Source organism: Prionailurus bengalensis, chromosome A1 (assembly GCF_016509475.1).
Source record: "Prionailurus bengalensis isolate Pbe53 chromosome A1, Fcat_Pben_1.1_paternal_pri, whole genome shotgun sequence".
NCBI classification, from domain to species: domain Eukaryota; kingdom Metazoa; phylum Chordata; class Mammalia; order Carnivora; family Felidae; genus Prionailurus; species Prionailurus bengalensis.
Genome location: NC_057343.1, coordinates 198,603,538 through 198,675,099, shown reverse-complemented (window position 1 = coordinate 198,675,099; position 71,562 = coordinate 198,603,538). Strand labels below are relative to the sequence as shown.

Below are 71,562 nucleotides of genomic sequence, written 5' to 3'. Positions count from 1 at the left end.
AAGTATTTATACCACAGAAATTTGCAAATGCTATAAATCAGGACTTAATTGATGGCTTCACTGATTGTCTGGAAAGTGGTGCTGATAAAGCATGTTGTACTTAAAATGGTCAAGTCTGTAGCCATTCCACCGCGATGAGCACACAAAAAAATGAGGCAATATTCTTTTGATTTCAGCAGAAAAGCCGCTCACACCATTGACAAACAAGTGATTTCAAACCTCCTTCATCTTATTTGCAAAGGAAATATCAGCCAACATTCATACCAAAACCATGTTACCCAGTTGCAACCATAGTTGACCTTAGATACAAGAGTTCCACATAAATCAATGACTGCGTTGTCGGAGAATCAACAGACCATATGAAATTTCACAGTAAAAGTATTCATATTTATTGTTATTTGTAAATTGTTGCTGCACATCCCTTACCAAAGTAAAATTTATGCTAAACTTGACTATGCATATCCACACACATTTTCTTTTTCAGAGAGCCAGCTGTTAGACACTTACCTCTGATGTCCCTCAGGAGCCCCTCCAGCTCTTCCCACAAGACCACCAGAATCTGCTGCAGCCACCAGGCCTTTAGGCCAAGTGAGGTCATGGTGGGCTCAGGGAAGTACCTGGAAGCTTCAGGCCAAAGAAAAGGAAAGCCAGTGTTTACACTAAGGCCTGGCTTCAGAATGGCCTTTGTCTGCTCAGGGACTTTATTTATTTTCCAACGAGCCTAACGCCTTTGACCCCAGCTTGAAGTCAAAGGACAGGAAGAAAGGTCCTTTTCTTTTATGGGGATTGGCTCATGGCTTGGCTGGGGAAGAACTTCGGGATGCTGTGAAGGCCTGGCCCCGGACCTCCCAGAGCCCTGGAATGACAGCTCATGTTAAGACTGGAAAGAGAATGACCTCGCTTCTTCCTGGTGGCCTCACATCCTGCAGAGTCTCTGTAGGACGTCCATACTCACTCACTCACATACCTCTCGATTCCAGGTCTGTGATGTCCTACAGAGGGCATATTTATTTATTTTGTCATGTTATCCAGGTATAATTTATAGCCTAAATAATGTGTATAACCCATTCATGTATTCATTCATTCATTTGTCCAACAAATCAGTATTGAACAACTTCTGTGGGTCAGGAACTGTTCTCATGCTGTGGGTTCATCAGTGACCCACATAATCTCTGACCGAAGGCACATAAGGTCAAGTGGACGATACGACATTAAGCTGGTTCCACATCCAGTTGGATGCGACGATACGACATTAAGCTGGTTCCACATCCAGTTGGATGCAAACTATAAGTTCCACGTTGTTCTGGGTTGAATTGCTGATCTTCAGGCAAACAAGTACTCTTCTGAAAGTGGGGTACCAAGAGCTAAAATCTTGTGTGAGGTCACACATTTGATAAGCAGTGGAGTTGTTCATTGACACCACCATTCATCCTGTGAACAAGACCAATCTAGCTGAAGCCCCACAAAATTTAGCAAAAGCTGGGGGACCTGGGTGGCTCAGCCGGTTAAGCGTCTGACTTCAGCTCAGGTCATGATCTCACCGCTCGTGAGTTTGAGTCCCGCGTTGGGCTCTGTGCTGATGGCTCAGAGCCTGGAGCCTGCTTCAGTCTCTGTGTCTCCCTCTCTCTCTACCGGTCCTCTGTTCACGCTCTATCTCTGTCTCTGTCTCTCTCAAAAGTGAATAAACATTAAAAAATATTTAGCAGAAGTCTAGCTTCAGTTTTATTCAGTAGCAATATGGACAAGGCTTAGATTTGTATGGTGACTTTACCACTTTCTACCTACAGGACTTTGAGTTAAGAGCCCATCTCTTACTTAACCATTCTGAACTTGTTTCCTTATATGCACTATATGAACAACTGTCCTATGCAATTACTTCCTGGGTGGGGAGAGACTGTTGAGAGGAGTCAGTGATATTATGGGAACATACATTTAGCACAGTGTCTGGAGTATGAGTGTTCAAATCTCAGCTGTGAAGGCCAAAATGTTGGAGAAATTTCTCAGAGGATCCTGGTCACCTAGGAGCCCATTGGCTCCATGCGGTCATGGTCTGTGATTACCTTGCTCGCTGGAGTATAACCCTAGCACCTGAGAGGTATTAAACATTGGTTGTTTGGTTGTTTGGTTGGTTAGTTGGTTAGTTGGTCGGTTGGTTGGAGGGAGGGACTGAGGGAGTAAAGGTGGCTTGTTGCCTCCTTTACTATCCCATGACTCTCCCTCCTAGAACCTCTCACATGTGTACCCAGTCTCCTCCAAGCAGACCAATAGATACTCAAAAGCAGGGACTGGGTTTTTTGCCCTCCATCTCACCACACCCCCAGTTTCTGATTTCCCAAGGAAGGAGTCTGGGGGCTCTAAAACAATACTCTACCCGCTTAGGCCAAAACATACCTTAAAGCTGTCACCTGTCACCTGGTGCTCTTTATTCCGTAGAACTTCAGCACTGAAGAGATCTCCTGTGATGCTGGGTGAAGAAGCCATGCTTCTAGAAACCAACCGTCCTGCCCCTATATTTCATGGTCACTTCTCCTTAAGACAAAGGGAACTATCACATGCTCATAAAAGAAATACTTCTCTTGAAGATCCTAAGTTCTAAACAAGCAAATGTGAAACCAAAATTATATGGTTATGAAAGGCACTGATTTTTATGTCAGATAAAACTGGTTTTTAATCTCTGGAAGCATCTTAATGACTTGGAGCCTGGATTCCTTCATCTGGTAAGTGAGGAGAATAACATTTTCTCTCTAGAGCCCTTTGGAGGATCAGATAATATACTGTAGGTGAATTACTTAGCATCATGCCTGCTACAGGACACGTGCTCAGTAACAGACCATGGTTATCCCTGGCCATAACTGCTACCTCTTTGAAAATTAGGAAGACACCAGCACATCTAGGGCAACGCATCCCAAACAAATGAAAAAATTATGCTTATTGGGCTCAATAAACTCCAACTAGGCATCTGCTATGAGTGTTAGCAGCCCTATCACCAAAGTCCCCAGTCACTAATGAACAATAAGCAGGTAGGTTCTGGTCTCAAAAATTTCTCCCTTTCGTAAGGAATAAGAAGGGGTCACAATCTGAGTCCAAAATTTCGTTCGTTCATTTTTTTTTTTTTTTTATGAACCCATTCACCAAATCTTTATTGAGATTCTACCATCTGTTGACACGGGGCACAACTCTGAAAATACAGAGCTGAATGATCCAGACAAGGTCCTTGCCCTCATGGAGTTTCCAATCTACATGGGATGATCTTTCTTAAAGCCACACGGATGGTGTCATGATAAACTGTGATACGTTCCCTGAAGGAAAAGTACAGGGATCCTTGAGTGCATGCAAAAGAGAGAACTTAGTCTAAGGATATTAGAAGAAGGAAAGAGACACAGACTTTATATAACTGGAAAGAAAAGAAAGGAATGCCACAGGACTTGAAAGAGTGCCAGATTATCAGTCTCCGTAATCCCTTAGGACTTTTTTTTTCTTTCTTTTTTTATCATTTCTTTTATTTATTTTTTTATTTATTTTTTTTCAACGTTTTTATTTATTTTTGGGACAGAGAGAGACAGAGCATGAACGGGGAAGGGGCAGAGAGAGAGGGAGGCACAGAATCGGAAACAGGCTCCAGGCTCCGAGCCATCAGCCCAGAGCCCGACGTGGGGCTCGAACTCACGGACCTCGAGATCGTGACCTGGCTGAAGTCGGACGCTTAACCGACTGCGCCACCCAGGCGCCCCTCCCTTAGGACTTTAAAACAACCAAAAGTGCAAATCCCTCCAGGTCATCTGTCTGTTTGGCTATCCTTCCCTCCGCCCACCAGAATCCCAAAGCTACATGTTCTAGGACAGACAAAAGTCCATTTTGTTTGTTTCATGAATAAGGAGCTGTTCGGTCACCAGGATTATCACGCAGCTGTTATTTAGCCTGTCCTGCGGCAGCTCCCCCCGGAGGAAAGCAGACGTAGCGGGTGTTATTCCTGTCTGGTACGATGTGCAGAGAAGTCAGGGGTGTTCCTACGAGCATCTCTGTGAAACAAATATCTGATACATCTCCAGATGAACAAACAGCAAAAGTCCTCAATTTACGAGAAGGTTCAAGAACAAAGACTCGCCTTCACGCCTAACAGTGGATCCATGCAAGGAAGGTAAAGTAGTTGAGAATCAAATACATCATGTTTAATATCATAGTCTAGATCGGAAAGGTCAGAATCAAAGACAGAAGACATCATCTATTTTAAAAATCATTTCCACAGATAGGGGCCCCTGGATGGCTCAGTTAGTTAAGAGTCTGACTCTTAGTTTTGGCTCAAGTCATGATTTCACGCCTTCATGGGTTCAAGCCCCGCATTGGGCTCTGTGCTGACAATGCGGAGCCTGCTTGGGATTCCGTCTCTCTCTCTCCCTCTATCTCTGCCCCTCCTCCACTCATGCTTTCTCTGTCTCTCTCAAAGTAAATAAGCCAAAAAAACAATTATTTCCACAGATAAAACATCTGTAATAGAATTGTGTAAGCCCAAATAAAAATAAAACAGAAGGTTAAGAAAATAGACAAGCATTTCTAGATACAGGTCCATGAAAAACTGTTTCTAACACTCTTTACCCACAAGAATGAAAGCATCTCAACACGAGCACGGGCTTCTCCACACTATTTGTTTCACAAGACGTACCCGGAGGATGACAGTATTCCCACCAGCTCTCTCATATCAAAAGTAGTAATTCTCCCATGTCTGTACTGCATTTCTGCCACCGCCTTTCAAGCTACCGGTACCATGGTGAGACCTACGAGGCTCCCCGTGGCTGCCTTCCTAGCTCAAGCATCCATAGGCTTCCATTATTGGCTCTGAGACATCTTGCAAATTCCCTTCCCTCACCCCACTCCTCACCCGGAGTCTTCAAAATTTAATTTATAATTTGTTTTGACCTATCACCACTATGCCTTTGTTACATTTTCTGTTCCTCCTTTCATTTTCCCTTTGGGAAAGGTGGTTAATCATCTCTCTCCTAGACTGTTACTTGACTGGTCAATGAGAACCTCCGTATTTTTCTCAAGACCTCTTAAGATATCGGTTCTCTCCCATCCTGGTCTGGAGTAACTCATTTTTTGACTCACCAGAATCACCCTGTTGATTTCAGCCCAATATTCCCGCCTGACGAAACAAGTCTTGAACTTGCTCCTGTTGGTAATCACATCAGTGGTGATGTCTGTCCCAGAGATGTGTCACCCGACGTGGACCCATTATATAACGTAATCATTTCATTTCATTATCAGAGAGACATGAATTCATATTTCACCCCCACCACTTGCTAACTATAGGCTTGAGCCACTTCCATTCTTTAAACCTCAACGACGATAAAAACAAAAATTGCGTCTTCCTCAAATCGTTGATAGATTACATGACAGAAGCTTTGCATAGGACCTCGTGCATAATACTCACTCAAAAATGTCAACCATTATTTTTATTTTGATGTGTGTGAATCCCCTGGTCCCCGTGAAGCTGTCCACCAAATGACACATAAGAAAAACAAAGGCCAGAGATCTCTTGTGCTCTTTGAGACTCCCACCCAGGTCAGTGCTTTTCAAACTGTACGTTAGTGAGCCTGTTAGAAACCAATTTAGCAGGTCATAAGTTGGATGTTTTAAATTTAGAATAGAATAGTTTTTAAATGGATAGAATATATCCGTGCACTTCACGTTGTAAGGACTAAATGGTGTTTTGTCAACCATGAATTTTATATGTTTATGCCTATGTATGCTGGGATACAAAGTAAGATGCATGTAGGGACATGCCCGGGTGGCTCAGTCGGTTACGTGTCCGACTTCGGCTCAGGTCATGATCTCACAGTTCATGAGTTCGAGCCTGGAGCCTGCTTCGGATTCTGTGTCTCCCTCTCTCTCTGCCCCTCCCCTGCTTTCGCTCTGTCTCTCACTCTCTCTTAAAAATAAATAGACATTAAAAAAATTAAAAAAAAACACACAAAGATACATTTCTTACTGTGTGTCACAGTAAAAAAAAAGTTTGAAAGCCGGTGCCAGTGCCGCAAGCCAATCCAGAGCTATTATAGACACTCTTCGATACTGCTTTTAGTATTTAAGAAGACATTACTGCCCCCTACTGGAACTCTTGATTTCTCACCGAGAGGGACTACCATAGATTAGCAAAAGCCTAGTTTCTGGGTCCATATGACCTCAGTCATCCTCCCTTTACCCTGTCTGGAAGTGCACCCAGAGGGCACGCTTCCGTGGAGCTATCCTGATGCCCTGGGCAATAAGTCAAAGGCAGCCCCAGAAGTGCCAGCTGGAGTTCTCACCTCTAAAATAATTTGGAAGGGGTGCCTGGGTGGCTCAGTAGGTTGAGCACTGAGGCCATGATCTCAGGGGTTGAGAGTTCAAACCCCGCGTTGGGCTCCACGCTGATGGTGCGGAGCCTGCTTGGGCTTTTCACTCTCTCCTGTCTCTCTGTCCCTCCTCCACTCGCGCTTTGTCTCTTTCAAACAAACAAACAAAATCACACATAATGGCTGCACAGAGCCTCCGCCCCCGAAGATAGATGTGTTTCAGCCATTTCCTTGTGTATGAAAAAAAGAAGGAAAACAAATCTCTCAGATAGCATAGCATTTATACCATGTGCCAGGCACTGTGTGCTCAGTGCTTTTTGTATGCCATCTGATCTAATTCCGACAGCCCTGGACTCAGAGAACTTTATTAATTTGGTGAAGGTTGCACAGCTAGTTGAAGATTCTAACTCAGCCTGCCTGATGCCCTTGCCCTCACCCCGTACTGCTGCCTGGGTGAGGGCAAGTCGTAGTGCCTTGAATTTCCCCTTCCTCTCCTCCCCTTTTCCACCCATCTCAATGGGAGCGATTATCAAAAGGAAAGGAGGTAGGGGCTCCTGGGGGGCCCAGTCAGTTAAGCCTAAGGCTCTTGATTTCAGCTCAGGTTTTGATCTCACGGTTTGTGAAATCGAGCCCCTTGTAGGACTCTGAGCTGACAATACGGAGCCTGCTTGGGGTTTTCTCTCCCTCTCCCTCTCTTTCTGCCCCTCCCTTGCTTGTGCACGCACACATTCACAGGCGTGCGTGCTCTCTCTCTCTCTCTCTCTCTCTCAAAATAAATAGATTTTTTTAAAAAAGGGAAGGAGGTCAAAATGGACAAGGTCATGAAAAACAAGGAAAGCCTGAGAAACTATCACAGACCCGAGATGACCAGGGAAACATGACAACTAAATGCAATGTGGTACCCTGGGATTCTGGATCACAAAAAGGACATTAGTGGGGGAAACTGATGAAGTCCAGATAAAGGCTGGAGTGTGTCATTGCAATAGCAAGGTCCTAATGGGTTTCCCACCTTCCTTCCTGCTGCCCCACCTTCCATTCTCATATTGCTTCCAGAATCATCTTTCTAATGCACAAACCTGACCCTGTCTCTCTACTGCTTATAACCTTTACATTGGCTCCCCGCTCACGCTCAGGGTGAAGACCAAACCCCTCAAGGTCTGTCTCCAGCTTCCTCTCTAGCATCTTCTCCCACTTCTACTTCCCAACCCCCCTGACTCCGCTCCAGTTTTACTGCATTGAACTGCTGTTTGCAGAAAATGCCAGGTCCCCTCCACCCTCTGAATTTAGCTTGACACATGCCCTGTCAACTCCATACCCCCTAACCTACAATTGGAATTTAGCAGATCGATTTCTCTGACTCGGTTTAGATGTCACTTCCTCCAGGAAGTCCTCCCTGATGCCCTGGGTCCTATGCTGGGTTAAGTGCCCTCCCCTGAGTTCCCATAACACCCTGTAATTAGCTCCCACAGAGCTTCCCATCCTGGATCATATTCATATTTTCTCCTTCCCTCTTAGGAAACTGAGCCCCCACCTCCCTGAGGTGGGACGTACGCGCCAAGCACGGCATTAACTAGCACTGACTGTTATTTTGAGGATTTCAGTCCTGTGTGCTGCTTTCTCCATTTCTTTGCTCAAAGACAATGGTGTTAGCCTGTCTGCAACACTCCCTGTCACTTGTTAATCTTTTTATTGTCAAATAATGCCAGATCAAACTTCGGCTGGGCACTTGCTGTGGGCAACAGGACCCAGCTTGAATGTAGTGCATCGTTTTGTTTTCACTGCATTTGTTTTTATTTATGAAATTCTACTTATGGAAAGCAAAACCTGTGTCTGTCTTCTACACAGACCAGTCATCCTTGGTAAAATTAATTTATATGAATAAAGAAAGCAAATCAACTTATAAAAATTTTAATAGGGGCGCCTGGGTGGCTCAGTCAATTGAGCGTCCAACTTCGGCTCAGGTCATGATCTCGCGGTCTGTGAGTTCCAGCCCCTTGCCGGGCTCTGTGCCTGGGATGTGCTTCAGTTTCTATCTCCCTCCCTCTCTCTCTCTCTCTCTCTCCCTCTGCCCCTCCCCCACTCATGCTCTGTCTCCGTCTCTGTCTCTCTCTTTCTCTCTCTCTCTCAAAAATAAGTAAACATTAAAAAAAATTTTAAGGTTTGACAAATGGTTGTTCAGGCAGTGCATAAAGTGAAAATGCAGAGGTTCACACACACATGCATCCCTGCATGAAGTTCGCCCTGAGTGAGAGAGGCCCTGTCATTAGTGCTGCTAAGTCCTTGGGTGATGAGATCGCGGGTATTGTTGTCTTTGTCACTAACATCCTGTGTAACTGGGAGAAAATTACTTTTCTATTTCTCAGTGTACTCACCTGTAAAAAGAAGAGAATAAAATGGGATCATAAAAATAAATGATTTCATCTCCCAGATACAAATTTCTTTTCCTGGTCACACAGTATGCAAATAACATTGCTGAGAAGGAACCCAGAGGGGGATCATCCTTTTTATAGTACAGATCAGAGAATTGCCAGGTATAGAGTTTCAATGACTTGCCCAAGGTCACAATGAAATTTAATGTCAAATCCAAGACCAAACACAGGTCACCCCACTTCCTGGTGATCTGTTTCTCCCCCTAATTCTGATACTTTCCACTCCTATATACTCCCTTCCCCAGGGAAACTTCTGTCAAAAGAGTTATGTGTTATTTACAAAGCACAAGTAAACACACACACACACACACACACACGTACATGCACACAGAGACACAATATGAAAACATCTTAAAATAACAGAGAAGCAAATAAGAAAAGAATAAAAGCAATATTGGATCTCAGAGTGTTAACACTGTTGGGTAGGAAAGAAATGTACCTGAAAGCTGAGAAAACATGTTACAGGGCTTTCCACAATGTTGTAATTCTCTTCTCCTTCTTTACTCAGGTTAGATACAAGCAGCCAGGAGCTGGGGTGGGGGATGAAGGGGGATCTCACAAGTTTTAGGGGAGGATTAGGATATAGGGGGGTAATTCATTTATGCATTCATCTCTGGCTACTACATATGTACAATAGAATCTGCTTAAATGCAGACCAGATCCGATCACCTCTCCACGCTCTGTGGATTGTGGTGGGAGAGAAAGCTTCAACATGATTCCAAGAAGGAGAATAGTTAACCATATTGTTTAAAAGGGATTCTTAAACCCTTGTAAAGACCATTTTATTTAGCAGAGCAATTTCATATACGATATAGTAACTGCAATGATACAGTGCAATGCTTTTCTCATTTAAAAAATAATCCTAGCCCTCTTCTTTGGAAATATGTTGAACATTTTTATAACTGATCTGGTTAGAGGCAGATTTCCCAGGTATACAGATGAACCAAAGTGCACAGAATCAGTTAATTTTTTTTTTAATTTTTTTTTCAACGTTTTTTATTTATTTTTGGGACAGAGAGAGACAGAGCATGAACGGGGGAGGGGCAGAGCGAGAGGGAGACACAGAATCGGAAACAGGCTCCAGGCTCTGAGCCATCGGCCCAGAGCCCGACGCGGGGCTCGAACTCCCGGACCGCGAGATCGTGACCTGGCTGAAGTCGGACGCTTAACCGACTGCGCCACCCAGGCGCCCCAGAATCAGTTAATTTTAACCAGAATTCCCAATGAAATATAAAATGGGTAGGTATAATGCCCTTCACTTAAAAATAAATAAATTTGATAGATATAGATATGAATAGAGATAGAAACAGAGATAGAGAGACGGAGATGATAGAGACAGAGACAGATCTGCAGCAATTAAAAAAGATCTGGAGAAACAGGAGCTCATGTGGGAAAAGGTGTCAATGAATCAAAAGCTCAATGTGAGCCAGTGGTAAGATGTGGGCGCTGGAGAGAAGAAAAATCTTAATGCAACATTAAAATACAACACTAAATTACATTGTGCACAGTGATGGCCCTCTCTGCTCTCCCCACAAGCCAGTACCAAAGCCTGGTGCATTGTGGGAAGCACACTTTCAGAGGAGCTGAAATTGGCGTCTGGCCAGAGGGCAGTAATAGGTCAGTGGGAAAAGGGAAAGGGGCTGTAACCTGAGACAAATGAGGAATGGTTCATGGCATGGGTTCCAGGGCCAAGCAAGCTTTCTCCAAAATAAGATGCAGAACTGTCCTGGAATGCATGTGCCCCCGTCCATCTCCCAGGAATGTTGTTGAAAGGGTGCTGCCTGGGAGGTTGGACCCATCCACAACATCCCTCCCTGTTCGGGGATTTTACGGTTTGTGGTGGGAACCAAATCACATCTATTCTACACGGTCATGGATTAGGTCACTTCATTTCCTTCCCGGAGAAGAATATTCTAGAACGGAGTGCATTTTGGCAACCAATCAAGCTCCTAAAAGAAAATAAGATGTACCGATGTGCAGATGACCTTGGTGCCTAGAAGACGAAATGTTGACTCAACTCATTCCCAACGCACTACGCTATCAACCATCTGGTCGGCCCAAAAAGCTAGAAATTAAGGGCCCAGGGTCTGACAGTAAAATCTAAGCTGCTGGGCATCAGATGGCAAGCCTATGGCTAGATCTTCTTGAATGTTCCCACATCTCAGAACAAGAGTGAACCTCCTGTATCAGGATAGCCTGAATGGCCCATCCAAGAAATGTAGGTACCAGGGGCGTCTCCCAGACGTCCTGAGTTAGAATTACTGGAACAGGAACCAGAAGGTTCATTTGCAGCAAGTTCTTGTGAACTTGAAAGGTGATTCTTTGGCACATTTTCTGAGAACCATGGTTTCAGACTAGTGTTTATCATGCTTTAGTGTGCGTTAGAATCACCTGGAGAGCAAGGCAAAAACTAGGGCTCCGGGACTCCGGAGATTCTGATTCAGAGCTCTCAGGTGGGCCCCACAATTTGCGTTTCAGACAATTTCACAGGTAAGGCTGACGCGGCGGGTCCAGTGGGGGGACCATACTTGGAGTTCACTGCCTTAGGGAATTCCTGATTTCGTTATCAAATAGCTCAGATACTGTGGTAGGCAGCTTCTGGAAGGCCCCCAGTGATTCCTTGCCTCCTGGTAGTGACGCCCTTGGTGGTATATCCCTCCCTTTTTGTGTGGGCTATAGACCTAGCGACTCCCTTATAATGAATAGACCAGGCAAAACTAGTTGGATGTCACTTCTGAGGTGAGCTTATGAGAAGACTCCCTTCTCTCACTCGGTTCTCACTGTCTTGCTCTCTGATGAAGCAGGCTGCCATGCTGTGAGCTGTCCTGTGGAGAGGTCACATGGAAGGGAACCGGGGGCAGCCTCCCGGCCAACAGCGAGCAAGGAACTGACCCCTGCCAACAGCGGTGTGAGTGAATTTGGAAGCGGAGCCCTCCGCCAGCGAAGCTGGAGAAGACAGCAGCTGATGCCTTCATTGTAGCCTTGTGAGCCACCAGCTAAGCCACACTCTGGGTCCTGACACTCTATAGAAACTGTAGGATGATGGATGTTTCAAGCCACCATACGTGTTTTATGCAGTGATAGACAACTCATAGAGATGCTTTGTCAAGGAGCTACCCCGAAATCCATATGACACCTTGGTATTTAACCCATCCTTCAAGCCTCCCATCTCATCTCTCTCTGTTAGAAAGGAGACTGATGTGTATACATGTAGATGAGCAATATTTAATAATATACACTCTTCCGAAGGAATTTACGTCATCGTCTTCTTAGTGTTCAATGTTTAAGCCTTGGCCCTTGGGGAGGCTCCCGGAGTTTCCAGGCGGTTATGGAAGAGCAGAGCATCGGGCAGGAGGGAGAGGTGGATCCGCATCAGACCCCAGGCCCTGTGTGTTGAGCTGGCCGTCCTGGGGCTGTCGTTTGAGCTAAGAGCATGGTGAATTCCCACCTGCCAGTCCCCGGGAGCAAGAGGAGTGACACCCCCTTTGGCTGGCAAAAGAAAGAAATTTGCAGTTTCTCTGCTGGCGAGAGGAGAGGGTCTTTCCCTGAGAACAGTCAGTGAAGGGAACAAAGTCCAATCTGCTTGCCTTTTCTCCAGAGCAGCGCCTGATTTCCTCACGGCGGGGGGGGGGGGGGGGGGGGGGGGGGGGGGGGAAGAGAGAGGTTGCCCCCTCAGGACAAGGGTTCTCATTTTCTCTAGAACGGAGTGTTGAGAAAGTGCGTTTCAGAAGCTGTGTGTGGGGAAGGGCCGCAGTCCGCTGAAAAGGCTCTAGACACAACCCCTGACACAAAGCCAGGACCTCCAGTCCCTGCTCTGTCATCCACTCCTGGTGTGGCCGACCCCAAATGAGCCCCTCCCTCTGGGCGGTGCTAGTCTCATTGTAAGATGAGGGGGCTGGGCCAGGTGATGATGCAGACCTTCCAGATGGGTGTCCTGGAGCCCAGGGCAGGGAGGCAGCTTCTGGCCATGGCCACTGGTCGGATGTAGGACAGCCCTCCTCAGAGGGCCAGGCCTCCCCCGCTCAGCCACCGCGCCCTCTCTGAGGAGCGCCCCGAGGGGCTGCTGTGCCACAGGGGGCTCCGGCAGACGTTGTCCAACCTGCTCCTAATGGTGTCCTGCAGCTCCTGGTCACCCAGCAGGACCGCCGCTGCCAGGGCCAGCCAGAAGTATTCGGTGGCATCGTGGGCGTCCTAACCCCATGACGTGGGGGCAGAGAAGAGACAGTAGTGAGCAGACATCTCCAGGGGAGGCCAAGAGGCAGTGCCGGGAACTCAGAACTTCAGATTCTGTCTACCCCACGTATGTTCCCACCCCCTTCCCCTGGTTCCTGGGGGACCAGCGACATTGCTACCTCCAGTAGCCGTCCACGCCAGGTGGCACCTCACCCAGGCTCAGCCGATCGTGAAGCAGCAGCATCCTGGGCACAGTGCCTCGGGGATTCCTAAATGACTCAAGCTGACCTACCCCAGCCACTCCCTGGGACCTCTCAGTGTGACCTAACAGAGAAAATGTCCCTCACCCTTGGAGACGTGGGCGTAAGCCTGCCAATAGCTGGACGGGAAGGACACCAAGAAACAGAGAGAAGCAGAAACATACAGAGCCAAGAGATACAAGAAAAGGTGAGGAAATCCATGATGACATTGGAGCGCCAGCCTCCAGAACTACCTGGAACTCCTAAATTTATCCTTGAACTTCCCAGTTCCTGGAGCCAGTAAATTGCCTCTTTTGCATAAGCTAATTTGAGTTGAGTTCTTCCCCCCTTGCAATCCCTGGAACCGCTGGTCGAGTCAATCAGACTGTCTGCACTGTGTCCCTGAACCACTTCCGGGGAGCTATGGGACAGAGGCAAGATGGCCTCTGCCACCTCCACCACCCCGTCATCGTCCCTTCCTGCATGGTACGAATGAGGAACAGATGCTTCTTTGGGTGAGATTCAAAAAGGCAGTCTGGTTCCCATTAACCCTCATAAGTCAATAATTAATTCAGGCCAGAAACAACTTCTGGCAAATAAGAAACGGACAGCAGAGCCGCGCTCAGGTTCCCCTGGGGGCCAAACACAGGCGTGACTCAGAACAATATTAAGAGATTAAGGGCTGTGCTGGTGCAGACAGGGACCTCTGGTAAAGGGAAGCCAATGCTGGGGGCAAAGTTCAAGGGCCAGAATTGTAGCAGAGACTTTCAGACCATCAATACAGTTCTAGAAGTGACTGGAAAAACAAGCTCTGAATTCAGCTCCAGCAGAGCAAACAGGAGTCAGGGCTAAGGCCTCGCGAGGACGGAGGCGTGCCTACATTCGGAGATCCCACCTCGCTCTCTCAGTCGTGTCAACACGTACCCAGATTTGTCCTACAGTTGTATAGAACTTTATAAGAAGCGCGTTGCAACTGGCTAGTTAATCCATAATATTTTGAAGACGCGCAGTTGAACGTTAATGTTGTTTTTAAAAAAAAACTTTTTTTAATGTTTATTTCTTTTTGAGAGAGACAAAGACAGAATGCGAGTGGGTTAGGGGCAGAGAGAGAGGGAGACACAGAATCCAGAGCAGGCTCCAGGCTCCGAGCTATCAGCGGGGCTCGAACTCACGAGCTGTGAGACGATGACCTGAGGCCCAAGTCGGACGCTTAACCGACTGAGCCGCTCAGGCGCCCCAAACACTGATTTTGATTTTAATGTGGGAGTCTCCAGCTCTTTTGTATCTTGTGTATGTCCATAGGCCCCTGAGGAACTCACACGCACTAGGCCATGTCCCCATTGTACCTAACAGATAAAGCGGCTATGGAAATCAGAGCAGGGCAAGGAGAAAGAGTAGCTTGAGCTATGATCCGTCTCCTCAGCGGACAGGAGCACGTTGGAGATCTCCCATGGGGCTAAGCAGCAAAGAACCATCGTGTTCCCAGATGAGTCACCACCCCCCTCCACCCTGTGAGATATGACTCCCCATCTTGGCCCACTCAACTGTACCCTGAAGGCTAAGGGTCAGGGAAGAGTGGTGTTGGATGGTAGCTGTCACACAACCTTGTACGCCAGCACGGCTCTTACCTTCAGCTGGTAGAAAGTGAGTCGGCCCAGGCGATAATATACCTTCGCATAGTACAGGGCCTCCTTGGGACTCTGCAGCCAGGGTGGGCAGAGGGACAGAGTCTTCAGGTAGCAGTCTTCAGCCATCTCATACATGCTCAGGGAATAGTACACCGTAGCCAGGCGGTGAAAGGCCACCAGCTCCTGCTTCTGATCTCCTAGGAATTGGAAGACTGAGGGAGAGATCGTGCAGCCAACACCTGACGGCATCCGTCCACGCACCCAGTCTGTGCTGTTTTTTGGAGGTCTTCTGGGGATCAGGGGAGGTGCTTGGGATATACGGAACAGGGCAGAAGAGGTCCCTGCCCCCGTGAGGTTTCTCGCCTCACGGGACACAGATGCCCCTTAAATAATCTCACAAACAAAACTAACACTACACCTGCGGTAAGTGACGCGAAAGGCAACACGGGGCTCTGGGAGGGACTGATGAGAGCACGTGTGCCCGTCATGACTTCCTGGGACGATTTCCTGAAGGAAACTTTTTCTTTATTACAGAGGTGACTGTAACTCAAGATTCTGGGAGATAGTGATTTCCAAATCCCTGTAATGAGACATGGTGGCAAGTCTAGCTTGAGGCAGTGGCTAAGGATTCTTTGCAACGAATGACTCTGTAGTGCGAACGTCTTCTCCCTTGAAAGTCTCCCCCTTCAGAGAAGCACCGGGGGGCTGCCACCGGCATCAGTCACCCTCTGGCTTTTACCACCAGCTCCAGGTCTCAGATTACTACAAAGACCTGCTCACATTTAAACCCATGCTTTAGAACCTCGGTTTCTAATGGGTCTATGATTTGTTGTTTGGGGTTTGGGCGGGTCTGTCGTTTTAATAACCAACTCCTTTAATACCAAGTGGCCTTTTAAAAAGAACAAAGGCTTCCCGTTGTGTTTTTGGAATATTTGCAAGGTGGCTCTTTGATGCAATCTAAAAAACACCACTTTTTAGGCTTCGAAGAACCAAACGCCAACAAGAAAAGAAAAAATCCAAGGGAGAGAAAATTCTCTGCTATGGAAAAATCCAGTCATGGGGAAGTGCACAAAAGTGGATATAGCCTGCTTTCAGCTTCTGCCCAGGGAAGGAGAAAGAACTCTCAGAGAGGGAGCTGCCTGGGGCTCCCAAGGCCTCTGCCGAGCTAGCGGTCACTCAGATAAGATTTTCTGCAGTAAAGAAAAAGGTAGGAAAAGGAGACAGAGCTCTGAAGTGCAATTAAGACCCAATAAAGTCCAGTGCCATCCACGTCTCAGGCCCTTGAGAATGCCCAGAAGTCCCTCCAAGCATCCTCGCTGAAGACTCCATTTGCCCCTACATCCAATCAAGCCTTCTCTCATCAAACCTGCTTTTCCTCAACACCAACATTCAAGATGAGGGTGGGGTTTTTTCTTCATCTTTTTTTTTTATTCCGCCTTTTTTCTGTTTTGATGGCTCACATTGTTTCCCACTAGCTTCTGTGATAATTGCGAACTATTTCAGCCCCTTAGTGAGTGAAGTTAATGGGAATCTGACCTTCATCTACATTTCAATTCCGCAGGGAAAGATGTGCTTTTGACTAACAATCAACCAATTAAAAATTTAGGGCAGAGGCCCTTGGTAACAGGGGCACTGCCTGTGCGGGGGATACGATACCATTTACCTCATACCAGGGAGTAATACCAATGGTGGTGTGATAATCAAGGTGACACAGGTAATGCTTATCTAGGACTTACGTACCAAGCGCGGAAGCGCTGTGCTGCGGGTTCTACATGCATAATCATGGGTCTTCATAACAACTGCATGAGGTGGGTGCTATTTTTAAGCCTTATTTCCCTATGACACACTTGAGGCTTATAGACATTAAGCAGCTTGCTTACAACTAAGATCTCCCGACAGTTGGATCCGGGATTTGAACCCACACAGTCTGACTCCAGAGCCTTTGCTGTTACTGCTTTGTTATCCATCCCCCCCCCGCCCCCCCCCATAGGATAACCTTTTAGCCCGCCCATTCAACACGCCAGACCATCCGAATCACTTACCTATGACTGTGCTGAGTCTGGCCGCCAGAGTGGCAAACTCCAAAGCCTTCTCATAGCCTTCCAGACTGATCTGCAGCTCCGTCAGCTTGTTGAAAACCCGGAGCTCCGTTCTCACCGCCTTCATCCTCCTCGCTAAAGGGACAGCCCCAGCCTGGGAAGAGAGGCACATGGAGGCCTAGTCTAGCTAAAAATCATCAGTACAGACCGCACTCTAGGCGCTTACACTGTGCTGGTGGGGTTGGGGGGCCGCCACGCGTGGCTTTTCCCAGCTCGCTCTCCTGGTCCTTGCTCTTGATCGCTCTGCCCAGATTCTAGAGGTAGGAGAACTGTAAAGGTCATCAGGCCTCCCGAGACTAGAAAAGCCGAGATCGGGAAAAGGAAGATGACCTATCTCAGGGCCACATGGGAACTTATTCACGTCTCAGTTCACAGGCTCCCTTGGCACCCGCGGCAGTCTGTGGAATTCGCGCGTGCTGTCTGAGAGCGCCCAATAAATGGCCATTTCCGTTATTTTTATGACGATCGAATTTTAGGCAGGTCACTTCATCTCTCTCCACTTAATTCTCTCATCTATGAAGTGCATATGACGATGCGCACCTCAACGGTCAGGGACATACTCCGCGCTCTCCTCACCCCTAGCTCAGTGCCCAGCACATAGTGGGTGTTCGATAAATGTTTGATGACTGAAGAAAGAGCTGAACAAGCAAACGAATGAATAAGAGAAATTTTAGGGTCAAACAATATAATAAGCTTTCCAGACTTCACCGAACAACCATTATGATTTTGACACATCTGCTTCGCATCTGCAGGATCACTTAATTACAATTATTTTTTGAGCCAACGCTCTGCCTCATCCTTTGTGATAATGAATTCATGGGTTTGATGAGCTGGTGTTACACATGTTTAATATTTTAAATGTATTTTAATGCCCACTTAATAAAAACATAGTAAAACACAAGCGTTCATCCCTGGACCAATCATCTCCCCACCGTGCCCCCAGTGGTACCCGGGAACATTCTGGTAAACACACAAGTGAGCCAGAAACCGTAAAGCACCACTCACCCAAGAGATGCAATTATTTTGGAGTGGTTTGCCAGAAAAGATGATTTATCAAGCCTAGGAATGACAGAATCTATCAACTCCTTCTTTGGGGGCTTGTGGATTGAAGAAAGGAAGACCACATAGGCACTGAATGAGGAACGAAAGGAAAAGGAATAACAGGAAGAGAGGGGAAGGGGGCCCCAGGCCTTGTGGCCCCGGCACGTTTGTGCCAGCGCCTGGCTGGGCTGGCTGGACTTACCCGGTAATACTCCACCGCACGGTGCCTGTGGCGGGTCCCATTGAAGAACACATCGCCCGCTTCTTCATAGAGTTTGAGAGCCAGGGAGGGCTCTTCGGACTTCAGGGCTTTCTGGATGGCTGCCTGGATGCGACAGAGACAGCTGTCAAAGGCAGAGAAGATTTCCAAACGGCCACAGGACCGGCAAGAGTGAGGTCCTGGCCACCTGGTTCAACTCTCGGCTCACATCCTCTGAACGTCGAATTGTGGTCCACACTCACGGGGCTGGTAAGAAGGCTTTACGATTCCCTAGTCTGCCATTTCCCCATCGTGGCATGAGAGATCTCTTGGGGAGCCCTTGAGATGATTTTTTAGCAGTACAGAGACAAGCATTTTGTGTTTCAATAGTTAAGTATTTATTTTAATATGTTTTAGGAGAGATGAATAATGCATCCAAATCTGTGCTTTCAGATAGTGTGATTTAGTGTAAAAAGCTCTAAGTGATCAAATCGAGTTGATCTGAAGTTGAGTCAAAGAAAATAATAACGGTACAGGCGATACATAAACGTGGCAAAACCATTAAGTTCATACACAAATGACTGGAGTTGGGAAAACAGCGATCTCATCCAACACCTACACTTTGCAGACGGAGAAACCAAGGCTCAGAAAGAATAAGGAAAACTCTCTACATTTACATAATAGTTACTGCCAAAGAAATGCTAGTGTCTTCCAGCGTGATACCCTTCCCCTGGCTCCCACGACCTCTCTATCTGTAGCCAGCGATTCCACATTGCATGTAAACAAAACGTAGTGAGGAAGCTGAAGAATGTACCACAGCGTCTGCAGCCCAGCTGTGGGACCTCAGAGGGCCTGAGGTTGAGAACAACTCTGCAGAAAATCAGGTCTGGGGTTGCATGGGCCTGCAACCAGGGCTGGCCAATGGGTCCCTGGGGAAGACCCGGCAGTAATTGTTGTTGCCTTGCTGCACGGAGAAACAGGTGGGGAGGTGGAATCCGGGAATCAGGGGGCTCTGCCGGCCGAGCAAATGCACACCCCAGACAGCCGCCCCTGGGCCTCGTGTCCTGGAGAGTGAAAGGCAAGGCCGAATTGTCTGCTCTCTGAAAACGCTTCCAGCTCTAAAGTCCCACGGCAGGAGAGCATGGAGGCTGAGAGTGAAGGCTTTGTGTCACACGGCCCGTGGGCAGTTTTCACAGCTTACCAGCCGTATCACCTTGGGCAAGTTACTCAGCCTCATTGAGCCACATCCGTGAAATGGGAACTGGAGTAGACACTCCTGCTGTATTCGGAATGAGGGTTAAACTACAGCAGGTATGTGATGTGTTTGCACAGTGAGCATGCGCTCACTGTTAACATAACCATCATTAAGTCTCGGCGGAAGTGACTTTGTGTGAGTTTAAGTAATAAGGGGAATAAAAAGGGAGAAAAATAAGAAACGGGAAGGAAGAAAAGCTAAATGACATGTTTCCAATGAAACAAATGATGTATACCATCATAATGTCGGCACTGTGCAGATAATAGCAATGATGATGACAATAATAATAATAAAATGCCATTTATTAAGAATTCACTAAGTCCCAAGCATTTAGTAAATGCTTGCTTTGTATATGCATTTCCTACGCAAGTGACACACATAATCCTTACCCTTAGAGATGGGGTTTACCCATGAAGAAACCGAGGCCCTGTGATGTGGCCGGTGCCGCCAGGCCAAGGTCACGTGGTCCATACTTGATGGCTCTGTGACCGGATTCCAGGCTGTCTGTCTGCAAAGCCCCGGCCTTTCATCACTACACTGTCCCATATCTCAGGCATTAAAGGGATGCAAACAAAAAGACTGGAAGAGGACAATAACGTTAACACCCTGCACTCATCAACCTTGCCTCATATTGCCGCAAAACCCCGGAAGTCAAGGTTTGTGTTGAGATTAGCAGAGATCGATCGTGACACGACAGATGAGCGGCTCTCCTGCCACATTCTTTGAGAGCCCACGCGTCCCTATGGGACTCAGGCACTGGCCACCTGTCACCAGACCACTCTGGGCTCCATCTTGTGTCCAGGGGACATCCCAGCGTCACCCCTCCCTCCCAGGGCTCAGCATGGACATCACCTCTCTCCAGCTGGTCGCTTTGGAGGGTACGCTGTCTCCCCAGATGACCCAAGGGGGCAGGTGGGCTCTGCAGGAGACTTACCTGCAGGTACAGCTCCACCAGATCATCTTCTTGCATGAGGTAGTGGAGTCGTCCAGCTCCGAGCCAGGCCTCAGCAGCCTTGTCTTTCGCCCCCAGGTCGATGAAGATACGCAGGCTCTCCTTGATGCAGGTGAGAGATCTCCTGAGAGACCTGGGTTGGGGGAGCGGGCAGACATGGAACCATTAGGTGTGAGTCAAGGGCCCCCTCAAAGGGGCCTCGGAGTCACTCAGCACAGGAAGAAACTGAGGCTCTGGGAGGGAGCCACCCTCCAGATTGTCCAGGACCAGATTGTCCCTGGTCACACGGAGAGATCAGAGGCCTGGCTCAGCTTCAAACATCTGTGTGAACTTGAGAAAGTATAGAAGCTTTCTGTGCCTTAGTTTTCCCATCTGTAAAATGGGGGTGTCATTGTACCTGCCTCCGAGGGTTATTGGGAGGATTCAGTGAGATGGTGAAGCTGGAATGCTCGGATGGAGAAACAGTGTAACAATGATAAATATTCACAGGTTAGTTATCAGAGTCACTATCATGGCCCATGGCCCACATCCATCTTTTGGATGTTACACTGTAACATTTTTTGCCATAAGCACCTAACACACAGTGGATACCAAAGGCATATTTATTAAATAAAAGCACGAATGAATGAGCACAGTGGTAACTTTACATCATCAAAAAGATTTAGATGTTTTGTTTGAGAAGAAAAATCGAACAAGGGCCACAAGTCTTAAAAGGTTGGTGTTTATCGGAGGACTCGAATTATCTGGAAAATTGTCTTACATCCGAAACTCTTCCCCCATGGCAGGGACTAAAGAAGAAATGACGCACAGGCTATGTAGTGTGGCACAGATTCGGAATTCTAGAACAAGAAGGAACATGGGGCATCATCTAGATAGTATTTCTCCATTCCAGCAGCAATTATCACCCAGAAGCTTTTTAAACACACATACACAGGCAAAGTGACCCCAAGGTGTTGACATGCCATGCTAGGCCTGGGACACTGTGGGAGGATTTAGTCAAGGCTCGATAGTGACTTCACTGTGTAACCTGGGTTGAAACTTGGAGATCCAGCCCAGTCCCTTATGTTATAGAGGCAACAGGCCAAGAGTGGGAAGTAATTTGCACGAGATTGCACAACACATTGGGGGAAACTCCAAGGCCAAAACTCCCTTCTCCTGAGTCCTGGCCCAGAACTCATTTCACAGCACCCACATTCCCCTGAGACTCGTGGCCCTCCTGCAGCAGCATTATCTGGGAGTTTATTAAGAATACAGACTCCTAGGGGTGCCTGGGTGGCTCAGTCGGTTAAGCGTCCGACTTCAGCTCAGGTCGTGATCTCGCGCTCCGTGAGTTCGAGCCCCGCGTCGGGCTCTGTGCTGACAGCTCAGAGCCTGGACCCTGTTTCAGATTCTGTGTCTCCCTCTCTCTGACCCTCCTCCATTCATGCTCTATCTCTCTCTGTCTCAAAAATAAATAAATAAACATTAAAAAAAATTTTTTTAAAGAATATAGACTCCTAGAGCTACCTCAGACTCACTAAGTCCAAATCATGGCAGGTGCAAGCTCCAAATCTGGATTCCTAATGCACCCAGGTGCACCCTAACACACCCTAATAACCCAGGGGTTATGTCCACGCACATCAAAATCTGAGAACAACTACTCCAAACCATAAAGATCCTTCTAGAAACATGGATCATCATCAACCAAGTGTATGCACAGTTAGGAGGTCCTCATCAAACGTGGTTACCATCTCATCATTGTGCACAGTGATGAAAACAAGCATTGCCTTTGACTAATGAGGCCCTGATTCGTGTTGGCAACGAGGCAGCTACTGGCCTTCTGGAGAAAGTGCCAGGCATTTGGCCCTTGCAACTCCTGAGAAGAAAGAACTCGGGTTTCCCCCCACTGCCCAGCTCTTGATAGGGCATTCAGGATGGGCACAGGCCACCCTCTCTCAAGTATTAGAATGTCAGACTGTGACATTCTCCTGGCTGTGAGCTGAGAAGCTGCACATAGTGCTGAGCTGGTCACCAGCCTGCCTGGCTGAGCTAGGATAAACGGGGGCCCCATCTTCTCTCACCCGCTCCGTACCCCCCACCCCAGACCTCAAGCAGAGTTTCCAAGACTCAAGCCCCGCTCTCCCCACTCCCACTGGAACAGTTGACGAAGACAGGACTCCTACATCTCATCCTCCTATTCCCTCCTCTGTTTTTGTTTATTACTGTTTGCTGTCCTGGGAGACCCTTAAGCTATGGTTGTTTTCTCCAGACCCCCAGGGAGCAAGACGTGGGTTATTACAAAGAAGCCGATCGCAGAAGAGGAATGGAACTTTGCTTCTCAGACCTTTTCTCTCTGAGCTCACTATGACTGTGGATGAGCCGTCAGGATTTCTCTCCAAGAAACACCCCGCAGGGGAAGGCAGGACTTACAGAAACCTAACGGCTCACACAGCACCATCAAGGCTCCTCGTGCATACAGGGTTTCCCAGAGACCACTGCCTGCCTCCAAGACGTACATCTGATCCATGACGCCCAGTGAAAACAAGTGCCCGAAGGTCTGAAAGTGGAAGGTGGTTTCCAGCCTCCTTGGTCCTATCCTGTCACCCATCACTGCCCAGTTGTTTGCCTATGCCAGTGGCTGTGCTCCATCGCTCACCTGATGAGCCACTGGCTTGGCCTGAAATGGACCAGCATTCCAGTTCCATCAGCCGCCACCTGCAGCCCCTAGGTGTGGCTTAGCTCCCAAATCAAAAGAAGTAAGGAGCCTGGCTGGTGGGACAGCATCCGATCAGCCTTGATCCCGAGCATCATGCTCTTCCGGGCCACCTATTGCCAAGGCTTTGCCTGGGTATCTCTCCTCCTCTCTAATCTTGAGTCCTCTGTTTCCCATTTTTCCTGCCCCTGAAGTTCATTCTCTACAGCTGAGTCCTTGTTCCTTCCTTCCCACCTGGACATCAACCATGAACCTGTGGCCAAGTGACTCTCATGCACCTGCATTCCCAGACTTCCTCTTTCCATCCCCTGCTGGGGCTTTCCAGATCCCTGCCCTGCCTGAGTGAGTGTCTGACCTCTGGCCCAGCCTCCACTCATTGGTCCTGCCCTGTTTCCACAATAAGACCGGCCACTCACCGAGGGTTGACCCATGCCAGGTGTTGGGATATGAATTTTAATGCCCATTCTGTCATTTAAACCTCAGAAACATTAAGCCATGAGGGATCTTAGCCCATTGTGCAAATAAAGAAACTCAGAGGGTTTTTTTTTTTTAATTTGTCCAAGTTGGCACTGTTCATTTCTAAAGCTTTAGGTTGAGCCCTCTGCTGTTTGGTCTTGTAATACGTGACAGTAATCATTCCCTGACATTTATTGAGCACCTGACATGCCTTATCTCACTTAATCATCAAAACAGCCCTACGCAGCTAGTCCCGGTATTATATCCACTTTACGAATAGGGAAAAATAAGGCTCAGAAAGGGTAAGTGACAGGGACCAGGTAATAGACGTTGTTTAAACCAGACTCTGGGGCGCCTGGGTGGCTTGGTCGGTTGGGTTGCTGACTTCGGCTCAGGTCATGATCTCGCGGTCCGTGAGTTCGAGCCCCACGTCGGGCTCTGTGCTGACGGCTCAGAGCCTGGAGCCTGCTTCGGATTCTGTGTCTCCCTCTCTCTCTGACCCTCTCCCGTTCATGCTCTGTCTCTCTCTGTCTCAAAAATAAATAAACGTTAAACCAGAGTCTAACCCTGACAATCTGACTCCAGAACCCCACACACACCCTCAAGCAGCGCTCAGTCTCGGGCTCAGAAATCAGCACATGGGAGGGCTTCTGCTTTTTTTTTTTAACTCCTTTAACAACCTAGAAGTTTGGGAAGAGCGTAAGCTACTTCCAGCCTCGAACAAGGTTTCCTCACCTGCCAAAGTAGGGGTGGTGATGTACGTCCCAGCCTCGTGATCACATGACACGTCAGTGAGAGCAGTGCTTCCTTCTTTCAGGGTTACAGAAATGTTAGTGGTTGGTTGTAGTAGTTACACCGAAAACCAAATGGCGAAGCGTTTCTTTGTTCATTCCACAGGAGTAAGAAGCATAAGAATAAGAATAAGGAATACTGACTTCCGGCGACTATTCTAGCCACATGCAAAGAATTACTTCGTGAAGACTTGTTGCATACAGGCATGTCTTCTTTCTAAAAATAACATGCACATCCTTGGTGGCCCTTACCACAATTTATAGGATACCTTTGGCAAATATGTATGTAAATATTGTCAATATCTTGAACTATAAGCATTGTGAGCTCAGGGACTCTAGCTCTCTGTCAGGTTTTTGGGCTATAATAAACGCCCAGTGAACATTTGTCAGCTGGGTTCAATAGAGCCTCAAAATTCCCATGGATCCCACCTGGTTCAGTACAAGGCACAATCTATACATTGTCACCTGAAGACAGAAAACAAGATGCCCAAGGGCCCTGCCCACTGAGAGACTGGAAACACTAGGTCTTGTAGCTGTCACCCTGGAGGCAGAGATAGCAAGACCCTGACAGTCCTGGACAAAGGGACAGCAAAGTATTCCAAGGCAAACACCCAAAGGCTGGGCCGCAGCTTTCTCCGTCTGTATGCCCTCACCTACCATCCTCCACCCTAGAGAAAACCTTTCAAATAGGAGGAATTGACATGAGTAGAAAGGGAGCATGAGGCAGTGAAACCACCATAAATGGAGGAATCCGGGATCTGAGCTACTACTGGTGAAACCAAGTGGGTCAGCAGCCAGGACTCTCTGGAGCAGGCAGGGGTCAGACCAGATGAACAGTGAGGCCCTGCTCATCCATACAACTCCTGGAGCCTTCACGCTATAGCCATCCACACTAACAGTTTATCTGGGGGGGAAATTGCTGACCGAACAGGCAGAATACATACAGAGCGGTTACGAATATGGACTCTAGACCGGGATGCAGCCTTCTCCTGCTTTTGTAAACCAAATCTCAGTGAACCCAGCCGCACTCCCTCCCACACGTAGTCTACGGCTGTTTTCACAAGGCAATGTAACCTCAGCGTCGTCGTGACCGGGACCACATGGTCACCACGCCTAAAACATTTCCTGTCTGACCTTTAACAAAAAGTTTGCCAACCCCTGTGCTAGACTCAGCCTGGGTATCAACCCCGACTGCGCAGCTTCAAATTACTTGGCTTCCTTCGTTCTCAGTTCCCACAGGTCTTTGTGGACATTTGTGCAGTTATCCTGAGATTACACGTATCTTGGTAAACGCTGCATGCTCGCCGTGAAGGCCTTTAGCTACTATTCCGGCCACCATTTTCATTATGGCTGCCCGCTGTGCCAGTCCAGAGGCCCTCCCCACCTCAGCCCACCTCCGCATCCCCTCCTAGGGGACAGGCCGAAGGCCTCTCTCTCCCTTACTACCCATATCCACTTGAACACCAAACTTCATCAAACCTACACAGTGTCTTCCAGATGGGTCCCCCCTTCCCACTGCTACAGCAATCCCCACGACCCCAGATCTTATTCTCTTCCCCTCCTCCGCTTTCCGAAATCTTACCAATCCCTTAAGACCTTCTTCACACGCTACCGCCTTCCTGAAGTCTTCCCCAACCCTCCTCTTCTTTCCCTCCAAACCCTCCCCTGCAGATGCCTGCCATCCTCACCCAGGAACCCTTCCTGCCTTTGAGCGTCGTGAGTACGGAAATCCCACAGGGAGAGTTTCGTGGAAGAACTCTGTCCATACATCAAGACCCACTTAATGAGAGCCTCCCAGAAACAAGTGCCAGAAAAGCATTTGCTCCAACAGACACATTTGTTTATTTTTTTTAATCAGACAATGAGAACCTCCTGTGGCTTTCCCCTTTTTCCCTCAGTTACCAGGAAGCTTAGAGCTAAATTACAGTAACCACCTCAAGGTGTATGCAAATACCTGTTTCTCTGTGTCTGTTAAGTGCCTTGCAGGAGTAGGTAATTTATACCTGCTAAATAAATATCGCATTGTAGCATGTTCTCCTTGACGAACTGAGCTTTCTGCAAAGGGATGATGACCTTATGTTTGCAGGGGTTTCCTCTGACACCTAAGGCACTTCCTAAATTTCTTCGTATCACGCACATTAGTGGTAAAGCAGAAGAAAGGGAGTTGTACAGATCAGAATCTCAGAGATTAGAATTCTAGAATATGAAGCTTAAAAGATCCCCATCTGGATCAACTTCCAGAATGATAGAATGAGGACCGCCAAAAATTCACTCCTCATTAAAAGGACATTCATGGGGCGTCCTGGAATGGAAGCGGTGTCGCTCTGGGCCACACCTCCTGTCCCCTCACACGTTGCAAGGATCCAAACCTCCCGTCCTAGAACTGAAGGCAAAGATGGCGGGAGGTTTAGAGGACACCCGATTCTTGCAAGAGAGGAAAAGGGTGAGAGAGAGGGAGACAGAGGGAGGGGAACAGAGAGAGATTATTATCTGACTATTAGTGATCTGGCTGCCCTGATGCCCCAGGTTGCCATGTTGCCCAGAGAAGCAACGTTTGTCATTCAATTAGCTTCTCCCCAACCACCTCTCTCTCTGCTCAACACTGGCAATTATCCCTGCCGTATTTTAGATGTCATTCATAATTATGAGTACAACGCCACACTGCTAATCTGTTGCAAAATGAAGTCAGATCTCTTGCAAACCATGCAGAATGTAATGGAATCAATTGCAGGCCTGCTGGAAAGCAGAACAGCCGGCCACACTGCTGGTGAATGAGGAGTAGGCCAATTGGACCCAGTGTGGACGTGAGAGAAGAGAAAGCCAGCAGAAGATAGCAGGATGCTTCACGTGAGAATGATTCAAAGGTCAAGGGGTTAAAAGAAGCTTTGGGGTAAAACAGTTAAGGTTTGGTGTATTTTTGCAAAGAGGAGGCTTTTTAAGAGAGGGCTGAAAAGTCAATCGCAAAACAAAGGATATTCCATCGTGCTGTTATGCAATCTTGTGCACACAATTGAGCTAAAAGTCAACAGTTCTTTTGCTGTTTATTCTATGACTTATTGCATGGTTGCGATTCTAACCTAAGTCTCTTAACTAAAAGGTGAAAATAAACTTAGGCCCATCACTTCCAGATGCATTTTAAAGGTAAGGTTGCAAATCAAATGTTTTTACTGTCAAATTCTACCCACCCGCCCCCCACCAGTGGATTGACTTACTTTGTGTCCTTTCTCTATTACCCACTGTCCACAGGTAACCAAGACCTCCTGAGGGGTCCAGTCCTGTATCATTGCCACCTCTCTAAATTAGGCCCCCTTGGGGCACCCAGGTGGCTCCGACGGTCAAGCCTCAGACTTCGGCTCAGGTCATAATCTCGCGGTTTGTGAGTTTGAGCCTCGCCTCGGGCTCTATGCTGACAGCTCGGAGCCTGGAGCCTGCTTCGGATTCTGTCTCCCTCTCTCTCTGCCCTTCCCCTGTTCTCTGTGTCTTAAAATAAATAAGTAAACTTTTTTTTTTTAATACTATAAGGTCTATGCCACCGTTCTCATCTTTGATGAGGAGGCTGAGGTACAGAAAAATTAGAGAACTTGTTCGAATATGCATGTGAACTTCACGTCCTGAGGAAAAGAGTGCTGCTTCTCCTCAAGGAAGGTAAGCTGTTTCCAGGACTGTCCCCGAGCCCAGACTCACCTGGCCGTGTTCAGGTTCCGATAGAGCTGCCCGAGGGACTCCAACAGCCTCCCCTCCATCTCTCGGTCCCTGAGTTGCTGAGCTAGGGCCAGCCAGTGCTCATGGTAGGTGATGCACGCCTCGGGGTTTGGGGAAACAGAGCTGTAGAAATGGCAGAGGGATTTGGTGACCTGAAGCTGACCTGAACATAAAGCAGGGACATGAATGAGATCACTTGAGATAGGACGAGGGCAAAACATGATCGAACACTTTTCTCTGAAGCGTGCAACAGCATGGGACATACTCACTCTTTAGGTGCCGATGCCTTAAGCCCAACAGCAATGCCATTTCGTAGCAAAGGCGGCCACTGGCCAGCTGACGTCCAGACACCAGGACTTGGGCCAACCAGAGAAGCACCTGTACTAATTCCATGTCTGTCTCCACGCTGGTCTGGAGTTCAGAATAAAGTCGGACGGCCCGCAGGAGATAGTCCTTGGCTGGTTGCCGAGCCCAGGACTTGAGAGTCAGGTGGCCAAGATTGGCCAAAGTCACCGCCTGGTTACGCACGTTCCCCATTTCCTGAGCTCTGTTCAAAGCCCGGAGATAGTTCTTGGCTGCCCTGTTCACCCGGCCTTCACCCTGAAGTGCAAGGCCCAGGAGGTTATGGACCACCCCCTTTTGGGTGATGCTCTCCATCTCCTTCTGAGAGTATAGCAGCGGTTCAAGAATGTCCAACGCCTTCTTTGCCTGGCTGGCTACGAGATAAGCCCACGCCAGGCACAGGGAAGACTCGAAGGCCTCCTGCTCACCCAGCAGCTGCCCTAGCACCAAGGCCTGGCTCAGGTAGTGGATGGCGCCATCAGGAGACCTGTGTTGGAGGTACACTTTGGACAGGATGAGACACAGGGCCCTCTGGGTGCTCCGACTGGCCTGCTCTTCACAGGCAACCAGCGCTTGCCTGAGCGCTGGGCAGGCCAGGGCAGAAACCTCACCCCAGCTTAAAGAGGGAACTCCAAGGAGCTTGGCGGTGTTCTGGAGAACCAGGTAGACCTGCCAAATTGGAAGGGTACTTCCAATTTGGGCACTCTGGGTACCACGTTGTTGGACAGAGGCCACCGCGAGGTGTGGAAGGTATTTCTTATCATACAGAAAACTCAAGATGGTGGCCACGGCATCCAGGTCAGGAGGGTGTCCAGAGAGGAGTTGCAGACGCTCGGCAAAGGGCAGGACCTCCTCATGCCGGCCTAGGTCCAGGAGCAATCGGATGGCCAGGAAGCAGGCCCTGGCCTCCAGGACACAGCTGCCAGCCACAATCCCCTGGCGTAGCACATAGGCCACCACATCAAGCTCATTCTTGGTGCTGGACTCACGGTCAGGCAGGCAGGCCAACAGGGCACCTGCCTTTTCCAGCAGGGCTGAGCCTTTATGCCTCAGCCTCTGCCTCAGGTAGATGGCAGCCAGATTGATGTACAGAGCAGCCACCAAGGATAGGTCCTCAAATGCCCCATCGAGGATGTACATAGCCTCCTCAAAGTACACCCTGGCCTGAGACAGTTTGACCCTCCTGACGCTCAGCCGGCCCAGGAGGAAGCAGAGCCGGGCATGGGCCCAGGTCATGTGGTTCCTCTTGGCCCACTTCCTTGAGGCCTCCAGGTAGGCCACAAGTTCGTCCTCCTCAGAGAAGCTGTAAAAGGAAGACGTGAGGAAAGAGAAGGAGGAGTCGTAGAGGCTCCTAAAGTGGTCAGCGTAGCCCTTGTGATCCAGAAACGCCAGCATGGGGGCGAAATTCTCAGCCTCCTCCTCTTCCTGACCAGTGTTTAGGTCCACGAGCAGTTCTGGGTCATCGAGGTCATCGGGCTCTGGCAAGTGATAGCTGTCTGAGGCTGCTGAGAGGAGCTCCTCCTCCTCCAGGCTGGAGTCCTCGGAACTGCTGGACTGTCTGGAGCCCACGGCCTGATGCTCCTCCCAGGCTCTACCAGTCCTGGCCTCCTTGAAGCCTTCAGGCTGGGATGCTGTAAGAGACAGGCAGAGTTGGGCAACCCTAAGCACCTGCCACTGTGGTGGCCAGCTCCTGGCAAGAGGGCAGGAGGCTGTTCTGAAGGACCGGAGGTCAGGTTCGGCATGATCTCTACTCACCACTTAGATCGTTTGGAAGATTCTGGATGGATTCAAACCCACCTGGATAGAGAGGAAAGACAGACCTGATGTTAGGTCAGAATAGGCCACCATGCCTAGGCCTGCAGGTATATACCCCAGACCCGTGGTCCCCTCAGAACCCTTTGTGTTTAAATTTCTCTAAGAAACTGCAAAGAATCTTCTCCTTTATCATCAGCTTAAGAGCTGTAGGGACCTGGAGAGCATCTTGTTTAAGCCACTCACTTCACGGTTGGGCACTGAGGTAGAAATAAGACCCAGAGCCAGAAAAGAAAAGTGGAGAAGCTAGAAACACGAGCTCTCTTCTAGGAGGTGTGGGAATGGGGAGGATGACAAAATCTAAAGGCCCAAATCTCCCAGGCAGATGACAAGAGAGCCATGATCAAAACTCCCAAGCATGGCGCACTTTATGGCATGTGGCATCATGCCACGTGGACACCCTTCCTTCTTCCTTCCTCCGTTCGTTCATCATTCATCTTCTCAACAGTCATTGATCCAGTATGTACAATGGGACATGGGACTAGGTGACCAAGGGTGACTAATGAAGCAACTAGAGTGAAGAGGCCACTGAGCGTCCTGGTTTTGGTCCTCACGTAACCTCATGGGATGAGGTAGAAGGAACAGTCTTGAGCACAGCATTTAGATATTTTGAGTCTGAGGTACTCGCAGGGGCTCTAGGCTGAGAATGAAGTAGATATGTAGCCAAAGAAAAAAGTTGAGACTTGCAAATACAGATTGAGGACCCACAGCCCATCCCAAGGAATGGGCCCAGGTCCTAGGAGAAGTGTTTGGACAAGAAAGCAAAGCAGCTGGGGGAGGGGAGTTTGTGAATGAGCCAGAGAAACACCAGCATCTCCCGGCAGGTGGGAGGCAGTGAAGGAGACTGGAAAGGCACAGTCCGAGAGAAAAGAGACACAGAGACCAAGGTGCCTGTGGGACCATCGCCTGACGTCACAAAAGTGGAAGACGGCTGGTCGAGAACCAAGAAGACACCTTGAGTTTGACAGCAAAGAACTTAACTCTCTTAGCAAAAGCAGTCATGGTACAACTGTGGAAGCGAAGACCAGGTTCGTCTCCGTGGGACAGGGGCTTCTGGAAATAAGATTCTAACTCTTCCTGGCAGAGAAACAACAGCTGCCTGTGCCCTCACTCTGCACTCTCCAATGAACTTTGAGGACGGCAGGCCCCTCACCAAGTCAAGCCTCTGCCTACCACTCTCTGTGAGAGTCGTTGTACATACTTGAGATCTGTAAGCTCTGAAGGGTAGAAGGCCCCATGGCCAAATGTGGGAGAGATAGGGAACCGGGCTCTGGAGAGCTACCGTTGTGCCCTGGCCCTCCCTGACGTTGAGAGCACATGAGAGTCTCACTGCAGCCATATCTCTCCAGGCCAGGGCCACCAAGAACACGAATGGTGCGTGAGTTGCAAAAAGATGCTCCCTCTGGGAGGAAGAAGTACCCAGAGGCACTCCTTCCTGGGGCACAGGACTTGAGGAAGCTGGAATTTACCAACAGGATGCCCCTCTGCTGGTTGCCTTGGTGACAGTGGAAACCTTTATAACCACTAGGCTCTGCCCTGCATCCAACAGAGAGGCACTCTCGCTCTTTAGATAGGAGGCAATCGGCTACCCGGGACCTGCTCCTAGATCTCTCCCAATCATTGGATCAACGGTTGGCGGATCCCTTAGATCCAAGTCTGTGGCCTGCCCCTGCTGAAGGCAGACCCGAAGTAGTCCTGGATTGTCAGACCTCAGCAACCCCTGCCAGACAACGTCCACAGCTTCAGCTTCCTGGTCCAGCCTGGTAAGGGATGTGACCTGTCTGTGGCAAGAAAGTTCTGCCAGGGCTGATGCAGACGCCTGGGCTAGGTGCTCCTCACAAGTGCTCCTTGTGCATGGTGAAAGATTCTAATGCCCACCTCTGCTCCAGGGAGCGGGCCTGTGTGTTCCCTCGGCAGATTCTCTGTCCTGGGCCCATGAACTGTGCCCCATCTGATCTGGCCACACAGGGGTGGACACAACATCACCATCACTGAAGAGAGGGGAGAACCACTCACACCACTCAAACCACTGTCACAGGGTGAACGTCCTTCCTGACACAGAGCAGCGGGCCTTTCCAAAATAAGGAAAAGGAGTGACAGTCGTTCGCTCAATCAGTCATGCAGAAACTGATGAAAACTGCCAGCACTGAGGTCCCTCCCCCACCCAAAGCCAACACACCCCAACAGACGAATGTCATTCTGTGTTGGGGCCAGTGTGGTAGAGGAGGGAGGGTCCTGACTAGAAAATGGGCAAAGGCGGTTCTTGGCCTGGCTCAGGCACAAATTCACTCAATTGAATTGGAACTCAATTTCCAATCTATAAAATGAGAGGAGAAATCACCTCTTAGAACCTGTAACCTTCTACAGTCCTGCCTTTATCATTGGGGACCTAGACCCCCTTCAGCCCTAGGGGAAGAGACCTCAGTCTCAAGTCAGGCAGTTTTCTTCTCCAAGATTAGAACGGAAGGCTCAATCTGGTTGACCTCGCAACTGGTTGAGTCCTCAACCAGATTGCTCAACCAGTTGCTCAGCTGAGCTGAGCTTTCAAAGGGGTCTGAGGAGCAAATACTCACTAAGCCGGTAGACAGACGCTATGTCAGTATGAGCAAGGGTGTGGAGGAAGCTGGCACACTCAGCTTTCCTGTCACTTCCCAGGACCCACAGAGAGCATCTTTCCTCATCGCTGAAAAAGGCGGAGCTCTTGTTCCTGCATTGAGACAAAAGGCATGGATGTTGATCGGTGCCAGGCCCCAGACGCAACCATTCTCTCTCCAGCCCAGGATATAGCGAAGGCCACAGAGAAACCGCCAACTCGCCTGCCGTCGCTGAAATCAGACTCCTCAGCTCATTGTTGCCTAAGGTATTTGCCTCTCCTGCCAAGGAAGAAAAGCTATCAGCACCCCACTCGCGAAGAGATGAGCTATGCTGCTGCTGAACAGGTCGAAGCGGAGACGAAAACACCCCTCCTGTTGAAACTCCATCTCTCAAGAAAAACAAAGGCCCTTCTCTCGACCCCTCCCCTTTCTTGGAGACCACCCGGTGCCCATTTTTAATGGAAAAAGGAATTGGTTGCCCCCAAAGGGAAGGGTTGAAAAGGGACCGTTAAGAGATATTTCTTTGTCAGGGACGGGTGGCACAATCTAGAGGAGCGAAGAAGAAAGTTTGACTATGGTCAGAAGGGACTTTTCACAACTGCTGCCATCTCATTTCACGACACAGAACAAAAGCACTATGTGGCATTCAGAGAGTGGATGGGAAGTGGGGAGAAGGAAGGTCAAGGGCGGCAAGAAGTGACTGCAGATAATAGAGATCCCTATCCTTGCTGTGCTGTATAAACTTGTTGTTAAAACCAATTTGCTTACTAGAAATTCGCCATCGAATCAAAGAACATGGAAACTAGAAGTGCTTTGGAAAGAATTCAATCCAGAATCTACCTGAACAATTTTTAAGATCTCTTTCAGGTCTAAATCAGGCTGGGTTTTTTTAAACCTCAGAATCCATTTTTTAAACAAAAATAACTTGGAAGGCCCGAGAGTTAATAACGGCTACTAGTTGGGGGGCGGGGAGCTTATCGTGAATCAGACCGTCTGAGCTCATATAGTCTACACAATTGCCCTCTGAGGCAGGAGTTATTCTTATCACTTTTTGCAAAGGATGAAACTGACACACAGAAAAATAAAGTTGGTGGTTAGGAAGTGGTACAGCAGGATGTAAAAAGAGCTTCTCTAGTTCAGGCTGAATTGAGGGAGGGGCAGGGATGAGAGTGCTGTGGTCTGCCACCTACATTTGTCCCCAGAACTCAGGTCAACCCGGCGATGAGAAGGCCAGGAGCTAACGTGAACGGCTCAAGGTGGCACCACCAGTTCGTGGCAGAACGGGCACGAAAGCTCTGTCCCGACACCGGGCCCAGGACTCTTTCCATGACACTTACTGACTCTGCACCTCTCTGGCCTGACTTCCAGATTCTCCCAGACCATGAGAGCAGCCATCCTCAAAAGAGCACCTAGCTGAAATCTACAACTAAACTTATCTGAAATTAAAAAAAAAAAATTATAAGATTTCAAATCTCTGTAGAACCCTCACATTTCACACAGCATTTCCTGAACTCGCTATTTCATTTAGCGACATGCTCAGAATGACACAGCTAGAAAGTGGTCAAGCTGAGACAGAAACTGTGGTCTTCTGCCTGTGTGCCTGTTGCCTCATAGCTGATCTGCTAATGGCCTGAGTCCCAGCTATTTAGAAAGAGTCCAAGATGCCTCACAAATTACATTAGGGTTTCCCTGGCATGGAAATTGGGTCAGAATGGTAGGACTTCTAGAAATAGGGCAGGCTGAGCTGCTCCACAGGGGGCTACTCTCACCCACATACACAGACAAATCCTAGATAAAACGTGACACGGATGAATATTCTCATACATTCTTTAACCTGAAAGGAAGCAAAGGAAATGCCTGGGAGCCAGAAACAAAAGGAGAAACCAAAGTCAAGTTGAGAAGCCAGAGCAGATGGCCCCGAGACCCCAGGGGTTCTCAGCTGGGATACTTGCCCTCAGAGTTGGGGCTCACCTTATAATGCCACACAGGGACAGGAGATGTGACTTTGGGTCTATGTGAAGCCGGGAAGCTGAATTGAGCTCCCTACATAGCTTTGAGCTCCCTTTGAGCCTGATGTCTGGAAGAACTACAACTTCTGTAAAGAGGAGATGGGAAAACTTGCCTGCCAACAACACACTTTCCATCTGTGTGAGTCTCTGGAAAAAATCAAACACCTGGACTCACACCATTAGAAGGTGTGGGCTCTGAATTACACTCTACAATGGAGGTATCAGAGTCAGAGAACTTAACATTGAAAAACCAGCTCTGGACCTTGAGTTTCCTCGAGTTCCTAAGTTTTCAAGGAAAACGGGTGCCAAAACTGCTCTGCTGGGATGTTTTCTTCAGTCCAGCTTCACGCAGAGACCATGTTTTAAAATGTTGGGAATTCGTTCACGTAACCAAAAATACAAACGCGAGGAAAGGAGCCACGGACAATGAGTGCCAGCAGGTGCACAAATAGGTAAATGAACACTACAAAAGCTAGAAATAGCGACAACCTGAAGAGTAATTTATAATAGGCATGGTTAACATGATGAAATAAAAGACTGAATAGAAGCTACAGAGAAAATATGAACCTGGTCAGTAGAAACAAGTATATGTGAAAAATAGCCAAATACAAATTCTAGACATGAAAATAAAGGCATGGACACTTAGGACGACATGGGTTGAGTTAAACGGCAGGTTTAGTCTCAGCAGAGGAGAGAGTTAGTGAAACTGAAGACGGTTCTGAGGAAATCACCCAGAATGCACCTAGAAGAACAAAAAGATGAAAAATGGAAAAGAACCGATTAAGCGAGATTGAGGATAGAATGGCAAGTCCAACATACCTCTGATAGGAATATTCCGGAAGAGAGACTAAAAAGAATGAGAGAGAGGCAATATTCAAAGGGAGCATGACTGAGAATTTTCCAGAATTGAAGAAAGACATGAGTCTTCAAATTGAAGAAGTACACCACGTCCTAAGCAAAATAAATAAAAATGATAAAAATTTTAACATGACTTCCATTTCTTTGGGGTTATTGGTCTTTTCATGTTTCCTGTTTCTCCTAATCCTTCTTTCTGGGTTCAACGATCTATTACTTGACTGTTCGATTTACAGGATGAAAGTTAAACAGAAAATATAAGAGCATAAATTAACGAAATAAAAACAAATAAAGTAGAAGGAAACAATAAAGGTAAATGTGAAATTAGTGACATAGAAAACAAAGAAACAATAAAGACGGTCAGCATCAGAAAAATTGTTTCTGAGGATTCATAAAATGGACAAAACCCTGGCAAAACAGATTTGAAATTTTATGTTAATAGTCATTTTCCCCTCCACTTTGAAGGCTATTCCATACTCAGCTAAATTATCATTCACAGGTATATTTTAAGTATATTTAAGACAAACAAGGACTGAAGACTGAGAGTAGTTACAACTCACAGATCGCCAGTGAAATAACTACTAAAGGATACATGATGTGAACAAGGGAGTGGACACCTTGCGATAAATATATAACAGAAAAATCACATCTAGGTATATCGTAGTACAAACCATTAGTAAGAATAACCTTTAAAAAATGAGAAAAAAAGGTGCCTAGCTGCCAAGAAATGGCTGTGAGATTAACAGCAAACTTATCATCAGCAAAAATAGATGCCACAAGAAATGGAATTATAGGGACACCTGGGTGGCTCAGTCAGTTGAGTGTCTGACTTCGGCTCAGGTCATGATCTCACGGTTCGTGTTTGAGCCCCAAGTTGGGCTCTAGGCTGACAGCTCAGAGCCTGGAAACTGCTTCAGATTCTGTGTCTCCCTCTCTCTCTGCCTCTCCCCCACTCACACTCTGTCTCTCTCACAAAAATAAATAAATATTTTTTTAAAAATTCTTTAATAAAAAAAAGGCAGAGATAAACAATATGAAGTATAAAAAAGGGGATGTAAAGAAACAGAATTTTTCAAACTTCTAATACCATGAAATACTGGCTTTACTCTTATGTTCTTTTATCTGATACTGAGTGCATTAATTTTTCAGTTTTGCTTACTTTTTAATTTACACATTTCAATGTATACATTTCCTTTAAGTAACACTTTGGTGAAATGAACTATATCTACTATAATGTGAATATCCTAAATTTACCCTATCAACTGAAAAAAAGGCCAGTTACAGAAAAAAAAACCCATTTATATACATTTTTAAATACATAAAACTCTAGTATGTTGTTGTTGTTGTTGTTGTTGTTGTTGTTTTTGCAAGTGAACATCTATTCCTAAAATGTATCAGAATAAGGACTGGGAGGATACATATCAAATTCAAATAGAGTCTGCCCCTGGGGTAAGAAATCAGGACCAGAAGGCAAAAGTCAGAAGGAGTAAAAAAGGGTCTTCAGTTATATCTAAAGACATTTTTCCCTCAACACACACACACACACACACACACACACACACACCAAATACTCTTTAAAAACACAAAATCAAAAGAAAAGAATGGTCTGGCATTCTGTCACCATCAGAAGCTTTTAAATCTCTAAAGGCACTCTGGCCAAAACAAATACCATGTCTATTTAGACAGAATGCCTGCCCCCACGTTTTAAGAACCGGTTTTCCAGCTGCTGTTGCTGTGAAACTAGGTAGCTGATAGTGAAATATGTGCTGTTAAAAAAAGGAAACCCTCAACTTTGCCTCCTTGGAAAAACAGGATCCCTTTCCCATGTGTCAGAAGCACAGACCAAACCTGTCTCACAAAAGAGCTTCTGTGAAATTTCACTCGTAATTGTCCCAATTTGGTTAAATAAATACAGTTGGATGGATGCATGGATGGATGATGGATGGATGGGAGGGAGGGAGGATGGATGGATGGATGGATGGATGGTTGGATGGATGAGTGGATGAATGAATGAATGAATGGATGGATGGATTAATGAATGAATGAATGTACTCTTTAGGGAGTAATATACTAGCACAGGGAGGGAGACTATGGGAAGAGGAAGGACACCAGCAAATGCTAGACCTTCTTCAGAAACCTGATACCACATGAATACAGACTAAGAGTGACACCCAGTGGCCAGACCACCTGCATAACACACAGGATGATTCCCAGGACCTCCGCACCCTGACTGTTGCTTGTGACCAGGTGGTTTATGGACTTTGACTCTCATTGCTGTGATTTGGGGAGGTCTGTAATCTAGGGAGTGCTTTGGGGGGAGAGGGGGTGTGATAAGCCACCCCCCCCTCCCCCGCTCCCTCTTCCCTCTCTCCCTGTCTCCTGGCTCACTTTCCCCTTCCCTACCCAATATGTAGTCTCTAGTGATGGGGTCCCACAGGTGACGAGGTAGAGAGGCCATCAGAAGACACTAGAAACAAGGAGAATTTCTCATGCCACCACTTCAATACAGGGGGTTATGTTCTTCATGGTGAGAGTGGACCCAACGAAATCAGCTAAAATGTGGTAATCAAATTAATTTAGAGGTACAAGTTATTGCCATTTGGGGCAAGGTACGAGGTACAGAAGTCCCATAATGTATGACATCTGACACATTGCCCCCGACATCTTATTCAAACTGCTTCTCAAAGATTACCCATGGCAGTAACAGCACTAGTGAGAGTCAATGCGTATTGGTCATATACACACACACACTGTGCCAGGCACCATTCCAAGTGCTTTACATGTACAGTATTAGCTCATGTTAACTCCTGACAACCCTATGGGCAAGTACAAACATTGTATGCATTTTACAGTTGAGAAACCTGAGGCATAGAGACACCGATGGACATATCCAAGGTCCTGAAGCTGGGAAGCTAGCGGAGACACACAATGTGCTCACATGGCCATAAATGCCTCTCAGGCAGTCTGGCTCTGGAATTCTGATTACCAAGCTATGCTGCCTCCCGATGACCAGTGACCTCCCCATGGTCACGGACCTCTCAGTGACCAGTGACCTCTCAACGGTCAATCCCAAAGGCCTTTCAGCAGGCAGCCCTGCTTCATCGCTTTGCAGCCTGCAACAGTGTTCATGATCTCCCCACCTCCCTTCCTCCCTCCGCCTCATCTTGCCCCTTTGTTCCTTCGTCTCCTTTGCTACATTTCTTTCTTCCTCTGCGCTGTAAATTGTTCTTCCCCACCAAATCTCAGTGCTCTTTATTCTTTCTCCCTCTTACCAGGACCTCAGCTGCAGAACTGTGTTGCTGAAAAAAGAATGCTAGCTTTAACCTCAGGATTCTGGGGTCCCAGACGCGGAGCCTTGGGTTCAGCCCTTTCACTCCTAGGGTCCTCACTAGCCCCCGTGGTAAATGAGGGGGTGGCTTGAGCAGTGGTTCTCATTGTGGCTGCACATTAGCCCCACCTGGGCAACTTCCATAACCATGGCTTCCCAGGGCCCACCTGCACCAATGAGATAGAATCTCTGGGGGCAGAACACAAGCATCCATATTTATAAAGCTCTTGGAATCTCTAAATTCCTGTTGACTGGTCCACAGCAGTGACCTCTGCTCTCCGTTCCTTCCACCCCTTCCTAAGTGCCAGCCTCAGCATTCTCACTGGTCTCCTGCCTCGAGCTTCTCCCCTGCCCATGCACACCTCGCTCAAAACCATGGTTAGAGAAGTTCCAGGCACATCATTTGTCACCCTTTCTCAGAGACACTTGCTGGCTCCCCGTTCTCTGCCAGTTAAAGGACACAGGCATTCTCTGTCTGCCACCTCATGGCCACGTCATGCCCCGCCAAGTCTTTGCCACACCAGTGCTCTCCTGATGACCTGCTTCTCAATGAGCAGGAGCCATTCCTCAAGCATCTCCCTCACTTTTCCTACCTGTGTTCACGTTTCTCCATTTCCATCAGTTGAAATATCTTGCATCATACAAAGCTGGCTCAAATACTGCCTATTTCATGAGAGTTCTCCGAACACCCTTTTCCTCCTTATAAACTCCCATTCACTCCATAATCCTTTAGGGGCTCAGTGAGTCTCTTCCTTGATTAGACTCACTTGGATTCCCACATTTCCGTGTAGGGAAAACAACCTTCTGTCTCTTCTCCCTATAAAGGTCAGGGCTTAGAAAGAGATTTTGCCCTTCTTCCACTCTCTTCGGTGGCTCTTTCATACAAGGGAAGGGATTCCAGTCGGAGTGTTCAGGGCCTTCGATAATCCTTGAGCCACGTTTTCCCTGTGTCTCAATGTGGCAGCCAACTCTGTTCCTTCGGGTACTTTCTGGGCCCAGGCTTCCTACTGTTTCTTATCCTCATGCAGGAAGGCCAACCCAGGGAGACTGGTCAATATTCCTGCTGCTCATCAGTCACACGATCTGCTTCTCAGAACCAGCCCTCTAGACTCCAGGCAGAAACGAGTATAAGATGCACTCTACCATCATGGTCAACACTGTTGCCACACAATTAGCTTTCAGCAGGTAAACCTCCATGGGAGGATCTCTCCTTTCCCTGAGCTGTAATCTATAGGTCCCTTTGCAAGCCCTTCCCTAATGGGGCCCCTTGATTGGATGGGTAAGTGGCAGAATACAAGGACCAACACCACACCTGCAGGGATGACAGCAGGCCCTTCACCTTGGGGCCGTGCTTCTCTCCTTACAGGAAGGCTTTCATGACCATCTGCTGAACAGAACTGACCTGACTCATTCCTTGATCACTCATCCTCCCCTTCCCATCAGCCCTGGGGACAGCTTTGGTAGTCAGAATGTGCGCTTCCGGCTCTGTCTTGCCAGGGAACCCTGGAGCTCATCTCAATCCCATTCAGGATGGGGTGGGGCCACTGGGAAGGCGCCCGCTCCAGGATCCCAGAGGGCCTGTCTGCCATACTCACATTGGGGAGTAAGACTCAGGATCTATGTTCCTGGTGGGGACAAAGCCCACTTCTCCTGAGCGTGTCGACTTTCCAATGAACCACTGAAGCCCAGGTATGACAAAGCCGATGATCTCGATGCTTTCTCCCTGGTGAAAATTCAGCTCATCCTTTTCTTCCCTCTCATGTTCTTTCCAGGCCTTACATTTTCCTCTGCCTGTGGGGAGATAACATCCATGTCAACTAAATAAGGCAGAAACTGCTTCCAGCATACTATGAAATGAAGGGTCCCCAGAATTCAGGATTTCAAGGACCAGTAAAATCGTCTCCCTACCACACCCCCCCTCCACCAAAAAAAAAAAAAAGAAAAGAAAAAGAAATTGGGAGGAATGACACAGGGTAACTGGCTCTTAACTTTGCCAAACTAGGACATTCAAAGAAAGGAGCTACCATCCACTGTCACCTTCACTTTACAAAAGAAATGATGTATTAACAAATGCAGGAAAGATCATCTCAGAATACTGGATATACGCTAAAACTGAATAAAGTTCACTCATGGCAAGCTGAAAAGCTTCCTATATCGTCCTACTATGTCTGATTTGCCATTATCACATAAATACTTTGTGATACTTAGCACAAATTGACAGACCAGTGTGAAAAACATTGTGGGATCTCTCCATTTCCTTCCAACTCCTTTGGCCACTATGAGCCTCAGTTTCCCCAACTGTACAATGGGAATAATAAGAATGCTTGCCTCATAAATATTAGGAAAAGCCAAAGCGATTACATGCACAATGCCTGGTACCTAATCAACCCTCCATAAATGTTAGCCTCGTGCCACCGGTGAACAGAAAACCGCTCAGGACCCAGAGGGATTTGGAAGACTTCCCTTCTGATGATGGTCATTACTCAGCTTGATGAGTTTCCCAGCTAAGATCTAGTAATGACATATTTATAAGCTCCGTACCGTCCAGTTTACAAAGTACGTTTAAGCCCATTTTCTCAGATCCTCCCCAGAGTCCCAAGGGGATCAGAATCCCCTTTTTATAGGTTAAAAGGTGGAAGCACAGAGAAGGTATGTGATTTGTCCAAGGAACTCAGTCTCTCAGCTTCTGGTTAACACTTCTTTCCGCTAATCCTGCTTTGCTTGGAACGATGGTTTTTATGTGTCTTAGTTTCGGTATTTGCGTTAGCCGTTCTGCTGAAGCTACTGGCCTTTTTTTTTTTTTTTTTTTTGTCCCCTGACATTTTTGATCAAGTTATTATCGGCTGTGTGTTCAAGGTCAGAAATTCCCACCACTTCGTGGGTTGATGGGATCCGTAGTGTGTTAAACACCTGCAGCGCGCAAAAACCATACTAAGAGATTTTCAGATGTCCTTTGGTGGACTTCTCATGGTATTCGAAGTCAGTTTTATGGTAACATTTTACTCATTAGGAACTTGTGGCACAGTAAGCTTGTGAACTGACGGAGATCACACTGGTCTTAAGGTGTGGAGTCAGAATCTGAACCCAGAGCAGACGTCACAGCCCTGTATTCATAACTCCAGAGAATGCTTGTACTGCCTCAGATAGCTGAAAATCTTACTTATGGTCAACTGATTGATTAGATCTAATGTCTGGGTTCCATAATTCCCTGCATTTCTTTTTATAAAGTGCTATTTGGGAAAAAAAAATAAAGTGTCATTGGAGCTCAGAGCTTATAAAATTGCACTTGGGCTAAGTTGGTTGGGAGTGGGGAGGGGCTCTAAGGGTGAAGATGAAAGGAATCATATTTCAGACACTTAGAAAACATTACAGTTCGTTTCCAGTAGATACACATATACTTATAGCTACATGTGTGTATGTGTATTTATGTGTACTCACATCCATACACATGCGTACAGAGATTACCTAGAATATACGCATATATACATAATACATAATATTATATATATGTAAATATTTCTCTATTCAACAAATATTTACTGAGTATATCCATTGTGTGCATACATAATACATAATATTATATACATATATGTAAATATTTCTCTATTCAACAAATATCTACTGAGTATATCCATTGTGTGCCAGGCCTTCTGACTCTTCTTACATTCAAGACCCATTTCACCTAACTTTAAGGGAAATTGGAAAAACGTTTTGACCAGAGATTGAGAACAGGCAGCCTGCGGCCCACATGCGGCCCACACCAGGCTGCTTATTCACCCATATGTCTTCAAATCCCTATGGTCCCTACCACTCCCCTACCTCTCCCATTCAGGCCCTCTCTGCCCCTGGGAGCATTTGTATCAATAGCCCTGGGTTGAGACTTCTCATTTCACAGGCAAGGAAACCCAGGTTATAGACAGCAACCACTTTCTCCAAGTCCAGGGAGCAGCAGAGGCTAAACAGGAATTCCCATCAATGGACTCCAAACTTGCAGATAAAATTAGGAGGCAGGGCGATATGATCTCCCCGACAATACCGTCTTCAACTCAGCCATACCGATCTGATAGGAGCCTGTCCAATCCCTCTTCCTGGAAAAGCCACAGCTTCCTGGATAGTTCTTTAGGAACCATCTGCCAATGGAAACGCGGGGTTTGCAAACACAGATTTCAAAAAACTGACAACAGCGAGCAGAATAGTCCGTTAAAATAACAATGAGGGTGATAATGGGTAAGTATCATGGTTATTATTCCTATTATAATGATGACCGACATTTATTGGGCATTTAGGCACTGTGAAAAGGAGAGGAATTCAGCAGGCCCGGGATGATTTTTTTGGCTCTGCGATTAGTTGGCCAGTGAAATAACTAACAAGGGATCCCTTTCCATTATCACTGTCAAATTCTCTGCCAGAGCCAACCACAGGGTCCACAGCCTGGGATCATGCATATTGTCACTCGGTATGTGACAATCTCCCGGCAGGGATTTTCAAACTTTAGTATGGAACACATCCTCTTACGTTCAAAGGGAGCTTATATAAAATGCAAATTCCTGAATCTAATCCTAATAGAGTCTGAAGATGGCCAGGGGGGCACTGAATTTACAGTAAATCCCCAGATGATTCTGATACAAATGGTCCCCAGTCCCCACACTGAGAAACATTGCATTTGGAGACCAGGCAGTAGGTTTCCTCTTAGGTACAACGTCCATCTGAAATTTTGAGTTGTCTCCAGTTTCATCAAGTTGTGCAAATTTTGACCGTTAAAAAAAATGACAAAAGACAAAAAACCATCCAGGTTTTCTTCCCACCCGGGCACCATAGATGCCCATATGGGCAAGCATGTCTCCTCTGTTCCGTGCAGACCTCAGTTCTGCTCTGGGACCCACTCCCAAGATGTAGGTGGCTACTCACTGGTGGAAAGGGAGTGGCAGAGGTTCCAGGGCTGACACGGGCACCAGGCCCCGCTGACCAGTCACCAGGGACACGCCCTCCCACTCGGATCCGCCTTCAACTATTTTCACGGAGATTAACTCCTTCTTCCAAAGTGTCAGATACTCCCCTTCCTTCTCAGGCGGCTGAGCCACAGAGCACACGGCTCTGCAGAAGAAGTGGCCTGTAGATAGTGAGAAAAGCCCCTCCAAGGAGTAGAAGGAAGTGAAAAGGGATTATCACACAATGTAACATTTCTAACAGAAGCCAAAATACTTTTCTTCCTGGGAGTCAAGGACACAGCCAAGGGAGAGCCATCCCAGAGAGACTCTGGCATCCCAGAAGAACTGTACCAGGGGGGAAAAAAAAGCCACTGAGAGGGAAGGCACTTAAATTAGACACCATAAGCTCTGAGTAATTTGTGAGAATCAGGTTTAATTGGGACTTTGCCTTGAAAAAAAAAAATGAAACAAAAATTAATGAAAATACATTTAACAGAATTTCAGTTACAATTGCAAGCTTCTGCTTAACCTGAGGACCAGAAAAGAATAAGTTGATTTGGGCGAATATAATTTCTGCAACTAGATTTTACAGTAGCACAGTATGACATTCTTTCCTTCCATTGTGATTTGTGCAATGCAATCATAAACAGCATCATTTTGCAAAAGATTCTATGCAAATCTGGCTTTTTCACTGTGTCTGTGACGTCATCAGTTGTTAACTGATTGGCTGTAGCCCTGCTCAGATTCCTCCTTGTAACCAGATCAGCCGGTGCTCCAAGAAGTTCCCTGACACCATTTTCCTCAATTTCATAAAACCTTGCGGGATTTGTAAGATCTGCAATTTTATTTCACAATCCAATCATATATATTTTAAAAAGGGGTTCTTACTCTCGGATGCACATTAGTATTGTCTGGGCAACTTTCAAAAAATACCAAAGCCTGGCTCCTACCTCTGGAGATTTAATTGGCCCTGGTGGAGCCCTGGCATGGGCGTCTTCTAAAAATTCCCCAAGTGGTTCTAACACCAGAAAATCAGTGAGACTGACAAATATAGCTGTTCATGGGATGTCAGTGTCAAACCAAGAGACATGTTTGGAGTAATATTATAACAGGTGGGTTCTTTATGAATATTCTCACCTTTGAATGATTTTTGCCTCTCTGTGTATCCTAATTACTTCAGGGACGCTGATAATAAATATCCACATAAAAGCCCATTCCACCCCACTCCAAGCTCACCTTCCTGTATCAGAAGTCCCAGGTATATTGTTTCCAGGTGTTTCTCATCCACGGAAACTTGGATCTCTGTATCTTCCACCAATCTGCAGTTGAGCCAGTACTTATGGTCAAAGAGGAGATGTTCCAGACATGCAGATACATAGCCTAAGAAATCAAGCCAACAAGATTCCTGGACAACGTGATTTCTGCCATTAGCTGAGCCCAGGAAAGGTTGAGAAAGCTCCTTTTGGAAGTTCCTTCTTGGACTTCCATCCTCAACCTGACCCCATTTAACTGGCATTAGAAGAGCATAGAGAGGTAGCTAGAAAATTTCTAGAGTGAACTGATTCTTCTCAGCATCTGTTGGGAAATACAAGTCATTTTTAAAGGATATTTACCATTTCCAACATGTTTTGGGTCACCATAAATGCACAATGAGCTCACCAAACCTAATTACCTTTTTCTAATACATCCATGGAGCAATCTCCAAGATCATAATTTGGACCCTGGGAGGCCCTGGTCACCACCCCCTTTCAGGTTTTCCTGACTTGAGTTTCAAATTTCCTGACTTGAGTTTCAAAAAGTCCCAGATGATGCAGTGGCTGGTGGGCTGTCCATGACCCACAAAGGAGTCAGGATTTTCTTTAACATCCCCTCTCTGACCCTCTCCATCAGTCATGCCCAGTATGGTCTCCCTTGTTAAAACCAGACTGGTAACTCTGCAAATTGCAACTATGGGTAATAATTCACACCCGCCTATAAATGTGAATGATTTATGTTAAAATTTTGCTTCTGTTTGAGACTTCCTCTTTCTTAAGATGCAAAAACCTGTTTTTTTTTTTTTTCCATTCTGACTCTCCATTATACCTGCTTAGGCCTCGTGTGTTTTCTATAATTGTGCATCTTGTACTTTAATTGCACATAAATCACCTGGGGATCTTATTAAAATACAGATGCTGGGCCAGTTGGTCTGGGAGGGGTGCTGGGATTCCACTTTTCTAACAAGCTCTACATGAGGCCAATGCTGCTGGTCCACGGAGTACACTTTAAACTGGAGGCGGGTCTCTAAATGATCACAGGAGATGCACAGTATGGAGAACAGAAAGTCGCCATGACTACGAGAGAAGCTATACCTTCTAGCCAAGAACCATCTTGACCCCTCCCTCCCTCCACAAGGTCATTTCCTAGAAAACCCTGCAATCTGAGTCCCCTTTAGCAGATAACTTCCCATCCCTTTCTTTGACCCTTTTCCAAAAACGTGGGCTACAGTATCCAGAGCTTTACTATTCTGAGCAGCTACTCTGATCTTACTGAAGACTGGTTTCCTTTTTTTTTTCCGAAACCATCAATCTGTATCTCTCCCAGTCCTTTGAATTTAGTAGATCACTAAGAACTTCCTGCCAGTTGCTTGATTATCTGAGAAAGTAGTCTCTTCCTGAAATGCACATAGCATTTGAAGGTAGTAGTCAATATTTGCTTTAGATTTAGTTCCAGGTAGTTTGTGACATTTCAAATGTTAACCGGGGCGCCTGGGTGGCGCAGTCGGTTAAGCATCCGACTTCAGCCAGGTCACGATCTCGCGGTCCGTGAGTTCGAGCCCCGCGTCGGGCTCTGGGCTGATGGCTCAGAGCCTGGAGCCTGTTTCCGATTCTGTGTCTCCCTCTCTCTCTGCCCCTCCCCCATTCATGCTCTGTCTCTCTCTGTCCCAAAAATAAATAAACGTTGAAAAAAAAAATCAAAAAAAAAAAAAAGTTAACCATCCACGTTAGGGCTCTAACCTCTTTCAGTTATCAGAGCCAGGCCAATTCCCTAATGTCAAGCCCTACATATTGGCTGAACTTTGATGTAGTTACGTCCTCCACCTGCCTGCTCCACATCATACCTAAGTTCAAGTAGGTGGAAAACTTCCAGATTTCCTCCACGGTCTTGAAGGTGATGAGGAACTGAGCCTTCTGGGACTGGATACCCACCAACCTGGCTGAGAGGTCCTGGGTAAAGAGAACAGTGAGAAGACCTGGGGTGACAGTGTCTTGTTAATGATCTCATAGACACGCAAAATGCTTCGTATGAATTTCTTGATTGTGGCATTGATTTGTTTTTATATCACCAAAAAAAAAAAAAAAAAAAGGAAACAACCTAAATGTCCATCAATAGGAGACTGGTGAATTATGATTCATCCACGCAATGGAATATTATGATATTACTCAGCCATAAAAAAGAATGAGGAAATTCTTGGTGCTCTGACACAGCTCCAAATATATGCTGCTAGATGGAACAACAGCCACAACAGAAAGAAAGCAAGGTGCAAAGAATACCTTTTGTGTTAAAAAAAAAAAAAGGTGTATAAGGGAAGGGGAAGGATAGATAATAGAAGGCACCTTGAAAGAAACTTTGATTGTGAATCTATGTCTAATGAGTATTTTCATAAAGCTGACAGAAAAACCAAATTACACAAAAACAAAAATCATCCACAATCCGCCCTCCTAGAGATCATCGATGTTAACACCCTTGCGTATTAACTCTGAATCCTTTTTCCTCTCCGTGAGTTTGGAAGTAACTATTTTTATATAAGTAGAATTACATTATGTAAGTTGTTTTGTAATCTTTTGTAACTAAATAAGATTTTGTGAACCAGCTCCCTTGTCGTTAAATAATCTGCATTCTTCTTAATGGTTACATATGTCATTGCTACATTAATATAATTAATTCTTAACATTGCCTTATGGTTAGACATTTGAGTTGTTTTAATTTTCTTACCATCCTAAACAGTACCGTGATAACCATCCTAGAGTTAAATCTTTGTACACATCTTTGATAGTCTTGACGCAAATTATTCTGAGATGTGCATTTGGGAATGCAGGCATTCATGTTTTCAATCCTAAAACGCGGGGGCCAAACTGCCCTCCAGAAAGGCTGTGCTAGGCCAGTTTGCATGCTCCCCTACCCCAGTTTTTTTTTTTTAATAACTGAGAAAACAGGCCTGAACCACTATGCAGACTTGGTGTTCCCTTAAAATCTTTTTCTGTTTCTTGTCCAAGCTTCTAGAGTGGACTATAAGGACGGATGGCCAGAACATCCTTTCTCCCCCAAGCCAGGTCCTGCCATCAAAGATCAACCCCCGGAATGCTGTTCTGGGAGAACCCTGTGGAAAGAAGAGGATAGAAAGAGAGGATATCTACCCTGTGGCTAGAAGAGAAGAGGACAGGAGAGAGAACAACAAAGTCAAAACGCTGGGGTTCTCCCATACCAGGCCCCAGGAGTCCCCAGATCCTTGGAGGATGTCGATCCTGTTGCCCAGGGAATGGGCTCTAGATAAAAATTGATTTCTGGGAGATTCAGCAATTGTCAGGCACCTCACAAAGATCTTTATGAACATTGCCTCATTTACTCACAATAACCCTGCGAAAAGAGTATGATTACACTACTGAATACATTCTAAGATGCACTTTCCCCACATTTGATCATTTCTGAAACAACAGAGAAGGAAGCACGGCATCATACTTAATTGGCCGTATTTCTTTTCTTCCCTTGAGGTATGTAAGATGTTGGTGCGTTTTAGAATCAAATGGCACCTCAGATTTAATAGAAAATGGCCCTCTCCACGTCAACAAGGGCCAGGCACAGACAGGTTAAGCAATCTGCCCATGGTCACCTGTGTGTGTGCCGTGGCACCTTGGCTGGAGCTGAGATCCGGCTGACTCCAGGTCTCAGTTCTGGCACACAAGTTTGCCTGGCTCAATCCTCAACCCAGCAGACCCCCTGGCTCAATCAAACCCAGCTCTTGCCCACGCCAAGAGTGACTCAAATTTTAAAAAAACTATGGTGCCAGTTAGCAGCTCGTGCCTCCAAGTTTCTGAATTCTGGAAATTAAAAAAAAGCACACTACTATTTATAATTTATCTACTATTTATGGAGTATATACCACCACCCAAGCAAAGCCAAGCTCTCTACGGATACTGACTCACTGACTCCTTCCAACAAACCAAACACTTTCTTTCTTTTTTTTTTATACGTGACAGATTAATAGAACACATTTCCCTTTATAATTTGTATCAAATTAATTCAGGGACTGTAAAAATAACTAGAACATATTAGTTTATTACATAAAGTAATATTCTCTTTATCCCTCCTCTAGTTGTAACAATTTTTAACCATTTCTGACTTTGGCTCTCCTAGTAAGTCCCTCCTAAGCTGTAAATAATTTGGTCATACCCTTCTTCCTTGGTGTAACAGCTGAAGATACTAGCTACCCACTATGAAAGAGGACGAATTGGTTTTTTACTTCAATGCCTTTTTCCCTCCCATTCTAAAATGTATAGTTACTAATTTTTGATTGGAAATTTTGGTAATTTAAAAAAATACATACTTATTGGTTACCAGTGTTGAGGAAAGGGGACAGAGGAGAGTTATTGTTTAGTAGGTACAGAGCTTCCATTTGGGATGATGGAAAAGTTCTGGAATGAACAGTGATGATCGTTGCATAACAATGTGAGTGCACTTAATGTCACCGAATTACACACTGAAAATATTTAAAGTTGAGAGTTTATGTTATGTATATTTTATCACAATAAAAAACAATAAAATTCCAATTAAAAAAATTAATTTCATTTTTTTTAAAGTATACTTGATAGACATCTCAACGATTCCCATCCTACACAGGTAAGTAACTTGTAGAAGGTCAAACAAATAACAGTGTCAGATTTGAAACCGTTTTCTCTGATTCTGCAACTCCTCGCCAGCTTCGGAGTGCTGCCTATTCTTGTTGGGCAGAAAATATGTACATTTTCATTCATTGTTTCCTTCAGTCAGCCCTGTTCTTGAGGGCCTACTTTGTTCCCGGCGCTGTCCCAGGTGCTGGTGAACCTTGCAGCGGCCGGACGAACACAAGGCAGGCTCAGAATTGCACCCCTCCATCCAAGCTCACCTTAAACAGTGCACGCACCTCCTGGTCCTCATTCTCCAGCGCCCAGAGCCGCCTCCTGGCTGCTTCCTGCAGGGGGCCGTTTACACACCTCCTGGAGCGGCTCTTCACACTGAAGGAGAGGGTCAGATCTTAAAGAGAAGAGAGAGAGAAATGCAATCAGGTCAGGCTGGAAATGCGGTAAAAGGGAAGAAAGAATTAGATGAGGCTCAATGCTTCCCACACCTAAACCTTAAATTGGTATCCTCATTAATTAGAGATTACAAGTACTCCTAACTACCTAACAATCTTCTGAGCACCTTTTGAAAAATGTCCCCCAAGGCAGAAAAGAAAAAGAAAAGGCTGAAGCCCCAGCATGTTCTGGAATCCCAGGAGTTGCCGTTGGTTATTCCTGCTTTGAACAAGGTATATTTCTACGCTGCCTGGCACCGAGTGCCGACACAAACAGGTAGACATATATTGCCTCCTGTGAATGATCTGTGAAAGTTTTGCACAAATATCAACTTATCCATTCATAGGGAAATGTATTAATATGTCAAATGTATGATATGTCATAGATATTAGGTACTTTATATACTATGCATATACTATGCATACACCATACGTTTTTCTCTAAACCATTTCTTTCTAATAATGTTTCTATTAATGTTTGTCAGGGTAACTGGTAATGTATTAAAGTCTACCTTTAATTTCTTCAAAATGCACATTTATTCAACCACTATTGTGAGCAGAGGCTGCTTCAGGCGCTGGGGTATCACAGGAACAAAATAGATACGGTCCCTGTTCTCACAGAACTTGTATTCTAGGCAAGTAACCCATTCGGTGAACACAGTAATTTCAGATGGAGAAAAGTGCTACAAACTGAACGCAATCAGGCGAACAGACAGAGGGACCAAGCACTTGGAGGCTGAGGTATGCCTTTGAATAGTGTTGTGAGGAAAGGTCACCCTGAGGAGGTTCATCTTAGAACCGAACTTTGCCACATGCCTTCTTTAGACAATAAGTAGCCATCTTGTTAATAATTAGCAAACGCAAGGAGCCAAAAAGGCATTGGACTGCATAACCATGGAGGTCTCTCTTCTAAGCCTAACTTGCAGGGACTTTGCAAATCCCTGAGCACTTTAAAGACGGCCCCTCTCATGCTGACCTGGGTAACACAAGGCAGCCTGGAATCCTACCTGTAAGAGGCCCATTTTTAAACTAGAAGTCCTGAAAATGTTGTGGCTGCCGATCGGCTCCAACAGGATATGCCCAACTGACCTGACATTGGTATGAACTGCGGGTGGATGTGTGTTCCACTCCATTCCTCCCTGGCCTGCGATCTAATCTCATCCAAGCCGTCCATCTTCAGCCGAGCGGATCCAGTCTTCTGGTAGCCTCACTGATCAGCGCGCTGACCTCTCGGAGGAGGCAGGAGGCGAAGCCCAGGGAGGCGGAGTCACACAGACCTGGGCTCACGGCTGGGCTCCGAGCTGGCTAACTGCCATGCCTAACAGTTAATTACCTCTCTACACTTGACTTTTCTCACTAGCAAAATGACTTGTCCAACGAATAATCTATCTCACACAGCTTTTAAAAGGCTTACAAATGAGATTATGCATATAAAGCTTTTTGTTCAGGGCCTCCAACAGAGCAAATACTCACTTAACACCTTAAGCTCTGGCTCTTGACCCTCACAAACTTCCCACCCCCACCCCAGTGCTACAGCAATTCCTGATCTCTCTGCTCTCATCTTGTCACACCTGTAATCAACCTTGACTCTGACTGATTCTGGGATGCCTTTTTGCCAAGCCCATCGCTCCTGTCCTTCCAAAGCCTGACCCAAACTCCCTTCTAGAATCTCTTGCAATAGCCCCGAACCAATGACAGTCCTTTCAGTGGGGATCTCCTTGCCCTGCTTATGGATCCGTGGATATGTCACTCAAAAGACTGGATTTAAATAAGCAAACTGCTTTTGAGATCCCAACAGGTGAGAGCCATCCGTGAGAACCTCCTGTCTGGGATCCTACAGTGCCCTCAGCATGACCAGACCGGGGAATAAATCAAGTTCACTCCAGTGTTAGTATGAAGTGCATTTTGTCATTTTTTAAAAATCTTTCTGAAAACTGGTCGTTTAATCATGCTAATGTATCTGATTGATTTTGTCTACGCCTCTTCTGCATAAAGGAGAGATTGGCCGCTGGAGCAAAGTGTCCCCTTCTCACTCCATGACTTTCCTGGAAACAGCATCCTGGAGGAAAACACTGAAAGATGGAAGAGACCAGCCCCGGTTGGATAAATTTCACCTACACGTACCCTCTGTTCATTGGCCTTCATGCACTGAGAAGGCAAAATGCTGACTCCACTGCCTTCAGGAAACAACAGATGGCAAGTTACCTTTTTTCCCAGGATGGCCCAGGCTGACAGACAAATAAGCAGACCGACACAAGAACAAGAAAGGGCAAGGTTTTTCTCATCGTCAGCCCAGCAGTTGGACAGAATTGAAAAAATAATAATAGTAAAAATAAAGAACCCGTAATGACAAGTAAGCAATATCCATTTACCTAGTTCACGTCGCTTGTAACATTCATAATGCAAATCTTTTTCGCAAATCTAACACTCGTATGCCAGACAGGAGCACGTGCTTGGAGCGGCAATGAAGCACAGTGGTTATGAACAAGAACCCAGGTTTGATTGCTTTTCTCATCACCTATTAGCTTTGCAGTGGTGGCGAAGTTGCCTTTCTCTCTGGGACTCTGCCACCTTTGCAATGGGGAGTTTGGCGGCACCTCCTAGAGGTGAGCACGTGAGAATGAGACGCGATCACTTAGCACATGCTTGACACACGACTTGCCCTCAAAAATGGTCCCTGATGATGATATACTTTCTTTAGTACAGCAAATATATATGGAGCTCCTAATACGTGCTGGATCGTGAAGAGCTTTGAGTGTCAGCCTGAGAAGCTTTAACTTAATCCTGCAGGCAATGGAGAGAGCACCGGAAGATTTGTGAGCAAGTGAATGTCATAGTCAAGGCCATGCCCACAACGATGCATTTTGTGGTGGTGCCTAGAAAGGATAAGAGGAAGGGAGCTTGCAGATGGGAGACATAAGGAGGTTACTGGGGTATTCGACATGGATAATATTTGTTTCAACAAATAGGGCTTCTCTTTAGGGTTTAAATACCTGGAGTCATATTCTGGGACAGGAAACATTTTTCCTTGTCTTCAGATGAGGCTATAACCTCACTCGATATGGTTGGATCCTTGGAAGGAGTTTCTTTACCTGGAGGAGAGCAAGTGAAAGATCATTTGTGTGGGTGTAAGCAAGACAGAAGCATGGACTGTAAGTCCTTGTCAAGTGACAATTTTTTCTCCAGGGCTGGTGGCATGGAAGAATTCTCACTGCTTGCACCATTACCTTGTAATTATTTAGTACTCAACTGTTATCAAAGACCTGTCACACACGCTCCCTCAATCCTGCAGTGGCCTGGGTGCCCCTGTTTTATTTAAAATAAACAGGGGCGCCTGGGTGGCTCAGTCGGTTGAGGTTCTGACTTCGGCTCAGGTCATGATCTCATGGTCTGTGAGTTCGAGCCCCGCGTCGGGCTCTGTGCTGACAGCTCGGAGCCTGGAGCCTGCTTCAGATTCTGTGTCTCCCTCTCTCTCTGACCCTCCCCTGCTCATGCTCTGTCTCTCTCTGCCTCAAAAATAAATAAACATTAAAAAAAATTTTTTTTAAATAAACAAACAGAACAGATTCGTGCTCACATGTCAGACTGGGTCCCCTGGCTGAGTACCCTGAAGATGCTCATTCTGTGTTGAGCCTTCAAGGTCATTATAGATCTGAGGTCCATGGGTGGATCACAGAAGTGTTAGAGCAGAGCAAGACAGAGTGGTGTCATTAGGGAGATGACTGAGGCATGCATGGTCGTCATGGACCTGAAATGTACGATGGTCCCCAGACTGTCTGCCCACTAGAGTCCTGTATGAGATCTCCAAAATGTTCCTGTCTTCGCAGCTGTAGAATTGGAGTGAAAGGAGAAGAAAGAGGGTCATGGCATAGGCTAGGGTTAGGAAGGAGGTATTTTGATGGCAGAGAGTTGAAAAGAGAAGCGAATACAGCCATAAAGCATGGGGCAATGGTTATAAAAGAATAGAAGGACATTTTCACAAGTATCACTGGGAAATGTGGGCCTCCTTCGTGGTATCCCGAAAACACAAGAGAACTCATCGACACATTACTTGTGTGGTTACTCTGTTCCTTTGACCGCGAAACTGCTCAAGGACTATCCCATGGGATCAGCATATTATGAGCACTACCTTCTCCTGGAAAGAGGGGTTAGGAATCTTGGCTCAACCACTCTGTGGGAGACACTCAGTTAATTCTCCCAGTCTCTTCAACTGTAAAACGGTGCTAGGTCAGGCTCAAGTAGACCTACCAGCTTCCCATTCTGGACCTGTTCTTCTACTGATGCAGCCCAAGAGTGATAAGGGACCAGCAATCACACTCCATCCACTCACTGCTGATTGGTGCCGAACCCAGATTCTCACACTGCTGCCAGGGGTCTTGGCCTCCACTCCATGCCTGTGCAGCAAGATTTTGAGGCTCGGGTGGAGGACCTTCCATTTCTTCATAGCAGGAGCAGTTAGCACATTTGGGGGTGATGTATAGGGAGAATGAAATGGATTTGGGTTTGAATAGGCAGAAGGAGGGGCCCGTCAGCTCACAGCCTTTCATCCAGTCCATCTTGTTAGGCATTCAGTGCTGAAAGCAACTTAGCTGGAAGGCTGGCAGTCATGAGCTATCGAGCTATCGTTGAACAAGAGTATTTTGTGGTTCTGCTCCCAGGAACCAAAGGTAACGGTAGCAAAAAGCCACAGGCTTGGGAATTGTGAGATATGAGGTTGAGCACAAATCAGATTCTCCCACACCCTAGCTAATGACCTTGGGCAAGACATTTCACCCATCCATTTTCCGAGGCTTCACTTTGCCACTCATAAATGTCAGACTGATCTAAGTTAGTGTTTCTCAACTCTGACTGCCCACTTGAATCACTCAGATGGGTTTTTAAAAATAGCAGTGCCTAGGCCACATCTCCAGAAATGCTGACTTACTTGCTTCCTAGTGCAGCCCAGTCATAGACATTCTTTCAAGTTCTCCAAGTGATTCTAATTTGGCCCAGTGTTGGGAACCATACACCTAGACTGGTGCTTCTCAAACTTGAATGTGTGTATGAATTGCCTGGGGATATTGATAAAATTTAGATTCTGTCTCAACTAGGTTGAAAGCCTACGGTTCTGCCTGTCTAATGTGCTCCCTAGTGGAGCTCCTGCTGGTCCCAGGAAAACACTTGGAGTGGCGGCCTGCTTCTCTACTCTGAGACACTGAAAACTGATTGACTAGAAGCCAGAGACTATAACAAACCCACAAGCATCTTTTTTTCTTTTTTTGTTCTTTTTTTGGTCGTCTCTTTTCTTTTCCTCCTCCCAACCCCCAGAACAGTGAATTTTTTAAAGTTCAAATTTGAATTCCTTGACAACATTTAGAAACGGGGATACTCTCAGAGAAGGAAGGAGGCAAACCATAAGAGACTCTTAAATACTGAGAACAAACTGAGGGTGGATGGGGGGTGTGGTGGGGAGAGGGGAAAGTGGGTGATGGGCATTGAGGAGGGAGGGCACCTGTTGGGATGAGCACTGGGTGTTGTATGGAAACCAATTGGACAACAAATTGTATAAAAAAATAAATAAAAATAAAATAAAGTAAAACATATATTGATCATTGAAAAAAAAAGAAACTGGGATATTCTACATAGCCTAGATGCTTGGCTTCGCTTTGAAAACTGGAAGATCTGTAGCTCAGGGCCCTCATGTGACAGCAGTCAGCTGGAGCCCAGTGGTTGCTGCCCCTCTATGGGAATTTGTTCTTCTCTGGCCACCAGCATCCCCACATTGTCAAATTTATTCATTTGCACCTGGTTCCAGCAAGCTTTGTCCTGATTGTAAGACTGCATGAAAAGAAACAACAGCCTAAGGATGTTGAATGCCTGTGAGGTAAGTCCATCTCGAAGGAGTAAGTTCATGGCCACCATTTTGCATTCCTATCAGCAGTGTGAGAGAGTTCCAGTTGCTCCATACCCTCACCAACACTTGATATTATCTTCTTTTTAAATTTAGCCTTTCCATAGGTATGCAGTTTTATCTCATTGTTTCAATTTACATTTCCTCAATAACTAATGGTGTTGAACATTTTTATGTTCTTATTTGCCATCCATATATTTTCTTTTCTTCCCCCATTCATGATTTTATTTTTATTTTTATTTTTTTTGCTTTAAACAATTTTTTTAATCTTATTTTTTAAAATTTACATCCAAGTTAGTTAGCATATAGTGCAACAATAATTTCAAGAGTAGATTCCTTAGTGCCCCTTACCCATTTAGCCCATCCCCCTTCCCACAACCCTTCCAGTAACCCTCAGTTTGTTCTCCATATTTATGAGTCTCTTCTGTTTTGTACCCCTCCTTGTTTTTATATTGTTTTTGTTTCCCTTTCCTTATGTTCATCTGTTTTGTCTCTCAAAGTCCTCATATGAGTGAAGTCATATGATTTTTGTCTTTCTCTGACTAATTTCACTTAGCATAATGCCCTCCAGTTCTATCCACGTAGTTGCAGATGGCAAGATTTCATTCTTTTTTTTTTCAATATATGAAGTTTATTGTCAAATTGGTTTCCATATACAACACCCAGTGCTCATCCCAAAAGGTGCCCTCCTCAGTACCCATCACCCACCCTCCCCTCCCTCCCACCCAAGATTTCATTCTTTTTGATTGCCAAGTAATACTCCATTGTATATATATATATATATATATATACACCATATCTTCTTTATCCATTCATCCATTGATGGACATTTGGGCTCTTTCCATACTTTGGCTATTGTTGATAGTGCTGCTATAAACATGGGGGTGCATGTGTCCCTTCGAAACAGCACACCTGTATCCCTTGGATAAATGCCTCATAGTGCAATTGTTGGGTCGTAGGGTAGTTCCCTTTTTAGTTTTTTGAGGAACCTCCATACTGTTTTCCGGAGTGGCTGCACCAGTGTGCATTCCCAACCATCCATATATTTTCTGAACGGAAGTATCTTTATAAACTTTGCTCCATTTAATTAGATTATTTACCTTCTTATCACTGAGTTATAAGGGTTTGTTTTTTTTTTTTTTATGTTCTGGATACAAGTATCAGATACATGGTTTTCATGTATTATTTCCAAGTCTGCAGTTTCTTTTTCATTCTCTTGTTAGGTTTAGTGATAGCAAGGCTATCAGCAAAGAGATCAGTAGGATAAGGGGGAATGAGCTCTGCATACACATGAGAGAGCAGAAACCAGTCGTTACATACCAGAGAAGTCAGTGACCATGGGGCTAAAATTGATAGATATGGTAGGGCTAGGAGAGGGAGAGAAATGCAGAATAGAAACGGCGAGCAATAGGGAGCCATGAAGGGAACCTTGAGCCTGGGGATGGCAAAACAAAATTGGAAACTCTACCTTGGGGGGGGTAGCACAAGAAGGACAGGGAGAAGAAAAGGCAAAAGGCGGGGAGGGCAGCTTGAATGGCAATAGGGAACATAAAGCGTGAGACTGTGGACTGTGATCTGGGCAGATGAGAAGTGAAGGAATACAGTGAATCAAGTAAGGAAAGAGAAAGCATCTTGACGAATTGAATACGAAGGATAAAAGTAAGGAAGAGACAATCATGATAGAAAAGCGAATAGACAGAGGGATCTGAGAGATGATGTAGCTCTACTCCTCATTTTACCGTGGAGAAGCTAAGGCCCAAAGAGGAGCAGTGTTTTTACCAAGGTCACATAGCGAGTTAGCAGCAGAGTCAGAGGCCATCCAGATCACTGGCGGCGGACCTCGCTGCCACCATTACCTTAACCCTAACTGGGAATTCAGGGCTCTGAAGTCTCTAATCTGGAAGCATCTCCCTTCCAGAAACTTGCTGGACAAAAGCATCTGTGTTTACTTCTCCCCTCCTTGCTCTTACCCACCACCCCGACTTTAAGAAGCAAGTGTGGCCCTGCGTGCTTTCTTCCCCCCACCTACGTACTTTTTCCTTCTTTGACCTGACAGTCACAGCACCAGAAGTTTTTTATGATGTAAGCCTACTCTGTCCTGGTTGGGGCAAGTATCGAATTAGAACTACAGCTACATCTATCTCCACGGACATATCTCCAATCCCAATGTTGAGGAAGAGGGAAAAAAGAAGTTGCACGATGCTATCATTTTGTTTAAGTATCAAAATCTGCGGAAGAAATTCTTTGCAATGATTACGGGTACATGGACATGTACTAAAAGCACGAAACCGCTGAATTAATGAAAGTAATTAACTTTAGGGAGGGGTGGGGGAGGGAAATGAGACTAGGAGAGAACTACCAGGAGACCCTACTTGTGTCTGCAACGTTTTTTTTTTTTTAAGTAAGAGAATAAAATAAAGATATTCTGAAGCTAATATGGTATAATGTTCAAAACATGCTAAAGCTAGACGGTTGGTTTATTGTTCTGATATTCTCTATTATGAGTAAGTTCGAAATGCCTCACAAGCTTTTTAAAGTTCAAATACGAAGCATCATTTACTATTGGCAGCATTCTCCCTCAGTTTCCTATTATTATACTCATGATTCACGTCTACCAAAAATGTTGAAAGTTAAAACCACCAATGATCAACGTAGGCAAATGTTCTCTCTCACATCCTCCGTTTCAGAGTGTAAGGCTGCCAAATTTCTTCAAGAATGTGTTGAAGATAAGGGGGCAGTGCTAGGAGCTTTTAGATTGATGAACTTTGACATGACTTGCTCCGGGCTCCTAAGGGAGCAACTATAATTTATTAAACTGTGGCAAGAATACCCAAGGGTCCAGGAAGTCAGACAAGACGGCAACTGACCAGAACCAGCATGTGCAATCGGGAGACCTTTGTGAGGAAATGAGAAACGTCACAGGGAACAGACGCTTCAGGCAGAGCCCATGTGTGAGAATACATATCACCTGGGGTCGCCAGAGCCAACACTCCTCACTGTGTGACACCCCAGCAAGCCGGCGAGGCATCGGTCCAGAGCTCAGTGCTACCAAGAGCCTTCTCCTTTCCTGCCTCCCTCACCCTGAGGACTGTTGGCCTTTGCTCTTTGCTCCCCCTTAAACAGCTGTAATGGCAGAAGCAGCCAGAAACAGGGCCACTGTGGAGCCAGGAGTTAGGGACAAGGGTTGTGGGAATAGTCTTTTCTAGTGAACAAGAAAACAGCCCACAATTACTGAGGGGTTATCAGAACCCAGCCCCTGTACTTAACCCATGAGATGAGTTACCTGATTTAATCCTCACCAAAAATTCCGTATGATAGATAGTACCATTAGATCCAGGTTATAGATGGGAAACCAAGGTTTGAAGAGTGCAAGAGACTTGCCCAAAGTCACAGAACTACAGAGTCGCTCCAGGATGTGTCGCATACCTTGTTCCATGTCTCCGGGATAAATGGGGGGCCGAAAAGGCGATGTTTATATCAACAGTCCCCAGACCTACAACAGCCATATCATCCTCCCTAGGGAAAGTCCCCGACAAGCACAGAAAACAGTTTGGAAAATGGCACGAAAAGCCTCAATAAAGTACATAGCAGGTTGACTCTTGGCGAACTAGTGGATTCAGGATCCCAACCACTTACTGATGTCACAATTCAGGTGAAACAATAAAACAACTGGTCAATAAGGTCCTAAGAATTCTGAGGATGCTTTCTTCAGTGTCGGTTGGTTTGGGGCCACAGAATTCTTGTACCTGAAATCTTGGGCTGAGGACAGGGTGTCAGACAGAGGCAGAGCTGCTCCAGCTGAACCTGAGGGTCAGAGAGCAGGAGCAGAGCTCCCTAGGGCTCCTTTGCAGGCCGAGCCTACAACGCCTCATCCTATAGATGAGCAAACAAAGACCTAGAGAGAGAGCTTGGTATGTTAGGGTCATAGAAATGTAATTAATATGTGGTTAATTTCTTGTGCTTAATTAACCGTGGGCCAGGTCAGTTTAAGTGTTTCACATGTAGGCTTAATCCCTACCACAGCTCTATGGGGAATGCATAATTACATCACAAACCTATAGACAAGGAAACTGAAACAGAGAGGTTGAGTAAATTGCTAAGGCAAGTCAAAGAACCAAGATCAAACCCGGACGCTTTGGCCTCAAAGACCAGGCGATTAACCCTGATGATGCCTGCCCAGTTAAAGGTAGGCTGAGTCAGCTCTGGATCACTGGCTTGGGGACCAGTGATCCTTCCTGTGCCCCCACACTCCGTTCACTGTCTGTTCCCATGGGGTACAATGGCAGCAGGACTTAGGGGAAGGATCCGAACAGTTTATAAACCTTAGAAGTCTGGAGAAACAAAATGTTTTCACAGCTAAAGATCATGTCTTTTGTGCTACGGGCATCATTTGGGAATTTGTTTGCCTTGGCTCGGGGTCCTCCTGGGCTCCCCTTCCAAGGAATCACGTGGTACTTCTGGAAGACATGGAATCCTAACAAGGGTTAGGAATGATTCCTTGGCATGGTGCTCTCTTATTTCCCAAGTAAGTCCTCCCTGACTCTGCCAGCTTCCCTCAAAGCTGCCACACATCCTGATAAATGCCATACCCCAGATGGCAGGGCCCCACCTTGGCCTTGCTCTGAAAAGAAGCAAGAAGCTTGCGTTGGGGTGACTTAACCACGCTGGTTGCCTGGGACTGTCCTGCTTTTAGCACTGACTGCATCCTGAGAAAGCCCTCGGGCCCAGGCAAACTGGGATGGTTGGTCACCTAATGTCAAGTCTCAGACGACTTGACAATTTCACAGAGCAACAGCTCTCCATGGTCTCAAGATGTACCAAGAAAGGGGGGGGGGGGAGAGAAAGAAAGAGGGAAAGAAAGAAAGAAAGAAAGAAAGAAAGAAAGAAAGAGAAAGAAAGAAAGAATGGGAAAGAAAGAGAGAAAGAAAGAAAAGAAAGAAAGAGAGAGAGAGAGAGAAAGAAAGAAAAAGAAAGAAAGAAATCAGGGGCACCTGGGTGGCTCAGTCGGTTAAGTGACTCTTGGTTTCTCTTCAGATCATGAGCTCGAGTTTGTGAATTTGAGCCCCACATCGGGCTCTGCCATGACAGTGCAGAGCCTGCTTGGAATTCTCAATCTCTCTCTCTCTCTCTCTCTCTCTCTCTCTGCCCCTCCCCCCAGTTCTCTCTCTCTCTCTCTCTCAAAGTAAATAAACAAACTTTAAAAAAATGTATCACTCTGTAATAGGTAGGAGGCAGGAAATTGCCTGTTTTTCTCAGGTAACAGCGACCCTGATGAAAATAGGGTTGTGGGACGGAGGCCAAATTTGTGACCACGCATGGGCCCCAGAGACTCGCTGCCTGAGGTTTCTTCCTGACCTAGGGAATCCTGGGAAGAAAGGACGGAAGGGGTTAGTCACACCCTGCAAGCGGCAGCCAAGAGCAGCTCTGGCTCCCTACAGAGCGAGCTCAAAGCCTCTCCCTTCAGGAAAAGTAGAAGCTTCCCAGGCTCAACTCCCTTCTCACAAAATCGGAACGGCAAATACTGAATGAGGGACGGAGGAGAGGGAGCCAGAAAGCACGGCCATCTCCCCGTCTTGGGAAAAGCAGCTTCCCCAACCCAGCAGATCCCTGAGCCTTCACTGGACCAACCACCTCAGCCAAGCCACGGGCCCGGGCCCCCCAGGAGACTCACCTGGGCCCCAGGACAGACTCGGCTCCCCAGGAATACAGAAGCAGCCACCCATGTGTGCATCATCCTCCCCAGGCCAAGGCCCCTGGGAACACCAGCCAGAAGAGCTGGGAGGGGACAGCCTCCCAACGGTGTCCCTCCTCCCGCCTCCTCCCTGGCACACGAAGGACCAAACCCCAGTTCAGTGCACAAAGCAGCCTTTGATATCCAGCTGCAGCAGGAGGCCCAGGGAGGGTGGGAGGGGCAGCCCAGCCCTCAGGACCCATAGTCCTTGCTCTGTCAGGCCTCTGACCAGGGAGCAGAGCTCCTCCCTGCCTCTCTGCAGATTGCTCCATGCCTAGCAGGCTCTGGCACATTCCTCACATTCTAGGATTGAGATACACAGTTTGGTTCCTGTGGGGGCGGCCCGGGGTGGGGGAGGAGGGCAGGGAGCATCCCAGAATCAAGGCTGCTGTACTTGTTTTCCCCCTGACTGCCTTGGGGGCCCCTCACGGACTTGCCTGCCAATGAGCAAGTGATCCCCACCCGGCCTCTCTCTGCAAACACCTCCCTGAGCGATCTGGGCGACACCGGAGCTGTGGGCGCAGCGTCTCACCTCGGCCCCAAGAGCATCAGGGAGCCAACCCTTCATCGGGGGGGCAGGGGGGTGCGTGCAGAACCCCAGCCCCTGCTCCTAAAGTCAGGAGGAATCTGGGAAATCGCCTGATGGAGCCCAGCACCTTACAGACGAGAGGACGGAGGACCAGGTATGGTAAGGTTACAGGTATGCACAAAAACCTGCTCCCACCAGACCAGCCTCTTTTCCTTTGGGGACAAAGCAGAGTTTGCAGCCGATACAGAATCAGATACAATACAGAAAACCTTCCATGACATCTTCCCAAGGAGGCCGAAAAACTATGGTTCAATGTCAACAAGATCGGCAGAGGCACGACTGACCTAACATCCAAGCCCAAGGCTCGCTAATTACTTATTATTTTCTTAATGCCTCGCACAAAGTTCAGTGGTGAGTGACCATAAGAGGGAGGAGGTGCGGCCGAGAGGAGGCAGCATCCCAACCACTGGCGTGCGGGCTCCGTGCAAGCCGAGCGGGAGGTCAGCCTCACGAGCATTTTAAGGAGGGAGGTGGCCTGGCCGTGTTTATATTCTGGGAGGGGCACGGAGGTGACAGTGTGCAGGCTAGCCCCGGGGGTCAGTCTCACTGGTGTGGTCACGAGTGTCTATTGCACACACCAGCTCAGCCCCAGGTGGCAGGGTCGGGCTTCGGTTTCAATGCTGACTCGTCTTGACTCGTAGTCAACTGACTTTGCCACGGACCAGCCACTCACCATATATTACCTCATTTAAATCCCGTAGCAGCCCCATAACGTAGGCACTACCAGCTCTCTTCCGTAAGTCAGGAAACTCATAAAGAGGGGTGGACAACTTGTCCAAAGCCCCACCATCTATGAATGTCAGATTCAGGACTGGAGCCAGATCTAATCGCTTCCACAGCTAAGGAGTTTCATTTCTCCAATACACGAGCTCCTTCCACAACTACAATGAAAAATGATTAGATGATCTGATAGGGAACCCTCAGAGGTTTCTGGCCACGATAGAAGGCCCAAGAGAAGAGGGCTGAGGCGGGGGCAGGGAGGCCAGAGGGACAGGGTCTCTCAGATCACAGTGCTACCGTGGGGCATGTTGTCTCTGTGCATATCTGTGTAAAGTATCCACTTCCCATAATGTCCCATGCCTTGTCCTTCATCAAAGCAGTGTTTTAGCGTTTTAGCAGTGTTCTCTTGGGCCTAAGGTAAAAGAACAAGAGTTTCTTTAGAAAGTTGTCACTCGAGGGGCGCCTGGGTGGCTCAGTCGGTTAAGCGTCTGACTTCAGCTCAGGTCGTGATCTCACGGTTTCTGAGTTTGAGCCCCGCATCGGGTTTTGTGCTGACAGCTCGGAGCCTGACGCCTGCTTTGGATTCTGTGTCTCCCTCTCTCTGTTCCTCCCCTACTCGTACTCTGTCTCTCTCTCTCTCTCAAAAATAAAGATTAAAAAAAAAATTAAGAAAAAAAGAAAGCTGTCACTCAAACTTTGGGAGGTACATGAGAATCAGACAGTGAAAAGAAACCATGGTTTAACTTGCACGTGACGACAATTCTCAGACTTATCATTTCTCCTCGACTTGCCTACAAGCCATTCTTACACAAGTGCAACAACAATGATCAGAAATTGTAAATGACCAAGACTAACCAAAGGAAGCCCATCTGTTCCAGATGACACCCTGTGGCAGGCAGCTGAGACACACATTTTGGCAAGTCCATTCTGGAAAAAGTCATTGCTTCTCTTGAGATGCAAGAAACTAGTGGTCTTCTGTGTCTGGGTAACTCAAATGAATGAACCTGAACAAAGGGCTTTCCAGACAGAGAAAGCAGCAGGTGCAAAGGCCCTGAGGCTGGAACATGGGTGGCAAGTGAAAGGAAAAGTCTGTGTGGTCGGAGTCCATGAGGCAGAGCAGGGTGTAGAGATGAGGTTAGAGAAAGCAGCTGGAGGCCAGATTGCACAGGACCTTGAAGGCCATCAAAGGACTTAAGCTTCTCCTGCGAGTGACATGGGAGACAATGGAGGATACTAAATAGAGGAGTCTCATGATGGACTTATGCTTTTAAAGGGTCACCCTGGCTTCTCCTTGAAAAACAGGCTAGAGCTGGGATTCCAGGTATGCAGCAATTATAACATCCAGGAGAGAGATAATGATGGCTTGAACCAGAGTGACAGGGTAAGAGAAGCTTAGGCATTAGACACGTATTTCAGAGTGAAGAGTATATTAACCAAGGGTCTCCGGAGAAGTAGAATCAATAAGGTATAAATATATCTGTGGTGCGAGAAAAGTCACTGCCCCATCTAAGAAGCCCCTGCTAGGCTCCAGGCAACAAAGAGTGAGGTGCCATGTTCCTCTGGCGTACGGTGAGACATTCTGATTTGTCATGGAAACCAGACATCGAGATTGTCAGGTGAAGTTCCCAAACTTTTTAATGGTCACAAACTAGGCTTGCTTCAGCAGCCCATGTACTAAAATTGGAAGGATACAGAGATTGGCATGGCCCCTATGCAAGGATGACACACAAATTCGTGTGTTTTGAGGATTGCGTGGGATTGTTGAATCATTATGTTGTTCACTGGAAACTGATACAACACTGTAAGTATTAAAAAAATTAGTGTTCCCAAACCAAGTCAGAAAATCTTCCAAAGCACCGTGCACAGGCCAGTACTTTGGAGCAGACAAACATGGCTGCCAGCCAAATCCAACCCACGAGCAGCCAGTTGGACCCTTCTGAGGTAAAACTGAATTTGTTTCCCTCGGGAAACTTACAATCTAGTTGGGCTAATAAGATATGCACTTGGGAACTATATAATTCAAGAGAAAAACCAAAAGACTGTGTCACGGGTGGTATTCTGCCCCCTCCAAAAAATGATATACTGCAGACTTAATCCCCCAGTGCCTCAGAATGTGACTTTATTTCAAATTCGGATTGTTGTAGATATAATGATTTAAGTCGAGTTCATTCTGGAGTAGGGTCGGCCCCTAAGCCAATATGACTGGTGTCCTTATAAAAAGAACACCCCGTGAAGACATCACAAGCAGAAGCGTCTGCAACAACAAGGGAGTAGAGTTACGCATCCACAAGCCCAGGACCGCCTGGGATTTGCCAACAAACCACCAGAGGCCAGAAAGAGGCAAGGGACGATTCTCCCTGCAGGCTTCAGAGGGGGCATAGCCACGCAGACCCCTTGATTTGGGACTTCCAGCCCTCAGAACTATGAGACGATAACATTTCTGTTGTGTTAAGCCACCCAGTTTGGGCAGCTTGTTAGGACAGCCTCCACTCCGGTGCGTTCGTACCTCTCAGAGGTCCGTTTGGGCATTCGCTTTGTGGTCAGAAGACCAAAGTTCGAATCCTGGCTCTGCCATTTTCAAGTTGTATATTGTTTGGCATAGTCCCTCCTTTCTAAATAACAACGATAGTAATAGTTACGTAGAGATCACAAAAAAGTTCTCCCTCATAAAATGGTTGTGAGGACTTAAAATGGGGTTTATAGGCGGGTTGTTTATCTTGCACGTGCACGTGTGTGTGCGTGATCACTGTTACGCTAGTGTTTGGCATGTTTTCCGTGCGTCTAGACTCTGAGGAGGAAGGGGCATCGTTGGTGAGTAGAATGTGCCTATCAGCCGTGATAGAGACAAAATCTCAGAGTTCCAATCAGAAAGTCTACAAGGAAATGCATCCAAGTGAAACTGGGTCTCGCTGTCTTCAGATCATCGGGAAGATTCCTTTCATTACCTCAGACAAAGCCATCCAGCCTAGTCACCCTAGCTGTATTTCTCTCCTTACTCCTTGACTTGCCGACATTTTTGATAGACACGAATTTTGCAAGCAGTTTACTTAAGAAAGAAGAATGAAATCCCACGGTCAACCGTTTTCGTCATTATGATATTTGGCCTTTGTGATCTAGCGAATCTGTTGCAAGCAAAAGGAGGGGCACCTGGGTGACTGGGTCGGTTAAGCACCCGACTCTTGATTTTGACTCAGGGCATGATGTCACAGTCGTGAGATCAAGCCCCAGTCAGGCTCCAAGCTGAGTGTGGAGCCTGCTTGAGATTCTCTCTCCTTCTCTCTCTGCCCCTCCCCGGCTTATGCTTGAGCACACGCACACGTGTGCATGTGCTCTCTCTGTGTCAAGAAAAAAATTAAAATTAAAAAAAAGGAAATGTGTGTCTCTTTCCTTTTCTAGGTGTTTTGTTTTGGGTTTGGGGTTTTGTTTTAGAGAGGGTGTGTGCATGCATGAGCAGAGGAGAGGCAGAGAGAGAGAGAGAGAGAAAGAGAGAGAGAGAGTGCCAAGCAGGCTCCATGCTGTCAGTGTAGAGCCCGATGTGGGGCTTGATCCCACAAATGGTGAGATCATGACCTGAGCTGAAATCAAGAGCCAGACCCTTAATGGACTGAGCCACCCAGGTACCCATCTAGGTGTTTTCATTGATAAATTTCATTGGGTGACCTTGGAAAAGTCAGCCATTTTCCCTTTGGTGCTTTCCTTGCATTCCTTATGTAATGTTGCTTTGGGTCCCCACCCATTCGGGTCTTGTTCCCGTGATGACTTTGTTCAAGTTCCTTTGGAAGTGGAGTCCCCAGATCTCCAGCCAGCTGTCTAGGACAGCTCCGTATTCTATACACAGCTCTGAGGCCCTGTCCCCTCCTTTGTTTCATGTATTGTACTTCTGTTAATAGAACCCAAGCTTACATCAGCCAAAAGGAGTCATAAGGGTAGTTCATATTCTATCCATTTAGAGAGATTTATCAAAATTCAGATGCCTAGATCTTACCCAGCCCTAGTGAATCAGAATCTCTGACTAGACCCATTCCAGGTAATTCTGATGTGCATTCAGATGTCAGCAAATAATTCTCCAGGGGTTTCTTTTGCAGGGATAAGGGACAGGCCCAGGTGTAGATTCGAGGATCTAATTTCGAGGTGTAGATTCAGGGATCTAAATGTCCCCTCAGGTCTCCTCTTCATCTCTGATATACACCAAAGTTAATTAAAAGCCTTAACCACAAGGGGGCAGCACATGCAGGAAGTCTAGCTCTTCCAATGAAAAGACTGTGAGAGGGTCCCTTTCATCTGCAAGCTTCAGCATCCGTAAATAACCAAAAAAAAAAAAAAAATGACTTACAGTTGTTCAGGGGTTCCCTATTGATTAAATCCTCAATCTTAATAACGCAGGAGTTGGACGCGCCATTTTATAAGCAACGAAAGAGTTGTGTGAGCGAAGTCAGGTGACTTCTCCAAGGTCTTGCAGCTAGCAATTGATAGAGATGGCTTTTCTCAAACATTCCAGCCAGCAGCAGCACATACTGGAGGCTTCACCACTTAAGACAGCCGGGAGGATATAAACCAGACACGTATCCACAGCATCCCAACCCCCAACCCCTCCCTCAAGCAACATCTGTGCAGTAATAAAGATCAGAATAATCTTAACCTCCACAGAACCACATATGCCCAGAGGTTGAGCAAACAAGCAAAACAAATTTATCATACGTGCACTTCACTTAAAAGGTTTCAACAATACGTGAATATCCAGGGAAAGCAGGAAAGGAAACCATTTACATACAATGGACCAGGGCTTCTCAAACTGGAATATGGACATTAATGATCTGGCATCTGGGAAGAATAATGCCCCCCAAAGATGTCTTAGTCCCCAGAACCTGTGACTCTGTTACCTTACGTGGCTAGAGGGACCTGGTGGATAGGTTTAAGTTAAGGAATTTGAGAAAGGGACATTGTTTGGGTTGACCAGATGTGATCACAAGGGAAGTAGGAAGGTCAGACTCAGAAGAAGATGTGACAAGAAACCCAGAAGCCAGAGGTCAGAATCAGAGAAAGCAATTTAAAGATACTGCTACCATGCTGGTTGTAGATGGAAGATGGAGCCATGAGACGGGGAATGTGGGAAGCCAAAAGACATGGGACGGATTCTCCCCTAGAACTTCCAAGAGGAACACGGCCCTGATTTTAGCCCCGGGAGACCCGCTTCGGACTTCCGACCTCCAGAACTCTGAGACTAGAAAGCTGTGTCATTTGAAGCCCCTAAGTTCGTCATTTGTTACAGCAGCCGGAGGAAACGAAAACACCTGGGAACTGGCAAGATGCAGGTCCTGATCTTGGGTCCACGAAGGGGTGAGAAGTTCCAGTGGGGCTTGCCTGCGGTGCCTGTGTGCTGCTCTTTGGACCGCACTTGGAGAGTCGAGGCCGTCAGAACTCCCCCGCAGCTGGTCCTTCAAAGTCTGGAGACTTCACTTAGCACGGGATGGGAGCACGACCCCACGGACCCCTCAGTTCCTCACCTCTGACTCCCCAGGCGTCTGCCCACCTATTCCTTTTATTCCTATTTCTGCCCCCTGTTTATTTACTTTGGAGATTGTAGTCCTAAATCGGAGTGTTCGTGTTCCTGCTGCCCCCTTCCCACCGTGCAACACGGTGCCTGGCATGGGATAGGCACTCTTAAGTGAATGAGTGAATGAATGAATGAACGGATGAACTAAAAAATCATGGAAACTCTTAGTTGTTTTCCAAACAGCTGCCTGACCGAATCTCTCGCAACTTGTATTTGCACAACTGAGTTTGTTTTCAGCTACGTAATCCAAACGTAGCTTGGACTGAACCCAGGAGCTGAATTTTCTCAGGCTGGGCTCTATGTTCCAAGTAGATGAAACCAATCTGCACATCGATCGATTTTTCCTCCCCCAATCTGAAAAGCCTGCTGCAGCAGGTCAGTGCCCAAGAGGCAGACTCTGAGAAGAAGATTCGCAGGCAGGAAGCATATGGTGCTCTGCTCACAGGATCCCTGTGGGGGGTTGGGGGGGTGTGGAAAAACAGGACGAGGCAGAGGATGGAGTGGCCTGCGAAGCACACGCAACAGAGTCCTCGGCGGGTTCCTACAGGGAGCTCGGGAGCAGGCAGGCCCTGCAGAGTCTTCCTGGGACAAGGGTACCTGATAATGACTAGTCACTGGACCGGCTACATCCTCGTAATGGCCAGTCATTGAGGGCAGGCTGACCCGGGCCGTGGGGAGGGAGGGTATGAACTGGAGAAGGCACTCTTCCGTTCTAGGCAAGCTCCAGAGGGGGACTCAGCTGAGAGCTGTCAACCACGAATGCCGCCAGCCACTGGGGGACGGAGTGGGCCAGTCGTGATAGGTGGGGATCCAGGCAGACTCCACAACATGCACCACACATGCCTTCTGTTTCCTCAGGCACTGGGGGGAAAGCAGCTATTTAATCAAACTAAGCCCAGAATAGAGCTCTGCGTCACACCAATAGGACTAGAGAGGAGTAGACTAAAGATGCGGAAGGAAGAAGAACACTGATGTGGAAGAGTCCAGAAGGGGGGGGCGCCTGGCTGGCTCAGTCAGTGAAGCAACCGACTTCGGCTCAGGTCCTGATCTCACAGTTCATGGGTTCGAGCCAGGCTTTGTGCTGACAGCTCGGAGCCTGGAGCCTGCTTCCAATTCTGTGTCTCCCTCTTCTCTGCCCCTCTCCCACCTGCACTCTGTCTCTCTCTCAAAAATAAATAAAACATTTAGAACTTTAAAGAAAAAAAAAAAGAGTCCAGAAGGAGGAGAACTGGGATGGCCTTGAGAGTGTGCACGGCGTTCCTCTGAGGTGGGATGAGAGTACGGAGGAATGAGCTGTGCATTTGGAGTAGCCCGTGGGTGAAGGCCACAGTATAACCAGGGAGGAGGAGAATAAAGGGGCCCACGGGGGTAGCATAGTGAGACGCTGATTGCCAAGGAATGAGAGGGCTGCTGGGCCCAGTGAGGGGCAGGCGGGGCGGCTGTTAAAAGTCTGCAGGGGCCCAGTCATGACAGTTTATGTCTCTCTTCCAGGAGCCTCAGGACAGAGCAGGGACAGCACACAACAGTTCAGAGCCGGCAAAGCAGGGGTGTCAGGGGGCTGGCGAGATGGTCACTGAAATGGGCCACCTTGGAGTCAGGCTGGATGAGGAGGCCAAGGGGGATGAAAGGAGATAAATCCCCAAGTCCCGAGGTCATACGGAGAAAATCCAGCAGCTTGGGGCGATTTCAGGGAGCGGGAAAGTGAAAAGGCGGAGGCTGCAGCGGAGAATTTCAGAGATGGCATTTATAGTGGTGGAGGGTGAAACGGAGCCCATGTAGAGGGTGGTGAGGACAGTACTGATCCGCAGGAAGGCCACCTATTCAGTTTGAAACAGTGTCATCACGGTGACAGTCCTGTACATCTAGAAAAGTCGACACCACCTTCAAACCACTTTGCTCCTAACCAAAGCCCAGCGCCCTCCCTGAAGGCAACCACAGGCCCTTTGCAGTATCCCATGAACTTTGGCTCTACATCCTAGACCTGTGTATATGCGATCCCATTTCTGTAAGGAAGATTATATACACACATATGATCCTATATAGGATCATATTATATACATTATCATATATACTCATTTGCTCACTGCTTCTCTCTCTGCCCGGGACTTAGCCCACGTTGTGAGAATGACATCTCTTGACCTGGCCTGTTGCACTTGACTTGTGACTGTAGCTTTGGGTTAAAAAGATTGGAACTCTCGGGGCACCTGGGTGGCTCAGTCGGTTAAGCATCCAACTTTGGCTCAGGTCATGATCTCACAGTCTGTGAGTTCGAGCCCCACATTGGGCTCTGTGCTGACAGCCCAGGGCCTGGAGCCGGCTTCGGATTCTGTGTCTCCCTCTCTCTCTGCCCCTCCCGCACTCACACTCTGTCTCTCTATCTCTCAAAAATGAATGTTTAAAAAGATTAAAAAACGGGGCGCCTGGGTAGCTCAGTCGATTAAGCGTCCGACTTCGGCTCAGGTCACGATCTCGCAGTTTGTGAGTTCGAGCCCCGCATTGGGCTCTGTGCTGACAGTCCAGAGCCTGGAGCCTGCTTCGGATTCTGTGTCTCCCCCTCTCTCTGCCCCTCCCCCGCTCATGTTCTGTGTGTGTGTGTGTGTGTGTCTCTCTCTCTCCTTCAAAAATACATAAACGTTAAAAAGAAATTGTAACTCTTGTGGAAGAGACTTTGTGAGGACAGCCCTGGCAGCAGCCTGTGAAAGGTGAGGGCCCTTTCAGGGCTGAAAGGGTTCCTCTTTCCTCTCACTAGAGGCAGAGCAAGTGAGTCCCAACGGCTGAGCCACGTGGATTTCTAACAGTTTCCTGTTTCTAGGTGAAAGTTTTTAGTCTCGCTTCCTGGAATCGAAACAAAGTTCAAAACAAATTTCTAAACAAAGGGATCCTCTGCTTCCCCAGATCTCGATTCCATTCCCTGAGAG

At 46.9% G+C, this 71,562-nt stretch overlaps 1 protein-coding gene and 1 non-coding gene across 3 annotated transcripts; one reads left to right on the top strand and one right to left on the bottom strand.

Annotated features, from left to right (window-relative positions):
* Window positions 1-11,965: 11,965 nt before the first annotated feature.
* On the bottom strand, window positions 11,966-61,911 carry SH3TC2 (SH3 domain and tetratricopeptide repeats 2). Of its 2 annotated transcripts, none has more exons than XM_043598359.1 (17): window positions 61,722-61,911; window positions 53,154-53,252; window positions 49,993-50,120; window positions 46,951-47,056; window positions 45,090-45,233; window positions 43,834-44,035; window positions 42,982-43,055; window positions 40,521-40,716; window positions 32,713-32,846; window positions 30,083-30,124; window positions 28,255-29,958; window positions 27,968-28,148; window positions 20,327-20,477; window positions 18,141-18,263; window positions 16,841-16,991; window positions 14,799-15,010; window positions 11,966-12,949 (listed from the first exon to the last, which is right to left on the bottom strand). In XM_043598359.1, exons 1-17 carry the CDS (start codon window positions 61,771-61,773, stop codon window positions 12,758-12,760), a joined length of 3,891 nt encoding a protein of 1,296 aa, XP_043454294.1. In that variant the 5' UTR covers window positions 61,774-61,911; the 3' UTR covers window positions 11,966-12,757. The 2 variants fall into 2 exon arrangements, with proteins under 2 accessions (XP_043454294.1, XP_043454301.1); XM_043598366.1 differs by having other exon boundaries at window positions 14,799-14,995; window positions 61,722-61,910.
* A 2,829-nt stretch (window positions 61,912-64,740) lies between these two features.
* On the top strand, window positions 64,741-64,844 carry LOC122496560. The gene has a single exon (XR_006300859.1). It is a non-coding gene; the product is annotated as a U6 spliceosomal RNA (small nuclear RNA).
* The last annotated feature ends 6,718 nt before the right edge of the window (window positions 64,845-71,562 follow it).

Coding starts and splice junctions, on each gene's coding strand:
- SH3TC2 (XM_043598359.1), bottom strand. CDS start 61,773: ATGGGTGGCTGCTTCTGTATTCCTGGGGAGCCGAGTCTGTCCTGGGGC. Junction 53,253..61,721: donor GAGTCTGTCCTGGGGCCCAG/GTGAGTCTCCTG, acceptor GCTCTCCTCCAG/GTAAAGAAACTCCTTCCAAG. Junction 44,036..45,089: donor GGGACTTCTGATACAGGAAG/GTGAGCTTGGAG, acceptor CACTATCTACAG/GCCACTTCTTCTGCAGAGCC.